Here is a 72,089-nt window from a genome sequence, read left to right as displayed (position 1 = left end):
CCATAGCATTTATTCTCGCTCACTTACAAAACAGAAGAAAATTATGCCACGAATGAGAAAGAGATGCTTGCCATTGTGTGGGCATTAGACAATCTCAGGAACTACTTGTATGGAGCCAAAAAAATTCGTATTTATACAGACCATCAGCCCCTAACTTTTGCATTAGGGAATAGAAATTTTAACGCAAAATTGAAGAGATGGAAGTCTCGAATAGAGGAGGTATAACCACGAGTTGATTATAAACCAGGTAATCAAACTATGTGGCTGATGCTCTATCAAGGTTGAAAACCCATGCCAATCATTTATTAATTCTCACTGACACAGCTAGTGAAGGAATCATTTCGGATTCGGAGGATACGAAAACTGCAACAGAAAATGACACATATGACCCTTTAACAGCCTCGGAAGGTCAAGATGAAGTCCTCTCAACAAGAGCTACTATACATAGTGCAGATCAAGATTCCTCTGACTTAATTCCCCACGTGGAAGCTCCAATTAACGTATTCAAAAATCAAATAGTAATAAGAGTCGGATCTGATATGGTGGTAGTCGAGGAACCACACGATGGTTATACTCGGCATTTCGTTTCATCAATAAATTGGACTAAGGAAATGCTGATCAAGGTGTTAAGAGAAAAACTCCAACCGAACATTATAAATGGTATTAAAATTCCGGAGATTTTATTAGGAATCATGCAGGATGTTTATATTAATAATTTTTCTGGATTCAAAATTAGGATTACTCAAAAATTGGTAACAGATATTACGTCTAAAGAACAACAATTACAAATAATTGAAGCAGAGCATAAAAGAGCGCATCGTAACTACAGAGAGAACAAAGAACAAATTATGGAACAATTCTATTTCCCGCGGATGCTGTCGAGTATTAAAAAAATATGTTGCTGCTTGCGACACATGCAATCGGTGTAAATACGATCGCCGACCTCATCGGGTTTATCAACAGGAGACCCCTCATCCCAGTTGCCCATGTGAAATTTTGCATATGGATATTATGGAAATCCAAGGACAAAAATTTATTTCATGCATAGATAAGTTCACCAAATTCCGCAAAGTTGTTTAGTATCCACGATAGATCACTACCCCAGATTAGGAAAAAATTAGTTAAAATCTTACATTATTTCACAGTACCTAAAATCCTGGTCACTGGCAATGAACGTAGTTTCCTGAGTCCGTTAGTAGAAACTTTTATAAAATCCTTAGGAATTCAGTTATACCTCACGCCTACTCAACGAAGTGAAGTTAATGGTCAGGTCGAAAGACTACACTCTACAATAGTAGAGATTTATAGATGTTTAAAGGTCGAATACCCGGACCTGTCAGTTAAGGAATTAGTTCAGATCTGCGTTGATAGGTACAATAATACTATACATTCGGTAACAAAGAAAAGGCCGCGGGATGTGTATTTTAATAGATTTGGAGAGGCGAATTTTGAAAAACTATTGTCCCAACAGAGGAAAGTAAACAATGACCTTAGACATTTGCTAAAAAGAAATATGGCTATTCGAAACGCTAGAATGAATAGAAATAGACAGATTCCAAAGAGTTATAAAAAAGGTGATGTCATTTATGTTGCCATCAAGACCATAAAGGGTAAAAATAAAGCCATCTACAAGAAGGAGATAGTCCAAAAAAATAATAGTGTAACTGTCCTGACGAAAAGTGGAAGAAAAATTCACAAAGACCACATCAAAAACATTAATCTATATATATAAATGAGCTTGGTGATAAGTGATTGACTGACTGACTGACTGACTCATCATCAACGCCCAGCCAAAACGGCTAAAGCTAGGAGCTTGAAATTTTACCAGTGGGTCACTGTTGATGCAAATGTGCGAGATAAGGTCGGGTTTTAGAAAATTCGTCCTGGAACCACAAAAAATAACAACAACAAAAATCCTTATTTTTCATTACTATTACGTACTTATTCACTTAGTTGGCCCTCTGCAAGACATGTGTAAAATTAACAATGCCATAACTTCTTGATATCGTAAGAGATCACACATAATTTCAAATTTTGTAGTTTACTTCTAGGCGCACTTATTTTATCGTAAACCACTAAATAATAGAAAGACAAGACATTTGTTATCTTCCATTGCAACAGATGTCGCAGTTGGTGATAATGGTGTATAAACATCAATTACGCAAATGAACAAATGAGTTGCTGTTGAAGACAACATTAGGGGAATAAATTCAGAAATCGGCCAGAAATAACAACAACTAAAAACTGTATGGACCTGACTTTTTGGTAATAACTAAATGTTTGCAAATCAATGAAAGTGCAATAGAATTGTGCATATTACCACGATTTATTTGCAATTAAGAATTTTATCGTATATGGAGATGTACAGTCATAACTATTAAATTTTCAATTTCAAAATCTGTAATTTGAATGAAATCAATAATAGGCCCCAGGAATATAGGAATTTAATTATGGAAATCAAGGTTGGGAAGTGGTGCTTCTAAAAGGAAATGGTTTGGAAAATTACCAATCATGTGTACGAAAAGTACTAAATTTAGTACAATTTAGATTTGGGTGAACGTAAAGAGCTGGAAACCTGAAATTTGGAATTAAGGTTACTGTTGTAGTGTAGGATTGAGATATGAGGGTAGTTTTGGAAATTCGTGCTTATGTGTACGAAAAGTACTAAATGGTACTAAATTTGATACAATGGGGATTTGGGTGAACGGATAATAGCTGGAATCTAGAAATTTGGAATTGAGATTACTGGTGGGGTGTAGGATTGAGGTAGTTTTGAAAATTCGTACTTATGGGTACGAAAGTACTAAATGGTGCTAAATTTAGTACAATATGGATTTGAATGAACGGATAGAGCTGGAAACCTGAAATTTGGAATTAATATTACTGTTGAAGTGTAGGATTGAGATATGAAGTGGTTTTGGAGATTAGTACTTATGTGTACGGAAAGTACTAAATGGAACTAAATTTTGTATAATGGGGATTTGGGTGAACGGATAGCGCTGGAATCTCTAAATTTTGGAACTGAGATTACTGGTGGAGTTTAATATTGTGGAAGTTTTGGAAATTCGTACATAGGGTACGAAAATACTAAATAGCACTAAATTTGATTCCTCAAATTTGGACTGAGGATCACTGATGAAGAGTAAGAAAGATGCACCAAAGGGTTTTTGGAAACTTGAGTGTACGAAAAGTAATAATTGGTACTAAATTTAGTACAATTTGGACTTGAGTGAACGGATAGAGCTGGATTCCTGAAATTTGGAATTGATATTACTGTTGGAGTGTAGGACTGGGAAAATTTTGGAAATTCTTACTTATGTGAATGAAAAGTACTAAATGGTACTAAATTTGGGACAATGGGGATTTGGGTGAACGGATATAGTTGGAATCTCGAAATTTGGAATTGAGATTACTGGTGGGGTGTAGAATTGAGGTAGTTTTGAAAATTCGTACTTATGGGTACGAAAAGTACTAAATGGTACTAAATTTAGTACAATTTGGATTTGGGTGAACGTATGTATGTAGCTGGAAACCTGAAATTTGGAATTAAGATTACTGTGAAGTGTAGGACTGAGATATGAGGGTGGTTTTGGAAATTCGTACTTATGTGTTCGAAAAGTACTACATTTGGTACAATAGGGATTCGAGTGAACGGACAGAGCTGGAATCCTGAAATTTGAAATTGAGATTACTGTTGGATCATAGGATTGGGGAAATTTTGGAAATTCGTATTTATGTGTACGAAAAGTACTAAATGGTACTAAATTTATTACAATTTGGATTTGGGTGAACGGATAGAACTGGAATCCTGAATTTTAAGTATCAAGGTTGGGAAATGGCGTTGAAATAAGGAAATGGTTTTGGAAGTTCGTATTTATGATTACGAGCAGTACTAAATTTGGATTTGGGTGAACGGATAGAGCTGGAATCCTAAAGTTTTGAATTAAGATTACTGTAGGGGCGTAGGATTGAGATAGTTTTAGAAATTCGTACCTTTGAGTACGAAAAGTACTAAATGGTACTAAATTTGGTACAATTTGGATTTGGATGAACGGATAAAGCTGGAATTCTGAAATTTGGAACTAAGATTACTGTCGGACAGTAGAATTGAGGTAGTTTTGGAAATTCGTACTTATGGGTACAGAAAGCACTAAATTCGGTACAATTTGAATTTTAGTAAACGGATAGTGTTGGAATTAGGAATTAAGATTACTGTAGGAGTGTAGTATTGAGGAAATTTTTAAAAGTCGTACGTGTGCGTACGAGAAGTACTAAATGGTACTAATATGGTACAATGTGGATTTGGGTGAACTGTAGAGCTGGAATCCTGAAATTTTTGTTTGGGAAGGAAATGGTACTAAATTTGATACAATTTGGATTCGGGTGAATTAATAGAGCTGAAATCCTGAAATTTGGAATTACGATTACAGTCGAAGAGTAGGATTCAGGTTGTTTTGAAAAAGCAAACTTATGGTTACGAAAAGCACTAAATGGTACTAAATTTAGTACAATTTGTATGTAGGTGAACGGATAGCGGTGGAATCCTGCAATTTGAAAGTATGATTATTGTAGCCCTGTTGCGTTGAGGAAGTTTTGAAAATTGGTACGAAAATTCTAAATTGTTCTATATTTAGTGCAATTTTAATTTGGTTTAACGGATAGAGTTTGAATCCTGAAATTTGGAAGTAAGATTACTACTAAAGTGAAGGATTGAGGTAGTTTTGGAAAATCTTTCTTATGGGTACGAAGAGTTCGACTTGATACTAAGTTTGGTACAATTTGGAATTGGACGAACGGATACAGCTGGAATCTTGAGATTTGGAATTACTGTAATTATTATGGAATTTACTGTAATTATTTTGTATTAATGTCCGTGTATGGCTGAGATATGTCGTCGAATACGTACCATAAGTATACGAAAATTACTTAATGGTACTCAATTTGTTTTTGGGTGTAGGGACAGTGCTGGAATTTTTATTTTTTGGAGTTAGGGTGTGTATTGGTGTGCAACGTTGATCTCGCTGTTAATGTGTAAGGGTGAGATACGGCTGATCTTTTTTAAAAACGAACTTAAGGGGTACGTACAGTACTAAGATAAAAATAAATATTGATTAAAATTGGTATTAGTGCGACCAAATTTCAGTGTTTGTCATTTCGGCTTAAATCTAGTTTAGTAAAAACTCTCCGATTTTTTCGAAATTTTTTCCATAGGTAGATATTTTTACGCTGATTACGGGGATGTAAAATTTTCTTGGGGGACGGACCCGGTTACCCGGTTTTCGACCCAAAAGTCCGGGTACCCGGTACCCGATAGACCCGGTTCTATTGAACGATTCTTACAAAGTGGGTATCGTTGGAAAGCTTATGAAACTACCTATCCAACAAGTGGTCATATGATGGGGTTATCTCCAGGGGTTCAGAAGTTATAACCAAAATACCACTTTTTGGACCCGGGTTTTTCCATAAAACCCTCAAAAAGTCGAAAAAGGGCCCATTATGGGTGCTCAATTAATTCACGTAATTTTATAGCTCATACTTCAACCTTTCCAAAATGGTGCCATTTGTTATAATACCTTCACTGGGTCCAGAGATATTGACCTTAGAATGAAGAGAAAAATTTAAAATTTAGAAGAAAATGTTGTTCCCATTCCCTAGATTTGAACCTGTCCATAGGAAAAAGTCTTAAATCCCCGGCCGAAGGCCGGCTACTTAGAGAAAATTTATACTTTAAAAGAAAATGTTGTTCCCATTCCCTAGATTTGAACCTGTCCATAGGAGAAAGTCTTAAATCCCCGGCCGAAGGCCGGCTACTTAGAGAAAATTTATAATTTAAAAGAAAATGTTGTTCCCATTCCCTAGATTTAAACCTGTCCATAGGAGAAAGTTTTAAATCCCCGGCCGAAGGCCGGCTACTTAGAGAAAATTTATAATTTAAAAGAAAATGTTGTTCCCATTCCCTAGATTTGAACCTGTCCATAGGAGAAAGTCTTAAATCCCCGGCCGAAGGCCGGCTACTTAGAAAAAAATGTACTTAAAAAAAGTGATGAATTTAGAAAAACTCTGGACTCAGTGAAGGTATTATAACAAATGGCACCATTTTGGAAAGGTTGAAGTATGAGCTATAAAATTACGTGAATTAATTGAGCACCCATAATGGGCCCTTTTTCGACTTTTTGAGGGTTTTATGGAAAAACCCGGGTCCAAAAAGAGGTATTTTGGTTATAACTTCTGAACCCCTGGAGATAACCCCATCATATGACCACTTGTTGGATAGGTAGTTTCATAAGCTTTCCAACGATACCCATTTTGTAAGAATCGGTTCAGTAGAACCGGGTCTATCGGGTACCGGGTACCCGGACTTTCGGTTCGAATAACCGGGTAACCGGGTCCGTCCCCCAAGAAAATTTTATATTCCCGTAATCAGCGTAAAAATACCTACCTCTGGAAAAAATTTCAAAAAAATCGGAGAGTTTTTACTAAACTAGATTTGTTCCCAAATTTCAGGATTCAAACTCTATCCGTTAAACCAAATTAAAATTGCACTAAATATAGAACAATTTAGAATTTTCGTACCAATTTTCAAAACTTCCTCAACGCAACAGGGCTACAATAATCATACTTTCAAATTGCAGGATTCCACCGCTATCCGTTCACCTACATACAAATTGTACTAAATTTAGTACCATTTAGTGCTTTTCGTAACCATAAGTTTGCTTTTTCAAAACAACCTGAATCCTACTCTTCGACTGTAATCGTAATTCCAAATTTCAGGATTTCAGCTCTATTAATTCACCCGAATCCAAATTGTATCAAATTTAGTACCATTTCCTTCCCAAACAAAAATTTCAGGATTCCAGCTCTACAGTTCACCCAAATCCACATTGTACCATATTTAGTACCATTTAGTACTTCTCGTACGCACACGTACGACTTTTAAAAATTTCCTCAATACTACACTCCTACAGTAATCTTAATTCCTAATTCCAACACTATCCGTTTACTAAAATTCAAATTGTACCGAATTTAGTGCTTTCTGTACCCATAAGTACGAATTTCCAAAACTACCTCAATTCTACTGTCCGACAGTAATCTTAGTTCCAAATTTCAGAATTCCAGCTTTATCCGTTCATCCAAATCCAAATTGTACCAAATTTAGTACCATTTAGTACTTTTCGTACTCAAAGGTACGAATTTCTAAAACTATCTCAATCCTACGCCCCTACAGTAATCTTAATTCAAAACTTTAGGATTCCAGCTCTATCCGTTCACCCAAATCCAAATTTAGTACTGCTCGTAATCATAAATACGAACTTCCAAAACCATTTCCTTATTTCAACGCCATTTCCCAACCTTGATACTTAAAATTCAGGATTCCAGTTCTATCCGTTCACCCAAATCCAAATTGTAATAAATTTAGTACCATTTAGTACTTTTCGTACACATAAATACGAATTTCCAAAATTTCCCCAATCCTATGATCCAACAGTAATCTCAATTTCAAATTTCAGGATTCCAGCTCTGTCCGTTCACTCGAATCCCTATTGTACCAAATGTAGTACTTTTCGAACACATAAGTACGAATTTCCAAAACCACCCTCATATCTCAGTCCTACACTTCACAGTAATCTTAATTCCAAATTTCAGGTTTCCAGCTACATACATACGTTCACCCAAATCCAAATTGTACTAAATTTAGTACCATTTAGTACTTTTCGTACCCATAAGTACGAATTTTCAAAACTACCTCAATTCTACACCCCACCAGTAATCTCAATTCCAAATTTCGAGATTCCAACTATATCCGTTCACCCAAATCCCCATTGTCCCAAATTTAGTACCATTTAGTACTTTTCATTCACATAAGTAAGAATTTCCAAAATTTTCCCAGTCCTACACTCCAACAGTAATATCAATTCCAAATTTCAGGAATCCAGCTCTATCCGTTCACTCAAGTCCAAATTGTACTAAATTTAGTACCAATTATTACTTTTCGTACACTCAAGTTTCCAAAAACCCTTTGGTGCATCTTTCTTACTCTTCATCAGTGATCCTCAGTCCAAATTTGAGGAATCAAATTTAGTGCTATTTAGTATTTTTCGTACCCTATGTACGAATTTCCAAAACTTCCACAATATTAAACTCCACCAGTAATCTCAGTTCCAAATTTAGAGATTCCAGCGCTATCCGTTCACCCAAATCCCCATTATACAAAATTTAGTTCCATTTAGTACTTTCCGTACACATAAGTACTAATCTCCAAAACCACCTTCATATCTCAATCCTACACTTCAACAGTAATATTAATTCCAAATTTCAGGTTTCCAGCTCTATCCGTTCATTCAAATCCATATTGTACTAAATTTAGCACCATTTAGTACTTTTCGTACCCATAAGTACGAATTTTCAAAACTACCTCAATCCTACACCCCACCAGTAATCTCAATTCCAAATTTCTAGATTCCAGCTATTATCCGTTCACCCAAATCCCCATTGTATCAAATTTAGTACCATTTAGTACTTTTCGTACACATAAGCACGAATTTCCAAAACTACCCTCATATCTCAATCCTACACTACAACAGTAACCTTAATTCCAAATTTCAGGTTTCCAGCTCTTTACGTTCACCCAAATCTAAATTGTACTAAATTTAGTACTTTTCGTACACATGATTGGTAATTTTCCAAACCATTTCCTTTTAGAAGCACCACTTCCCAACCTTGATTTCCATATTAAATTCCTATATTCCTGGGGCCTATTATTGATTTCATTCAAATTACAGATTTTGAAATTGAAAATTTAATAGTTATGACTGTACATCTCCATATACGATAAAATTCTTAATTGCAAATAAATCGTGGTAATATGCACAATTCTATTGCACTTTCATTGATTTGCAAACATTTAGTTATTACCAAAAAGTCAGGTCCATACAGTTTTTAGTTGTTGTTATTTCTGGCCGATTTCTGAATTTATTCCCCTAATGTTGTCTTCAACAGCAACTCATTTGTTCATTTGCGTAATTGATGTTTATACACCATTATCACCAACTGCGACATCTGTTGCAATGGAAGATAACAAATGTCTTGTCTTTCTATTATTTAGTGGTTTACGATAAAATAAGTGCGCCTAGAAGTAAACTACAAAATTTGAAATTATGTGTGATCTCTTACGATATCAAGAAGTTATGGCATTGTTAATTTTACACATGTCTTGCAGAGGGCCAACTAAGTGAATAAGTACGTAATAGTAATGAAAAATAAGGATTTTTGTTGTTGTTATTTTTTGTGGTTCCAGGACGAATTTTCTAAAACCCGACCTTATCTCGCACATTTGCATCAACAGTGACCCACTGGTAAAATTTCAAGCTCCTAGCTTTAGCCGTTTTGGCTGGGCGTTGATGATGAGTCAGTCAGTCAGTCAGTCAGTCAGTCAATCACTTATCACCAAGCTCATTTATATATATAAGATAAGAAGATATGAAATATGATACGCGAATTGTCTGCCCGTGTTAAATCTTACGAGGTAGGGTTAGTAAGTTGAGTTAATGTTTAAATTATTACATTAATATATTAACATGTCCTAACAGAGCTTTGCCGAGCTGTTTTATTCACCACCCAAACAAAAAGAAAGGTTTGGCAAACGTTTGCTGTGCGTTATGGTCAATGACACACTCAGGCACACACATACAGATGTGATTGCTTAACAACCATATAAGTTAGCATCAGCATACCACAGTGAATTTTATCAACCACCAAACGATTTTGATTTATTCACATGTGTTTAGTACTATTCCGTTTTCTATATGCTCTTGTGGAGTTGAGTACTCTTCGCTTTTCGTTTTGTTCGCACTCACGAATGTAAACAAAACGAAACTAAACAGCGAGCTCGGCAAACGTGGATTATGTTTCGTTTTGTATTGTTCCTATGAAAAATACGAAACGAAACGATTGGAAATGTTATTTAAAGCATTTTTACGTACGCTGATTTATAGTAACATTGTCAGCAAAACGGATTAAAACTGTTCCCTCAATTACCATTGGCTTGTCACTGGATCTCTGATATTATTCAGTAATATAGAACCCTCTGATACAATCTGGATTTGTGGAATGTTATCAGCTGGTTCCGTGGGACAAGATGCAAAATAAGAGTTTAACATTTGAAATAGACGTTGATTAGTTATAATTTTACAGATATTTGTGTTTCCCACATTTACACAGTAGGTTACAGGTGTATGGTGTGGGTTACAATCTGCTGAAGTTTTAATGCTTAGCTGTATAACTGTTTTGTTATGAATGACAGTAAAAATGCTCATAAAATTAAATTTTTTCTTAATTATGGGTAATTCAACGGTGTAGTAAATCGTGTTGTTAGTTTCATAGATTCTTACATTACTAGCTTTTAGTAAACTATTTGTAATTAACGGAACCATTGCATTATCAAGGATTTAATTGATTTAGGCATTATCTAGTATTATTGGATTCACTACATTTGTTTTTCCAAGAGTTATTGATAGAGACATTTGGCTCAAAAAGAAAATAATTTCGCTATTCCTAACACACAAAAGTTCAAGGAATAATAATTCGTCAGCATTCATGGAATTGGAAGTCCGGGATAATTTTTGTAGGTCATTTATTCTATCCGTCAGTTCGTTGATTTTGTCTTGAAGGGCCGAATTTATAATAGTCTGTTTATTGATGTCACGTATCAACATCGTTCCCGATGTCAGTATTGTGCGAGTACTGCTACAAGAGCAACTGCAGAAGCATCCGTCGTTAATTCGAATATTTTTCATAGTCCGGATATGCAAGTATAACGTCTTCTGACGAGAGAATTTGTCTTAACTTCTCGAATGCTAGTAACGCTTCCTCATTTAATTCTATCTTTACACGTTTAGATTTTCTCGCTGATATATTACCATTTTCAGTGAAAACCTGAACTCTTTAAGCATAGAGTATTCTCATGTTAATGAGAATGATGCTCACTTTTCGGCTTTCCCAAAAACAAAAAAAAAAAAAACACCAGAACAAAATATTTTCAAGCTGATAGCACGATTCAACTAAGAAATAATCGATTTCTGTTAATTTGAAATAACATCAGCACAGTTACCTGTGAGTATGTTGTTGGAATTTTATTTACAAAATTCCGTTTTGCGCATGCCTTCGTTTTTTGGGAAAGCCGAAAAGTGAGCATCATTCTCATTAACATGAAAATACTCGATGCTTAAAGAGTTCAGGTTTTCTCTAAAAAATCATCATTTCAACAAGTGAAAAGCCAATTGATAATTCCTTTCGCCGGGATGAAATCATGATATTGGTAGCGATCAGTAAATTTTGCAAGCTGTCAGTGCGTTTTGTAAACATTTTTCTCTGAAAAGAGGAAAGTGATGAAGTTAAGCCAATGGGGGAATACTCCAGACTTAGACAATCATATGATTGAATCTTCAACTAAAACAGAACAAACATTAAAATATTTTTCTTGTCCTTATTTCCGGTGTCACTATTCTTTATTTTTCAGAATGTTTTTATTAGTTATCTTTGTTTAAAGTATTTTGTTTGTACTTCTTTCAAGTTTCCTTTCTTTAGAAAGTACAATTTTTTTGCCACTTTTGTTAGTTTGGTCCTTTTTTCAGAAAAAAAAATCTCCGTTAAAAACTTTTTAGCACTTTCGTTAGTTTGGTCCTTTTTTTTAAAAAAATCTCCTTGAAAAAACTTTTTTAACACTTTCGTTAGTTTGGTCCTTAAAATAAATCTCCGTGAAACAACATTTGTAACACTTTTTTTGGTTGGGTCCTTTTTTTCAGAAAAAAATCTTCGTGAAAAAAACTTTTTAATACTTTCGTTAGTTTGGTCCTTTTTTTTTAAAAAAATTCTCCGTGAAAAAACTTTTTTAACACTTTCGTTAGTTTGGTCCTTTTTTTTAGAAAAAATCTCCGTGAAAAAAATCTTTAGCACTTTCGTTTGTTTCGTCCTTTATTTAAAAAATATCCGTGAAAAACTTTTTTAACACTTTCGTTAGTTTGGTCACCTATGGTAAGCTAAAACACCGTTTGATTTTAGTTTATGATTTTGTTGTCACCTGTGGTGACGTTTTATTCAAATCACTTCTTTAGATTATTGTCCAACTACGTGGACGTGCAAATACAATCTGTCTTTACCTTAACTTTAGACTTAATGTAACAGCAATAATATTAGGTGCTAAGTGTGGGTATATGTTTACGTTGCATTCTTCGAGCAACTATTTGCTGGCTGAATGCCCGCACCACGAATAAGCGCATCAGCATTTCATAACCAACATGTGATTTTTGAAATATGAAATATGATACGCGAATTGTCTGCGCGTGTTAAATCTTACGAGGTAGGGTTAGTAAGTTGAGTTTGAGTTAATGTTTAAATTATTACATTAATATATTAACATGTCCTAACAGAGCTTTGCCGAGCTGTTTTATTCACCACCCAAACAAAAAGAAAGGTTTGGCAAACGTTTGCTGTGCCTTATGGTCAATGACACACTCAGGCACACACATACAGATGTGATTGCTTAACAACCATATAAGTTAGCATCAGCATACCACAGTGAATTTTATCAACCACCAAACGATTTTGATTTATTCACATGTGTTTAGTACTATTCCGTTTTCTATCTGCTCTTGTGGAGTTGAGTACTCTTCGCTTTTCGTTTTGTTCGCACTCACGAATGTAAACAAAACGAAACTAAACAGCGAGCTCGGCAAACGTGGATTATGTTTCGTTTTGTATTGTTCCTATGGAAAATACGAAACGAAACGATTGGAAATGTTATTTAAAGCATTTTTACGTACGCTGATTTATAGTAACATTGTCAGCAAAACGGATTAAAACTGTTCCCTCAATTACCATTGGCTTGTCGCTGGATCTCTGATATTATTCAGTAATATAGAACCCTCTGATACAATCTGGATTTGTGGAATGTTATCAGCTGGTTCCGTGGGACAAGATGCAAAATAAGAGTTTAACTTTTGAAATAGACGTTGATTAGTTATAATTTTAAAGATATTTGTGTTTCCCACATTTACACAGTCGGTTACAGGTGTATGGTGTGGGTTACAATCTGCTGAAGTTTTAATGCTTAGCTGTATAACTGTTTTGTTATGAATGACAGGAAAAATGCTCATAAAATTAAATTTTTTCTTAATTATGGGTAATTCAACGGTGCAGTAAATCGTGTTGTTAGTTTCATAGATTCTTACATTACTAGCTTTTAGTAAACTATTTGTAATTAACGGAACCATTGTATTATCAAGGATTTAATTGATTTCGGCATTATCAAGTATTATTGGATTCACTACATTTGTTTTTCCAAGAGTTATTGATAGGGTTATTTGGCTCAAAAAGAAAATAATTTCGCTATTACCTAGCACTCAAAAGTTCAAAGAATAATAATTCGTCAGCATTCATGGAATTGGATGTCCGGGATAATTTTTGTAGGTCATTTATTCTATCCGTCAGTTCGTTGGTTTTGTCTTAAAGGGCCGAATTTATAATAGTCTGTTTATTGATGTCACGTATCAACATCGTTCCCGATGTCAGTATTGTGCGAGTACTGCTACAAGAGCAACTGCAGAAGCATCCTTCGTTAATTCGAATTTTTTTCATAGTCCGGATATGCAAGTATAACGTCTTCTGACGAGAGAATTTGTCTTAACTTCTCGAATGCTAGTAACGCTTCCTCATTTAATTCTATCTTTACACGTTTAGATTTTCTCGCTGATATATTACCATTTTCACCCTGTAGTAGTCTAGTTAAAGGTTTTGCAATGACAGCATAATCTATATATATAAATGAGCTTGGTGATAAGTGATTGACTGACTGACTGACTGACTGACTCATCATCAACGCCCAGCCAAAACGGCTAAAGCTAGGAGCTTGAAATTTTACCAGTGGGTCACTGTTGATGCAAATGTGCGAGATAAGGTCGGGTTTTAGAAAATTCGTCCTGGAACCACAAAAAATAACAACAGCAAAAATCCTTATTTTTCATTACTATTACGTACTTATTCACTTAGTTGGCCCTCTGCAAGACATGTGTAAAATTAACAATGCCATAACTTCTTGATATCGTAAGAGATCACACATAATTTCAAATTTTGTAGTTTACTTCTAGGCGCACTTATTTTATCGCAAACCACTAAATAATAGAAAGACAAGACATTTGTTATCTTCCATTGCAACAGATGTCGCAGTTGGTGATAATGGTGTATAAACATCAATTACGCAAATGAACAAATGAGTTGCTGTTGAAGACAACATTAGGGGAATAAATTCAGAAATCGGCCAGAAATAACAACAACTAAAAACTGTATGGACCTGACTTTTTGGTAATAACTAAATGTTTGCAAATCAATGAAAGTGCAATAGAATTGTGCATATTACCACGATTTATTTGCAATTAAGAATTTTATCGTATATGGAGATGTACAGTCATAACTATTAAATTTTCAATTTCAAAATCTGTAATTTGAATGAAATCAATAATAGGCCCCAGGAATATAGGAATTTAATATGGAAATCAAGGTTGGGAAGTGGTGCTTCTAAAAGGAAATGGTTTGGAAAATTACCAATCATGTGTACGAAAAGTACTAAATTTAGTACAATTTAGATTTGGGTGAACGTAAAGAGCTGGAAACCTGAAATTTGGAATTAAGGTTACTGTTGTAGTGTAGGATTGAGATATGAGGGTAGTTTTGGAAATTCGTGCTTATGTGTACGAAAAGTACTAAATGGTACTAAATTTGATACAATGGGGATTTGGGTGAACGGATAATAGCTGGAATCTCGAAATTTGGAATTGAGATTACTGGTGGGGTGTAGGATTGAGGTAGTTTTGAAAATTCGTACTTATGGGTACGAAAAGTACTAAATGGTGCTAAATTTAGTACAATATGGATTTGAATGAACGGATAGAGCTGGAAACCTGAAATTTGGAATTAATATTACTGTTGAAGTGTAGGATTGAGATATGAAGGTGGTTTTGGAAATTAGTACTTATGTGTACGGAAAGTACTAAATGGAACTAAATTTTGTATAATGGGGATTTGGGTGAACGGATAGCGCTGGAATCTCTAAATTTGGAACTGAGATTACTGGTGGAGTTTAATATTGTGGAAGTTTTGGAAATTCGTACATAGGGTACGAAAAATACTAAATAGCACTAAATTTGGTACAGTTTCGATTTGGGTGAACGGATAGGGCTTGATTCCTCAAATTTGGACTGAGGATCACTGATGAAGAGTAAGAAAGATGCACCAAAGGGTTTTTGGAAACTTGAGTGTACGAAAAGTAATAATTGGTACTAAATTTAGTACAATTTGGATTTGAGTGAACGGATAGAGCTGGATTCCTGAAATTTGGAATTGATATTACTGTTGGAGTGTAGGACTGGGGAAGTTTTGGAAATTCTTACTTATGTGAATGAAAAGTACTAAATGGTACTAAATTTGGGACAATGGGGATTTGGGTGAACGGATATAGTTGGAATCTCGAAATTTGGAATTGAGATTACTGGTGGGGTGTAGAATTGAGGTAGTTTTGAAAATTCGTACTTATGGGTACGAAAAGTACTAAATGGTACTAAATTTAGTACAATTTGGATTTGGGTGAACGTATGTATGTAGCTGGAAACCTGAAATTTGGAATTAAGATTACTGGGAAGTGTAGGACTGAGATATGAGGGTGGTTTTGGAAATTCGTACTTATGTGTTCGAAAAGTACTACATTTGGTACAATAGGGATTCGAGTGAACGGACAGAGCTGGAATCCTGAAATTTGAAATTGAGATTACTGTTGGATCATAGGATTGGGGAAATTTTGGAAATTCGTATTTATGTGTACGAAAAGTACTAAATGGTACTAAATTTATTACAATTTGGATTTGGGTGAACGGATAGAACTGGAATCCTGAATTTTAAGTATCAAGGTTGGGAAATGGCGTTGAAATAAGGAAATGGTTTTGGAAGTTCGTATTTATGATTACGAGCAGTACTAAATTTGGATTTGGGTGAACGGATAGAGCTGGAATCCTAAAGTTTTGAATTAAGATTACTGTAGGGGCGTAGGATTGAGATAGTTTTAGAAATTCGTACCTTTGAGTACGAAAAGTACTAAATGGTACTAAATTTGGTACAATTTGTATTTGGATGAACGGATAAAGCTGGAATTCTGAAATTTGGAACTAAGATTACTGTCGGACAGTAGAATTGAGGTAGTTTTGGAAATTCGTACTTATGGGTACAGAAAGCACTAAATTCGGTACAATTTGAATTTTAGTAAACGGATAGTGTTGGAATTAGGAATTAAGATTACTGTAGGAGTGTAGTATTGAGGAAATTTTCAAAAGTCGTACGTGTGCGTACGAGAAGTACTAAATGGTACTAAATATGGTACAATGTGGATTTGGGTGAACTGTAGAGCTGGAATCCTGAAATTTTTGTTTGGGAAAGAAATGGTACTAAATTTGATACAATTTGGATTCGGGTGAATTAATAGAGCTGGAATCCTGAAATTTGGAATTACGATTACAGTCGAAGAGTAGGATTCAGGTTGTTTTGAAAAAGCAAACTTATGGTTACGAAAAGCACTAAATGGTACTAAATTTAGTACAATTTGTATGTAGGTGAACGGATAGCGGTGGAATCCTGCAATTTGAAAGTATGATTATTGTAGCCCTGTTGCGTTGAGGAAGTTTTGAAAATTGGTACGAAAATTCTAAATTGTTCTATATTTAGTGCAATTTTAATTTGGTTTAACGGATAGAGTTTGAATCCTGAAATTTGGAAGTAAGATTACTACTAAAGTGAAGGATTGAGGTAGTTTTGGAAAATCTTTCTTATGGGTACGAAGAGTTCGACTTGATACTAAGTTTGGTACAATTTGGAATTGGACGAACGGATACAGCTGGAATCTTGAGATTTGGAATTACTGTAATTATTATGGAATTTACTGTAATTATTTTGTATTAATGTCCGTGTATGGCTGAGATATGTCGTCGAAATACGTACCATAAGTATACGAAAATTACTTAATGGTACTCAATTTGTTTTTGGGTGTAGGGACAGTGCTGGAATTTTTATTTTTTGGAGTTAGGGTGTGTATTGGTGTGCAACGTTGATCTCGCTGTTAATGTGTAAGGGTGAGATACGGATGATCTTTTTTAAAAACGAACTTAAGGGGTACGTACAGTACTAAGATAAAAATAAATATTGATTAAAATTGGTATTAGTGCGACCAAATTTTCAGTGTTTGTCATTTCCATATTATATATTGTTTATTTGTTTTTTTTTATATCCTTTCCGCATACGAAGTAGCGGGCATTTTGCTAGTTTTGTATAATGGGGATTTGGGTGAACGGATAGCGCTGGAATCTCTAAATTTGGAACTGAGATTACTGGTGGAGTTTAATATTGTGGAAGTTTTGGAAATTCGTACATAGGGTACGAAAAATACTAAATAGCACTAAATTTGGTACAGTTTCGATTTGGGTGAACGGATAGGGTTTGATTCCTCAAATTTGGACTGAGGATCACTGATGAAGAGTAAGAAAGATGCACCAAAGGGTTTTTGGAAACTTGAGTGTACGAAAAGTAATAATTGGTACTAAATTTAGTACAATTTGGATTTGAGTGAACGGATAGAGCTGGATTCCTGAAATTTGGAATTGATATTACTGTTGGAGTGTAGGACTGGGGAAGTTTTGGAAATTCTTACTTATGTGAATGAAAAGTACTAAATGGTACTAAATTTGGGACAATGGGGATTTGGGTGAACGGATATAGTTGGAATCTCGAAATTTGGAATTGAGATTACTGGTGGGGTGTAGAATTGAGGTAGTTTTGAAAATTCGTACTTATGGGTACGAAAAGTACTAAATGGTACTAAATTTAGTACAATTTGGATTTGGGTGAACGTATGTATGTAGCTGGAAACCTGAAATTTGGAATTAAGATTACTGTGAAGTGTAGGACTGAGATATGAGGGTGGTTTTGGAAATTCGTACTTATGTGTTCGAAAAGTACTACATTTGGTACAATAGGGATTCGAGTGAACGGACAGAGCTGGAATCCTGAAATTTGAAATTGAGATTACTGTTGGATCATAGGATTGGGGAAATTTTGGAAATTCGTATTTATGTGTACGAAAAGTACTAAATGGTACTAAATTTATTACAATTTGGATTTGGGTGAACGGATAGAACTGGAATCCTGAATTTTAAGTATCAAGGTTGGGAAATGGCGTTGAAATAAGGAAATGGTTTTGGAAGTTCGTATTTATGATTACGAGCAGTACTAAATTTGGATTTGGGTGAACGGATAGAGCTGGAATCCTAAAGTTTTGAATTAAGATTACTGTAGGGGCGTAGGATTGAGATAGTTTTAGAAATTCGTACCTTTGAGTACGAAAAGTACTAAATGGTACTAAATTTGGTACAATTTGGATTTGGATGAACGGATAAAGCTGGAATTCTGAAATTTGGAACTAAGATTACTGTCGGACAGTAGAATTGAGGTAGTTTTGGAAATTCGTACTTATGGGTACAGAAAGCACTAAATTCGGTACAATTTGAATTTTAGTAAACGGATAGTGTTGGAATTAGGAATTAAGATTACTGTAGGAGTGTAGTATTGAGGAAATTTTTAAAAGTCGTACGTGTGCGTACGAGAAGTACTAAATGGTACTAAATATGGTACAATGTGGATTTGGGTGAACTGTAGAGCTGGAATCCTGAAATTTTTGTTTGGGAAGGAAATGGTACTAAATTTGATACAATTTGGATTCGGGTGAATTAATAGAGCTGGAATCCTGAAATTTGGAATTACGATTACAGTCGAAGAGTAGGATTCAGGTTGTTTTGAAAAAGCAAACTTATGGTTACGAAAAGCACTAAATGGTACTAAATTTAGTACAATTTGTATGTAGGTGAACGGATAGCGGTGGAATCCTGCAATTTGAAAGTATGATTATTGTAGCCCTGTTGCGTTGAGGAAGTTTTGAAAATTGGTACGAAAATTCTAAATTGTTCTATATTTAGTGCAATTTTAATTTGGTTTAACGGATAGAGTTTGAATCCTGAAATTTGGAAGTAAGATTACTACTAAAGTGAAGGATTGAGGTAGTTTTGGAAAATCTTTCTTATGGGTACGAAGAGTTCGACTTGATACTAAGTTTGGTACAATTTGGAATTGGACGAACGGATACAGCTGGAATCTTGAGATTTGGAATTACTGTAATTATTATGGAATTTACTGTAATTATTTTGTATTAATGTCCGTGTATGGCTGAGATATGTCGTCGAAATACGTACCATAAGTATACGAAAATTACTTAATGGTACTCAATTTGTTTTTGGGTGTAGGGACAGTGCTGGAATTTTTATTTTTTGGAGTTAGAGTGTGTAGTGGTGTGCAACGTTGATCTCGCTGTTAATGTGTAAGGGTGAGATACGGCTGATCTTTTTTAAAAACGAACTTAAGGGGTACGTACAGTACTAAGATAAAAATAAATATTGATTAAAATTGTTATTAGTGCGACCAAATTTTCAGTGTTTGTCATTTCCATATTATATATTGTTTATTTGTTTTTTTTTATATCCTTTCCGCATACGAAGTAGCGGGCATTTTGCTAGTCCTTTATAAATCTTCTATAGAAACCAGAAAGGCCTAAGAACGATCGGAGGCCTTTTAAATTTTCAGGCTTCGGAAATTCCCTAATCGCCCTAACATTGTCTGGTCATGTCCTGATACCGTTTCGGATAACAATGTTACCGAGGAACTCTACTTCCCGCCTAAAAAAATTGGATTTCGAGGTAGATATACTCATTCCTGCTTCACTAATGTTTTTTATTATAATGTTGATATGCTCTATATGACTTTTTGCGTCTTGTGAGAAGATTATAATGTCGTCCATACAGACTTGACATGTCTTCCCAATATATTTTCGTATTATGTCATCTATTGTGCGCTGCAAAATACTCGGCGCATTTTTTTGACCAAATGGTAGTCTACAGAATTCATACTTGCCACTATTGACACTAAAAGCCGTTTTGCTTCTGTCACTTTCGGCTAATCGTATTTGGTGGTATCCCATTTTAAGGTCTAGTGTTGTGAAATACAACGACCTTCCTAAGTTAGATAGCAATACTGGAATTTCTGGCATGGGATATTTGTCATTATTAGTATGTTCATTTAATTTTCGAAAGTCAATTACCAATCTATGTTTAGGTTTCCCATTCTCATTGTTCACAAATTTTTTGTATCGCTGTTTTATCTATATATATAAATGAGCTTGGTGATAAGTGATTGACTGACTGACTGACTGACTGACTGACTCATCATCAATGCCCAGCCAAAACGGCTAAAGCTAGGAGCTTGAAATTTTACCAGTGGGTCACTGTTGATGCAAATGTGCGAGATAAGGCCGGGTTTTAGAAAATTCGTCCTGGAACCACAAAAAATAACAACAACAAAAATCCTTATTTTTCATTACTATTACGTACTTATTTACTTAGTTGGCCCTCTGCAAGACATGTGTCAAATTAACAATGCTATAACTTCATGATACCGTAAACGATCACACATAATTTCAAATTTTGTAGTTTACTTCTAGGCGCACTTATTTTATCGTAAACCACTAAATAATGGAAAGACAAGACATTTGTTATCTTCCATTGCAACAGATGTCGCAGTTGGTGATAATGGTATAAACAGGTGTCGCACAAAACATTTTCATTCGTTAAAATACAGTTAGAAAAGATGATTACAAATGATGCATTTGTAAAAATTTTGATTTTCAATTTAAAATTAAAACAAAAATTCTTTCAATAAATGATGTTGGGTTTGTTGAACAAATGAGTTGCTGTTGAAGACAACATTAGGGGAATAAATTCAGAAATCGGCCAGAAATAACAACAACTAAAAACTATTCAATTTCAAAATCTGTAATTTGAAGAAATCGCTAAATAATTAATGAAATCGATAATAGGCCCCAGGAATATAGGAATTTGGTATGGAAATCAAGGTTGGGAAGTGGTGCTTCTAAAAGGAAATGGTTTGGAAAATTACCAATCATGTGTACGAAAAGTACTAAGTGGTACTAAATTTAGTACAATTTAGATTTGGTTGAACGTAAAAAGCTGGAAAACTGAAATTTGGAATTAAGGTTACTGTTGTAGTGTAGGATTGAGATATGAGAGTAGTTTTGGAAATTCGTGCTTATGTGTACGAAAAGTACTAAATAGTACTAAATTTGGTACAATAGGGATTTGGGTGAACGGATAGAGCTGGAATCCTGATATTTGGAATTGAGATTACTGTTGGAGTGTAGGATTGAAGAACTTTTGGAAATTCGTACTTATGTGTATGAAAAGTACTAAATGGTACTAAATTTGATACAATGGGGATTTGGGTGAACGGATAATAGCTGGAATCTCGAAATTTGGAATTGTGATTACTGGTGGGGTGTAGGATTCAGGTAGTTTTGAAAATTCGTACTTATGGGTACGAAAAGTACTAAATGGTACTAAATTTAGTACAATTTGGATTTGAATGAACGGATAGAGCTGGAAACCTGCAATTTGGAATTAATATTACTGTTGAAGTGTAGGATTGAGATATGAGGGTGGTTTTGGAAATTAGTACTTATGTGTACGGAAAGTACTAAATGGAACTAAATTTTGTATAATGGGGATTTGGGTGAACGGATAGCGCTGGAATCTCGAAATTTGGAACTGAGATTACTGGTGGAGTTTAGAATTGTGGAAGTTTTGGATATTCGTACATAGGGTACGAAAAATACTAAATAGCACTAAATTTGGTACAGTTTCGATTTGGGTGAACGGATAGAGCTTGATTCCTCAAATTTGGACTGAGGATCACTGATGAAGAGTAAGAAAGATGCACCAAAGGGTTTTTGGAAACTTGAGTGTACGAAAAGTACTAAATGGTACTAAATTTAGTACAATTTGGATTTGGGTGAACGGATAGAGCTGGATTCCTGAAATTTGGAATTGATATTACTGTTGGAGTGTAGGACTGGGGAAGTTTTGGAAATTCTTACTTATGTGAATGAAAAGTACTAAATGGTACTAAATTTGGGACAATGGGGATTTGGGTGAACGGATATAGTTGGAATCTCGAAATTTGGAATTGAGATTACGGGTGGGGTGTAGAATTGAGGTAGTTTTGAAAATTCGTACTTATGGGTACGAAAAGTACTAAATGGTACTAAATTTAGTACAATTTGGATTTGGGTGAACGTATGTATGTAGCTGGAAACCTGAAATTTGGAATTAAGATTACTGTGAAGTGTAGGACTGAGATATGAGGTGGTTTTGGAAATTCGTACTTATGTGTTCGAAAAGTACTAAATTTGGTACAATAGGGATTCGAGTGAACGGACAGAGCTGGAATCCTGAAATTTGAAATTGAGATTACTGTTGGAGCATAGGATTGGCGAAATTTTGGAAATTCGTATTTATGTGTTCGAAAAGTACTAAATGGTACTAAATTTATTACAATTTGGATTTGGGTGAACGGATAGAACTGGAATCCTGAATTTTAAGTATTTCAATTTTATTTATTTTAATTTAAAGTATGAATTTTAGTAAACGGAAAGAGTTAGAATTTGCAACCCGTTAGCGGTAGGCTATAGAGGTAGAATTTGGATTTGGGTGACGGATAGTGTTTTAGTCCTGAAATTTGAAATTAGGATTACTATTGGAGTGTAGGACTGAGGTAGTAAGGGTACGAAAAGTACTAAGTGGTACTACCTGTGGTACAATTTGGATTTGGGGGAACGGATAGCGCTGGAATCCTGTTATTTGGAAATATGGTTACTGTTGAAGTGAAGGATTAAGGTTGTTTTGGCAAATCGAATTGTACAGAATTTGGTACAATTTGTTTTTGTGTAAAGGGGTTTTTGGAAATTCGTCGTAGAAAGGTACGAAAAGTGCTAAAGTGTACTAAATATGGAATCCATTGTATTAGGCAAACACGAAGAGCTAGAATTCTGAAATTTTGAACGAGTGGTCATTGATAGAGAGTTAGGAAGATGTACCAAAGGGTATTTAGAAACTCGACCTATAAGTGTACGAAAAGTACTAAAAGTTTCTACATTTGGTACCAATTGCATATTTTTAATGGATAAAGCTAGAATCTTCAAATTTGGTATGGGAATCAAGGTTGGGAAATGGCGTTGAAATAAGGAAATGGTTTTGGAAGTTCGTATTTATGATTACGAGCAGTACTAAATTTGGATTTGGGTGAACGGATAGAGCTGGAATCCTAAAGTTTTGAATTAAGATTACTGTAGGGGTGTAGGATTGAGATAGTTTTGGAAATTCGTACCATTGGGTACGAAAAGTACTAAATGGTACTAAATTTGGTACAATTTGGATTTGGATGAACGGATAGAGCTGGAATTCTGAAATTTGGAACTAAGATTACTGCCGGACAGTAGAATTGAGGTAGTTTTGTAAATTCGTACTTATGGGTACAGAAAGCACTAAATGGTACTTAATTTGATACAATTTGGATTCGGGTGAATTAATAGAGCTGGAATCCTGAAATTTGGAATTACGATTACAGTCGAAGAGTAGGATTCAGGTTGTTTTGAAAAAGCAAACTTATGGTTACGAAAAGCACTAAATGGTACTAAATTTAGTACAATTTGTATGTAGGTGAACGGATAGCGGTGGAATCCTGCAATTTGAAAATATGGTTATTGTAGCCCTGTTGCGTTGATGAAGTTTTGAAAATTGGTACGAAAATTCTAAATTGTTCTAAATTTAGTACAATTTTAATATGGTTTAACGGATAGAGTTTGAATCCTGATATTTAGAATTAAGATTATTACTAAAGTGAAGGATTGAGGTAGTTTTGGAAAATCTTACTTATGGGTACGAAGAGTTCGACTTGATACTAAGTTTGGTACAATTTGGAATTGGACGAACGGAAACAGCTGGAATCTTGAGTTTTGGAATTACTGTAATTATTATGGAATTTACTGTAATTATTTTGTATTAATGTCCATGTATGGCTGAGATATGTCGTCGAAATACGTACCATAAGTATACGAAAATTACTTAATGGCACTCAATTTGTTTTTGGGTGTAGGGACAGTGCTGGAATTTTTATTTTTTGGAGTTAGAGTGTGTATTGGTGTGCAACGTTGATCTCGCTGTTAATGTGTAAGGGTGAGATACGGCTGATCTTTTTGAAAATCGAACTTAAGGGGTACGTACAGTACTAATTTAAAAATAAATATTGATTAAAATTGGTATTAGTGCGGCCAAATTTTCAGTGTTTGTCATTTCCATATTATATATTGTTTATTTGTTTTTTTATATCTTTTCCGCATACGAAGTAGCGGGCATTTTGCTAGTTTATATCATATGTCAGCGTGTCGTTCCCAGTGTCCAATTTGCAATTAATTTGTTTCAAAAATGCATAGCCTATTATTCCGTCGAACGTTCTTAAGGTATCGATTAAATAAAATGTCGTGATATGATATGTCGTGTTAATGATATTTGTACCACTTAATGTGTTAACTTTAAATGGTTTACTCAAAGGTATTGTATTAATTTGTCCGTCTAATGATTTAATAAAATTTTTAGATGAACCAGTGTCGATCAGCCATTTTAGCTCCCTCCCGTTTAATGTCTTTATAATAAAGGGTAGGAGCGGGCCTATTCTAAAACATGCAACTCTTCTACAACCTGATCCTCTTCGTCCTCCAAAGATAATCTTCCTCGAAGGTTGAATCATCTGATTCTTCATCAGCAGTAATATGATTTACTCTTTGCTGTTTTTGGAGAGGAGCACTTCTTCCCGAAGTTATTTTTTGCTTCCGTTTTGTATTTTGAGAGAAGTCTCCCCTGTCCCGTCTGGGATGTTTGTGGAACAATTATTATTATTATTATTATTATTATTATTATTATTATTATTATTATTATTATTATTATTATTATTATTATTATTATTATTATTATTATTATTATTATTATTATTATTATTATTATTATTATTATTATTATTATTATTATTATTATTATTATTATTATTATTATTATTATTATTATTATTATTATTATTATTATTATTATTATTATTATTATTATTATTATTATTATTATTATTATTATTATTATTATTATTATTATTATTATTATTATTATTATTATTTGTATTTGAATTGCGATTGTTATTGGGATTAAAGGCAGTGGGTCGTCTAAACAAGGATGACCCAGGATCCATTTCCATCTGTACGGTATCGTGTTGTTTTGTCTCAGGCGTTATGCGCTTCAATGTTGGGTGGCTATTTTGCGAATAACTGGTTTTTGGTTTTTTTCGCAATACTGCCTTCCTCAAAAACTCTCGCAAACTCCTGTCTGCGATTGTCTGATTCTAGCTCTATTATTTCCTCCCTATTCGCCATATTTCAATATTATATTTTTTATGCCAGGAAGAAAAAAATTATGCAATTCCCCGCAAAGGTGGAATAAAACAATACAGATTAATTTTACTCTAGAGAATTTTATTCACTTGACAAGAAAAAATTTATACAATTCTCCGAAAAGGTGAAAAAATACTGCCGATAAACTTTACTCTAGAAAATTTTATTCACTTGACAAGAAAAAATTGTATACAATTCTCCGAAAAGGTGAAAAAAACTGCCGATAAATTTTACTCTAGAAAATTTCAATCACTTGACTCGGGAATGATACTTACATGATCAATAACATCTTAGCTAAAATTTTCGTTCAAAATTTTTTTTGCTTGATGACAACGTTGTTCGTTGTAAGTCTGTCCGACTTCCTTTTCCAAAGCCCGTCCGACTTTCTTTATTTGTACAGTCCGTCCGACTTTTCTTCTTGTAATTGCTCACTGCTGTGTTCCACTTTGTTATTATTTGTTTGGTTTAAAATATTTTTGTCTAAGTCTGGAGTATTCCCCCATTGGCTTAACTTCATCACTTTCCTCTTTGCCGAGAAAAATGTTTACAAAACGCACTGACAGCTTGCAAAATTTACTGATCGCTACCAATATCATGATTTCATCCCGGCGAAGGGAATTATCAATAGGCTTTTCAGTTGTTAAAATGATGATTTATTAGTGAAAACCTGAACTCTTTAAGCATCGAGTATTCTCATGTTAATGAGAATGATGCTCACTTTTCGGCTTTCCCAAAAAAAAAAACACCAGAACAAAATATTTGCAAGCTGACAGCACTATTCAACTAAGAAATCACCGATTTCTGTTTAGTTGAAATAACATCAGCACAGTTACCTGTGAGTATGTTGTTGGAATTTTATTTACAAAATTCCGTTTTGCGCATGCCTTCGCTGTTTTTTGTTTGTTCTGTTTTAGTTGAAGATTCAATCATATAATTGTCTAAGTCTGGAGTATTCCCCCGTTGGCTTAACTTCATCACTTTCCTCTTTGCAGAGAAAAATGTTTACAAAACGCACTGACAGCTTGCAAAATTTACTGATCGCTACCAATATCATGATTTCATCCCGGTGAAGGGAATTATCAATTGGCTTTTCAGTTGTTGAAATGATGATTTTTTAGTGAAAACCTGAACTCTTTAAGCATCGAGTATTCTCATGTTAATGAGAATGATGCTCAGTTTTCGGCTTTCCCAAAACAAAGTTAACTAATAAATTAGACAATCATATGATTGAATCTTCAACTAAAACAGAACAAACATTAAAATATTTTTCTTGTCCTTATTTCCGGTGTCACTATTCTTTATTTTTCAGAATGTTTTTATTAGTTAACTTTGTTTAAAGTATTTTGTTTGTACTTCTTTCAAGTTTCCTTTCTTTAGAAAATAAAATTTTTTTGCCACTTTTGTTAGTTTGGTCCTTTTTTCAGAAAAAAATCTCCGTGAAAAACTTTTTAGCACTTTCGCTAGTTTGGTCCTTTTTTTAAAAAAATCTCCGTGAAAAAACTTTTTTAACACTTTCGTTAGTTTGGTCCTTTAAAAAAAATCTCCGTGAAAAAACTTTTTTAACACTTTTGTTGGTTGGGTCCTTTTTTTCAGAAAAAAATCTCCGTAAAAAAACTTTTTTAATACTGGTCCTTTTTTTTAAAAAAAATTCTCCGTGAAAAAACTTTTTTAACACTTTTGTTAGTTTGGTCCTTTTTTTAGAAAAAATCTCCGTGAAAAAAATCTTTAGCACTTTCGTTTGTTTCGTCCTTTTTTTAAAAAAATCTCCGTGAAAAACTTTTTTAACACTTTCGTTAGTTTGGTCCTTTTTTAAAAAATCGCCGTGAAAAAAACTTTTTTAACACTTTCGTTAATTCGCGTTGGGTGCCAGTTAACGTTTGTTCTATTGTCACCTATGGTAACATTTGCTAAAACACCGTTTGATTTTAGTTTATGATTTTGTTGTCACCTATGGTGACGTTTTATTCAAATCACTTCTTTAGATTATTGTCCAACTACGTGGACGTGCAAATACAATCTGTCTTTACCTTAACTTTAGATTTAATGTAACAGCAATAATATTAGGTGGTAAGTGTGGAAATATGTTTACGTTGCATTCTTCGAGCAACTATTTGCTGGTTGAATGCCCGCACCACGAATAAGCGCATCAGCATTTCATAACCAACGTGTGATGTTTGAAATATGAAATATGATACGCGAATTGTCTGCGCTTGTTAAATCTTACGAGGTAGGGTTAGTAAGTTGAGTTAATGTTTGAATTATTACATTAACATATTAACATGTCCTAACAGAGCTTTGCCGAGCTGTTTCATTCACCACCCAAACAAAAAGAAAGGTTTGGCAAACGTTTGCTGTGCGTTATGGTCAATGACACACTCAGGCGCACACACACAGATGTGATTGCTTAACAACCATATAAGTTAGCATCAGCATACCACAGTGAATTTTATCAACCACCAAACGATTTTGATTTATTCACATGTGTTTAGTACTATTCCGTTTTCTATCTGCTCTTGTGGAGTTGAGTACTCTTCGCTTTTCGTTTTGTTCGCACTTACGAATGTAAACAAAACGAAACTAAACAGCGAGCTCGGCAAACGTGGATTATGTTTCGTTTTGTATTGTTCCTATGGAAAATACGAAACGATTGGAAATGTTATTTAAAGCATTTTTACGTACGCTGATTTATAGTAACATTGTCAGCAAAACGGATTAAAACTGGTCCCTCAATTATCATTGGCTTGTCACTGGATCTCTGATATTATTCAGTAATATGGAACCCTCTGATACAATCTGGATTTGTGGAATGTTATCAGCTGGTTCCGTGGGACAAGATGCAAAATAAGAGTTTAACATTTGAAATAGACGTTGATTAGTTATAATTTTACAGATATTTGTGTTTCCCACATTTACACAGTCGGTTACAGGTGTATGGTGTGGGTTAAAATCTGCTGAAGTTTTAATGCTTAGCTGTATAACTGTTTTGTTATGAATGACAGGAAAAATTCTCATAAAATTAAATTTTTTCTTAATTATGGGTAATTCAATGGTGTAGTAAATCGTGTTGTTAGTTTCATAGATTCTTACATTACTAGCTTTTAGTAAACTATTTGTAATTAACGGTACCATTGCATTATCAAGGAATTAATTGATTTTGGCATTATCAAGTATTATTGGATTCACTACATTTGTTTTTCCAAGAGTTATTGATAGAGACATTTGGCTCAAAAAGAAAATAATTTCGCTATTCCTAGCACTCAAAAGTTCAAGGAATAATAATTCGTCAGCATTCATGGAATTGGATGTCCGGGATAATTTTTGTAGGTCATTTATTCTATCCGTCAGTTCGTTGATTTTGTCTTGAAGGGCCGAATTTATAATAGTCTGTTTATTGATGTCACGTATCAACATCGTTCCCGATGTCAGTATTGTCAGCGTCATTAGAAAGTGCGTCAGCGACAACATTTTCCTTTCCAGGTTTATAGAAAAACTTTGGGGAAAACTCCTCAATAAATGACCGCCATCTTTTCATTTTAGAATTTGGATTCTTATCAGACATCGAAAATGTCAGAAGTAGATGTTCTGTAAAGATATGGATTTCCGAAACACCATGTAATTAATGTCTTAAATCTTTCAATGCCCAAACGATCGCTAATAACTCTCGTTTATTTGCGGCGTAGTTTGTTTCGGTTGAATACAAAGTCCTAGATATCATAGTGACCGGTCTACCCTCTTGTGCGAGTACTGCTACAAGAGCAACTGCAGAAGCATCCGTCGTTAATTAGATTTTTTTTCATAGTCCGGATATGCAAGTATAACGTCTTCTGACGAGAGAATTTTTCTTAACTTCTCGAATGCTAGTAACGCTTCCTCATTTAATTCTATCTTTACACGTTTAGATTTTCTCGCTGATATATTGCCATTTTCACCCTATAGTAGTCTAGTTAAAGGTTTTGCAATGACAGCATAATCCTTTATAAATCTTCTATAGAAACCAGAAAGGCCTAAGAACGATCGGAGGCCTTTTAAATTTTCAGGCTTCGGAAATTCCCTAATCGCCCTATGGTCATGTCCTGATACCGTTTCGGATAACAATGTAACCGAGGAACTCTACTTCCCGCCTAAAAAAATTGGATTTCGAGGCAGATATACTCATTCCTGCTTCACGAATTTTTTTTATTATGATGTTGATATGCTCTTTATGACTTTTTGCGTCTTGTGAGAAGATTATAATGTCGTCCATACAGACTTGACATATCTTCCCAATATATTCTCGTATTATGTCATCTATTGTGCGCTGGAAAATACTCGGCGCATTTTTAGACCAAATGGTAGTCTACAGAATTCATACTTGCCACTATTGACACTGTTCACCGTAAATTGCTGAATTCGTGCAGTGGTGAAGCAAAAAAGTAGTTGGATGCTGGATGAAGGCAGAGACCAAGAAATTGAGAGCCAAACAAGAAGCAATCGTAGATATGTATGGCTTGCACAAATTGATGTAGGAAATCCCAATAAAACAAAATAGAAATCGAAGGGAATGTCATACAAGTAAAACAATGCAATCATGGATGCTGTTGGTTTTAAAAGTATCTTTATTCCCTTGGATGAAATAGGATGTATGTTCTTCGAAGGCTGAAACATGACAAGAAGGTTAAAAAAGGAAATTGTCTCCTCAACATGGTCGGTACTAAACAATAGTTAAGATTGATTACTTTAGTACGAGTCTTTTGCCGTTGTTACACGAAAATAATTTGGGCATTTCGTAAAAGAAAGGGGAAAGCTTAGGGGTGTAATATGACGATAAAGTTTAGGGATGTCATTTAACGTTAACAGACACTAAAAGCCGTTTTGCTTCTGTCACTTTCGGCTAATCATATTTGGTGGTATCCCGATTTAAGTTCTAGTGTTGTGAAATACAACGACCTTCCTTAGATACCAATACTGGAATTTCTGGCATGGGATATTTGTCATTATTAGTATGTTCATTTAGTTTTCGAAAGTCAATTACCAATCTATGTTTAGGTTTCCCATTCTCATTGTTCACAAATTTTTTGTATCGCTGTTTTATTTATCTCATATGTCAGCGTGTCGTTCCCAGTGTCCAATTTGCAATTAATTTGTTTCAAAAATGCATAGCCTATTATTCCGTCGAACGTTCTTAAGGTATCGATTAAATATAATGTCGTGATATGTGCGAATAAAACCATGGTGTAGTTTTTGTTAATGATATTTGTACCACTTAATGTGTTAACTTTGAATGGTTTACTCAAAGGTATTGCATTAATTTGTCCGTCTAATGGTTTAAAAAAATTTTTAGATGAACCAGTGTCGATCAGCCATTTTAGCTCCCTCCCGTTTAATGTCTTTATAATAAAGGGTAGGAGCGGGCCTATTCTAAAACATGCAACTCTTCTACAACCTGATCCTCTTCGTTCTCTTCCAAAGGGAAATCTTCCTCGAAGGTTGAATCATCTGATTCTTCATCAGCAGTAATATGATTTACTCTTTCCTTTTTTTGGAGAGGAGCACTTCTTCCCGAAGTTATTTTTTGCTTCCGTTTTGTATTTGAATTGCGATTGTTATTGGGATTAAAGGCAGTGGGTCGTCTAAACATGGATGACCCAGGATCCATTTCCATCTGTACGGTATCGTGTTGTTTTGTCTCAGGCGTTATGCGCTTGAATGTTGGGTGGCTATTTTGCGAATAACTGGTTTTTGTTTTTTTCGCAATACTGTCCTCCTCAAAAACCCTCGCAAACTCCTGTCTGCGATTGTCTGATTGTAGCTCTATTATTTCCTCCCTATTCGCTATATTTCTATATTATATTTTTTATGCCAGGAAGAAACAAAATCATGCAATTACACGCAAAGGTGGAAAAAAACACTACAGATAAATTTGACTCTAGAGAATTTTATTCACTTGACAAGAAAAAATTTTGTACAATTCTCCGAAAAGGTGAAAAAAAACTGCCGATAAATTTTACTCTAGAAAAATTCAATCACTTGACTCGGGAATGATACTTACATGATCAATAACATCTAAGCTAAAATTTTCGTTTTCGTTTAAAAGTCTTCTTGCTTCATGACAACGTTGTTCCTTGTAAGTCTGTCCGACTTCCTTTTCCAAAGCCCGTCCGACTTTCTTTATTTGTACAGTCCGTCCGACTTTTCTTCTTGTAATTGCTCACTGCTGTGTTCCACTTTGTTATTATTTGTTTGGTTTAAAATATTTTTGTCTAAGTCTGGAGTATTCCCCCATTGGCTTAACTTCATAACTTTCCTCTTTGCAGAGAAAAATGTTTACAAAACGCACTGACAGCTTGCAAAATTTACTGATCGCTACCAATATCATGATTTCGTCCTGGCGGAGGGAATGATCAATTGGCTTTTCAGTTGTTGAAATGATGATTTTTTAGTGAAAACCTGAACTCTTTAAGCATCGAGTATTCTCATGTTAATGAGAATGATGCTCACTTTTCGGCTTTCCCAAAAAAACACCAGAACAAAATATTTGCAAGCTGACAGCACGATTCAACTAAGAAATAATCGATTTCTGTTAACTTGAAATAACATCAGCACAGTTACCTGTGAGTGTGTTGGAATTTTATTTACAACATTCCGTTTTGCGCATGCCTTCTTTTTTTGGGAAAGCCCAAAAGTGAGCATCATTCTCATTAACATGAGAATACTCGATGCTTAAAGAGTTCAGGTTTTCACTAAAAAATCATCATTTCAACAAGTGAAAAGCCAATTGATAATTCCCTTCGCCGGGATGAAATCATGATATTGGTAGCGATCAGTAAATTTTGCAAGCTGTAAACATTTTTCTCTGCAAAGAGGAAAGTGATGAAGAGGAAGTGGATTAAGCCAATGGGGGAATACTCCAGACTTAGACAATCATATGATTGAATCTTCAACTAAAACAGAACAAACATTAAAATATTTTTCTTGTCCTTATTTCAGGTGTCACTATTCTTTATTTTTCAGAATGTTTTTATTAGTTAACTTTGTTTAAAGTATTTTGTTTGTACTTCTTTCAAGTTTCCTTTCTTTAGAAAGTAAAATTTTTTTGCCACTTTTGTTAGTTTGGTCCTTTTTCAGAAAAAAAAATTTCCGTGAAAAGCTTTTTATCACTTTCGTAAGTTTGGTCCTTTTTTTAAAAAAATCTCCGTGAAAAAACTTTTTTAACACTTTCGTTAGTTTGGTCCTTTTTTTAGAAAAAATCTCCGTGAAAAAAATCGTTAGCACTTTCGTTTGTTTCGTCCTTTTTTTAAAAAATCTCCGTGAAAAACTTTTTTAACACTTTCGTTAATTCGCGTTGGGTGCCAGTTTGGAAAAATGCTCTTTCCATATCCTTAGCACACTATCTGTATCAGTTACCAGATTACTTTGCTGGTCTCTACAGGAGGATGTGCCACTTCCAAAGCCATCAGTTTGATGTCTCACTCTTTGGTAGAATTTTCGGACTTCATTCTGTCTCCTGTACATCTCGATTTGTTCACACTCCCGCTTTTCCATCTCTCTCTTTTTTCTGCGGAAAAGACGTTTCTCCTCTCTCCTTTTCTCCCGATACCTCTCTCGTGCGCTACGCGTTGGTACTGATTGTGAAGTAGCCCTATATGCCGCATTTTTCTCTTCGGTAGCAGCACGACACTCCTGGTCATACCATGAATTCCTTTGTGGAGGTCTCTGGTATACAAGTACTGATTTTGCGGCTGTTTGAGTACTCTTCGCTGTTCGTTTTGTTCGCACTCACGAATGTAAACAAAATGAAACTAAACAGCGAGCTCGGCAAACGTGGATTATGTTTCTTTTGTATTGTTCCTATGGAAAATACGAAACGAAACGATTGGAAATGTTATTTAAAGTATTATTAAGTACGCTAATTTATAGTAACATTGTCAGCAAAACGGATTAAAACTGTTCCCTCAATTATCATTGGCTTGTTACTGGATCTCTGACATTATTCAGTAATATAGAATCCTCCGATACAATCTGGATTTGTGGAATGTTATCAGCTGGTTCCGTGGGACAAGATGCAAAATTAGAGTTTAACATTTGAATAGACGTTGATTAGTTATAATTTTACAGATATTTGTGTTTCCCACATTTACACAGTCTGTTACACGTGTATGGTGTGGGTTACAATCTGTTTTGTTATGAACGACAGGAAAAATGCTCATAAAATTACATTTTTCTTAATTATAGGTAATTCAATGGTGTAGTAAATCGTGTTGTTAGTTTCATAGATTCTTACATTACTAGCTTTTAGTAAACTATTTGTAATTAACGGTACCATTGCGTTATCAAGGATTTAATTGATTTCGGCATTATCAAGTATTATTGGATTCACTACATTTGTTTTTCCAAGAGTTATTGATAGAGACATTTGGCTCAAAAAGAAAATAATTTCGCTATTCCTAGCACTCAAAAGTTCAAGGAATAATAATTCGTCAGCAATCATTGAATTGGATGTCCGGGATAATTTTTGTAGGTCATTTATTCTATCCGTCAGTTCGTTGATTTTGTCTTGAAGGGCCGAATTTATAATAGTCTGTTTCTTGATGTCACGTATCAACATCGTTCCCGATGTCAGTATTGTCAGCGTCCTTAGAAAGTGCATCAGCGACAACATTTTCCTTTCCAGGTTTATAGAAAAACTTTGGGGAAAACTCCTCAATAAATGACCGCCATCTTTTCATTTTAGAATTTGGATTCTTATCAGACATCGAAAATGTTAGAAATTGATGTTCTGTCAAGATATGGATTTCCGAAACACCAACACAAACGATCGCTAATAACTCTCGTTTATTTGCGGCGTAGTTTGTTTCGGTTGAATACAAAGTCCTAAATATCATAGTGACCGATCTACCCTCTTGTGCGAGTACTGCTACAAGAGCAACTGCAGAAGCATCCGTCGTTAATTCGAATTTTTTTTCATAGTCCGGATATGCAAGTATAACGTCTTCTGACGAGAGAATTTGTCTTAACTTCTCGAATGCTAGTAACGCTTCCTCATTTAATTCTATCTTTACACGTTTAGATTTTCTCGCTGATATATTACCACTTTCACCCTGTAGTAGTCAAGTTAAAGGTTTTGATACCGTTTCGGATAACAATGTATTCTCGTATTATGTCATCTATTGTGCACTTGGCGCATTTTTTAGACCAAATGGTAGTCTACAGAATTCATACTTGCCACTATTGACACTAAAAGCCGTTTTGCTTCTGTCACTTTCGGCTAATCGTATTTGGTGGTATCCCGATTTAAGGTCTGGTGTTGTGAAATACAACGACCTTCCTAAGTTAGATAGCAATACTGGAATTTCTGGCATGGGATATTTGTCATTATTAGTATGTTCATTTAATTTTCGAAAGTCAATTACCAATCTATGTTTAGGTTTCCCATTCTCATTGTTCACAAATTTTTTGTATCGCTGTTTTATTTATATTATATGTCAGCGTGTCGTTCCCAGTGTCCAATTTGCAATTAATTTGTTTCAAAAATGCATAGCCTATTATTCCGTCGAACGTTCTTAAGGTATCGATTAAATAAAATGTCGTGATATGATATGTCGTGTTAATGATATTTGTACCACTTAATGTGTTAACTTTAAATGGTTTACTCAAAGGTATTGCATTAATTTGTCCGTCTAATGATTTAATAAAATTTTTAGATAATAAAGGGTAGGAGCGGGCCTATTCTAAAACATGCAACTCTTCTACAACCTGATCCTCTTCGTCCTCTTCCAAAGGGAAATCTTCCTCGAAGGTTGAATCATCTGATTCTTCATCAGCAGTAATATGATTTACTCTTTGCTCTTTTTGGAGAGGAGCACTTCTTCCCGAAGTTATGTTTTGCTTCCGTTTTGTATTTGAATTGCGATTGTTATTGGGATAAAAGGCAGTGGGTCGTCTAAACATGGATGACCCAGGATCCATTTCCATCTGTACGGTATCGTATTGTTTTCTCTCAGGCGTTATGCGCTTGAATGTTGGGTGGCTATTTTGCGAATAACTGGTTTTTGTTTTTTCGCAATACTGTCCTCCTCAAAAACTCTCGCAAACTCCTGCCTGCGATTGTCTGATTCTAGCTCTATTATTTCCTCCCTATTCGCCATATTTCTATATTATATTTTTTATGCCAGGAAGAAAAAAAATTATGCAATTCCCCGAAAAGGTGGAAAAAAACACTACAGATAAATTTTACTCTAGAGAATTTTATTCACTTGACAAGAAAAAATTTTATACAATTCTCCGAAAAGGTGAAAAAATACTGCCGATAAATTTTACTCTAGAAAATTTTATTCACTTGACCAGAAAAAATTGTCTACAATTCTCCGAAAAGGTGAAAAAACTGCCGATAAATTTTACTCTAGAAAATTTCAATCACTTGACTCGGGAATGATACTTACATGATCAATAACATCTTAGCTAAAATTTTCGTTTTCGTTTAAAAGTCTTCTTGCTTGGTGACAACGTTGTTCCTTGTAAGTCTGTCCGACTTCCTTTTCCAAAGCCCGTGAAATCTCCGTGAAAAAACTTTTTTAACACTTTCGTTGGTTGGGTCCTTTTTTTTAAAAAAAAACTCCGTGAAATAACTTTTTTAGCACTTTCGTTTGTATCGTCCTTTTAAAAAAAATCTCCGTGAAAAAACTTTTTTAACACTTTCGTTAGTTTGGTCCTTTTTTAAAAAAAATCTCCGTGAAAAACTTTTTTAACACTTTCGTTAGTTTGATCCTTTAAAAAAAAAAATCTCCGTGAAAAAGCTTTTTTAACACTTTCGTTGGATGGTTGAATGCCCGCCCCACGAATAAGCGCATCAGCATTTCGTAACCAACGCACAGTGTGTCCAAAATGGGTTTTTTGTGTCAAAAATCTATATTTTCTAAACGGATAAAGATAGAGCTATGAAATTTGGAGGAAATGTTTATCAGACATGAATCTTTTATTCCATGTTTTTACAAGCCATTCGGTCAACGTCTTCTATACAATTTTAATGAATAAAAAAAGTTTTTCGAAATTTTAAAGTTTGTTTAATATATATACATTTAAATAAGAATTGATAATTTCTTAGAGTTATTTAAACACGTTTTGGAGTTATAAAAACATAAAACGCTATATTCTCAAATACAGACTTTTGTTTTAACAACATAAAATAATTCAATTAATATGTATACTATAACAAAAATTTAACTAATAATTCATGGAGGAATATTTACTTAGCGTAAAAATGGTAATATTTCGGAGTTTAAATTATGTTTTTTTTTTTGTTTATGGGTGCTATTCAAAAGCGTGGGACTATGTTAACGACACCTAATTCATATACCGCAGCTGATCGTCAGTATCACCAACTAAGGGCCATTATCAATGAATGGCAACGTCATTGTTGCCATAAATAAAAGAATGATAGGCTGTCAACAGTGAAACTATTTTCGTTATTTCATGTTGTTAAATATTAGCAAATTATATTTGCAAGTATTAAACAATATATAATTCGGTCGCAAAATGTATCTTTGAACTCCAAAATACCAAAAATCAGGGGTACCGTTATATGAGAGTTCTGTCATAAAGTGGACCTATGCCCACAATATTATGTGTGCAAGTTTATTGACCACTAGGAACACTAAATGCAAAATTGTAGCAACTTCGTTCCGAAAATGTTTTTAAAAACCCTAAAATACCTGAAATCGGGCGGTACCCTTATATGGGGGCTACATCAAAACGTGGTCCTATATATACAATTTTTAGTAAGGAGATTATTATAGGCGAAATCCTCAAAACACGTAAAATCGGGTGGTAACGTTATAATGGGCCTATTTTCCGGCGTCGCACTTGGTCGCAATTTCTCTATTGAAAAATTGATAGTCCGAGAGCTCCTCTATATTTGGGTACCATTACAACAATGGAACCCCGTGGAACTTTTTAGTTATATTCTATTAAAAAAGAATTTATTAAAAAATATACACGAAAAAATGTTCAATGTTCTTATACAGAACAGGAACGCAAATACATTTACTTCTAAGCACAGTTTAATACGTCAGGTTTCGTATTATCGGATAACAAAAGAACCATTAAAAAATTCCAATAACTCTTGATAATATGGTCCTCACAAAATCGATGAATTTTCTTGCGATTTTTAGTATTTGTTTTAACGAAAATAAGATCATGTTATAGCTACCGTTACTTTAATTATAACGGTACAGCCAACGAAATTTTTGTTTTTCTCTCTTAGCTAGCATGTTTTTTATGCCTTCATATACAATTTTTGGGAACTTTCGACAATTTGTTTTTTGCATTTTTGGCACAAAATATTGAATTTGGACACACGTTGCAACGTGTGATTGTCAAAATATGAAATATGATACGCGAATTGTCTGCGCGTGTTAAATCTCACGAGGTAGGGTTAGTAAGTTGAGTTTATGTTTGAATTATTACATTTACATTTTACCATGTGCTAACTTATACGCAAAGTGACAACACATATCTAAAATAACATATAACCCAATACTCTCTGTCACTCCTATGCCCACGAATTCAATATCCCATAGTCCCGGGAATTCCCGGGTTCCCGGGAATGAGAAATTTTTATTACCGATTTCCCGGGAATGAAAAAAAGCCGGGAATTGCCAAACTCTACTCGGAACGTCCTTTTCGCTACCCGTACTGTAATAATGAATTTCAGTGATGTTACATTGATGTTGTCTTTTCGCCTCTTTTTTCATATCTGCTGAAAATGAATGGATGGCCTAATATACAATGGTGCGTACAATATGTGAAGTTTAAATAGCCTTGTAATATCCGAATTTGTTTAAGTACACATTTTTTCACCCACTTGCAGACTTAGTAGAGGATAGCGATTAGAGACGAGGTGCGGGTTAAAGCTTAAGCTTTAATTCATAAAATATTGCTTAGCCGAATTTTTATGCACACCTGTCAAAAGCTTAAAGATCTAAAATGTTGTACAAATAACATGATTGAAAGTTTACACACTAAAAGAAAAAAGACTTCATATTGATAAAATGTATCCATTTGCATTTAATAAATGCAAATCAATATGAAAAAATCCAGTAAAAAGAGGCCACCGCAGCACATAGGAGTAATGTATGTTAAAAGTTGATTAAAACTCCTAAAAACCTCATTTATAATCCGATTGCTATAATATTTTGCACAAATCATATCTTTGGTCCAAGGACTATTTTTGTAGAAAATAATGAAAATCGGTCCAGATTTGGATATAGCTCCCATATATATTAGCATCGGATATGAGGTAAATAATGCACTAAAGGCGTAGTATAGGTCCGATCAACCTGAAAATTTGTACAAACCTACCTACCTTATTTCTACAAGGCTATGTGGTGGTATTTTTGATATTTGCAAAAAAGTGCAAAAAGTTATAACCCTTGTGCGCACTTGTTGTCTTACCCATATTTTACTTCAGAAAAACCCGTGACTTTTCCGAATGGCGCAAACATTTATCAAAAGTTTTGATTTAGTCTGATAAATAAGAGCCCCGGCTTTAAGACAGATCAAAAATTAGTGTTGGCAAACGTTGCCAAAATATTTTTGTACTTTTTTTTTAAATTGTTTTACATAAATTATTTAAATTTTACTTCAGAAAAAACAGTGATTTTTCCGAATGGCGCAAACATTTATCTAAAGTTTTGATTTAGTCTAAAAAATAAAAGCCTATAAGACAGATTAAAAATTAGTGTTGGCAAACGTTGCCAAAATATTTTTGTATTTTTTTTTTTAAATTGTTTTACATAAATTATTTAAATTTTACTTCAGAAAAACCAGTGATTTTTCCGAATGGCGCAAACATTTATCCAAAGTTTTTATTTAGTCTGATAAATAAGAGCCCCGGCTATAAGACAGATCAAAAATTAGTGTTGGCAAACGTTGCCAAAATATTTTTTTATTTATTTTTTTTTAAATTGTTTTACATAAATTTTTCCTATTTAACTGCAGAAACAAATTTAAAGGTTTTCATGATTGCAGTGGAGAAAAATATGATTATTTCAGATTGGCGCAACTATGCGTAGCGTATTATCTTTGAATCAGCATAATCTGCAGAATCTTGCATAAAACATCAAAAGTAACTATGGTCCGCAAACGTTCGCATCATGTAGTATTTCACCATTGAAATTTGAGTTATCATAAAAGATATCTATGAATGACGGGATGTATCACAATAAACTAATAGTGAAGATGGAAAAACAATTATCTTTGGCGATTTTTATGAGCTCTAATACACATGAGTACAAATAAAATAAGTAGATTTGGCGAACGCTGGAACCAAAATATATTTCCATTTTGTAAATGTTTTTCTTAAATACTTCCATATTTAAATAATTCAATGGTTTTAGTTGATAAAAATGAGATATTTTTCAGGATGGCGCAAATATGCGCAATATATTATGGTTAGATCTAATGTAGGAGACTTCAGTGCATAAATCACCAAAAGTAATTATGGTCCGCAAACGTTCGCATCATGCACTTTTTCACTTTTGAAATTTGAGGTATCTTAAAAATTTTTATAAAAAATATGCATGAAGGAAGCGACGTACCACCATTATTAAAGAGTGAAGCTGCAAAAACAAATTGGAACTTTTATAAGCTTTTCTTGTACGGAGAATATACAAAAACAAAAAACCTTGAAAATTATAAATTTTCGCGAAAATATTTTTATTTCAATGTTCACTTCATTTTATAATATTTGAGAATGTATTTTTTTGCTTTCATTATAGCTGAGTTCAATCGGCTGCTGCTTTAGATTGGTTAACCGCAGATAGTTGCGGATGGTCATATCGAATGGGGAAAGGGGTCAGGTGACTGTTTACCAATAGTTTGTTTTTAAAAACGCGATTTTTATTTGTTGAGTTTTGATCAACTTTTGGCCTATATTACTCGTATGTGCGCAGGGTAAAATCTAGTCGGCTAAACTTTCTTAATCGGTTCAATTGTTTAGAACAACCAACCAAAGACATGATGCGTTGTTATGTTAGGCATACCATTACTTTTAATCGGTGAGGAGAGATAGCGAAAGGAATGTAATATTATTTTGTAGCTTAGGCCCATAGGTAGTGAGAGCGACACATGTTTGCAAAAGCAATTGAATTATTGGTGGTGAATTTTGTGTGCCTTCTTTTCAAGAACGGTTTGCTAAACGTTTAACTTTGACAAAACATTCTTTCCCTTTTTTCACTTTGAGCTGTTGCAAACGAAACACAGTGATTTCTTGGCGTGGCAATAAATAATTAATTTGGACAGCGAAACTGTTGAAGTAAAAGTTAATCATTTATTTCAAGACTTTAATAAAGTTATCTCTTAACTTAAAACATAAATATCATTAATTAATCTATCAGCGTTGTCCAAAGGTAAACATGCAGTGTAAAAAAAAATAAATAATGAACTCTCTGAGTAGTGTGATTTCTCGAGATAAATAACCGGCTGTACTTTATCCCTAGCCATTGAAGCCACGCCACTAATTTTGACCGTTCGGATTCCATATCCACACACCGGGAAGTGCAAATAAACCTGGCAAATTTTGTCTTTCAAGATTACCCAATGAAGGACTAGGAAAACACTTATTTAGAAAGCTTTATTGAAAGACATTTGACATTTTTTCCTAAATTTGACACTCACCGTATGGTCCCAACCATTTGTTACTGGGAAACCATCGATTGTCTCTGGATCATCTAAACAAATCATTGGCTATCAAAAAATTTCATCATAATCATCCGAATTTGTAGTTTGCCAATTCCCCAACTACACCAAACCTATCTGGACTTGGACTGCTAATATCAGCAGCTAAACAATTTTAATTTTACTGTAAGGAGCTTTGAATTCAAATATCACCATTGTAGAGGTTAAAATTCAAGCAAAATTATACACATATATTTTAGCCATATTATCATCGAGCTTAAGTACCGAATCAAAGGTTATATGATGATTAATGTATAACCTCAAAATTCCTGAGCATATCCTGATCTACAAGGCTTGTCGACAGCGGAAACCTCAAAATTTTTATTTTTGTTTGGTAAGTGGATTTTTTTTCCAACAACAATTAATAGAATTTTAAATAAACGATTGTATCTACATTGATTTTAACAAGAACGCTTGGTGAGTTTCGTTCTTACAGGGGAATGTAAAGAGTGAAAATGTTATTAACATAATAAGGTTTGGGATCTTTTTTACAGTAACTGACCAAAAGATCATGGCAGGGTTACGGTATAGAGGCCTTAGGATCGACAACCGCAGATCCTCTTATTTTGCTCTGAATTATTTTGTGGTTGATAATTTTACTTCGCATTAATTTATTTTACTTTTCTGAGGGGTTGTTTAATTACACTGCTCATTACGACTTTTCTTTCAACCGAAGTTGCGGTTGTTTCTAGATGAAATCGACTTCTAAAGGGAAATCATTTACCAGCGATATCATTACCACGTAAGCCATTTACTTTTCAATGGCAGTCTTCATGATGGTTTTTAGGTTATGGCGGAATCATGGGCGCTATGAACTTTATATTATACATTTGAATACTGGATTATATAGTAGACACCCTAAGCAGAGCTTATGGAGAAAACCCGGGACCGGATTTGAAAATAACTCGCCGATTTCATCTAGAAACAACTGCAGCTTCGTCTGAAACATTCAACTTTTTAAATTTTGTTGAGCAGTGTTATTTACTGGCCTATAAAGTAGTTTCAGAAAACCATATGATTTTTTTAATGCTTCCAGGGAGTCTAAAAAAATAAATAGTTTATATGATGATTGTATCTGTTGTGTCTAGGGGGACAAGAACCTACCCCATCGCCGACTGTTAGCTAGTACGAATGTCTCCCACTGTCTCTTCTAGACCTACAAAAACAAATTGAAATATAACATCTTCTATACAATCATTGTTTCAAATGGATATGGTGGATACCTAGCACTCCGTAAAAAAATCAATTTTACTAATGAACCATTTGAACATTACATAAAATGGCGCCCAACGAGGGGCGAGAATTCGTTGACTTTATCAATCTTTTCTTGTTCCAAAATATTTTTGTTTACTAGTTTTTCTGTTAAATTTCAAATAAATTGAAGTTTTGAAGATTTCTGAGAAAAATTTCAACTCCTTCAAGAATATTTATAAAGCCTCTCCCTGGAACCTCGTTATCCTGATCGTGTCGGAATATATGACCGAGAGCTAGTTTTACAACTATCGCTTGGGGACTTGGAGTATTCGGCAGGATTCTTCCTCACTTCAAAGTAGATGTTTAATCGGTGGTGTGAGCAGGGTAGATCGCTGAGGTATCAACATCCTGATTTTTGGGAGATTTATTTTATTAGAGCACTAGAGTTCGGAAAGGAAATGAGTATGTTGGTTTACGAACACTATTTTTCCTGCTACCCAACGAAACTTCTACACCATAGCCCAGACTTGTTTCCTTTATTAATCACAATTTTAACTCATTACATTACACTATAACATTTTCAAATCTCGAAATACCCCATAATAAGAACTTTAATTTATGGAAAATTTTATAAAATATCATAAAAACACATATCCACTTTAAACAAAATTTTGACTATTGACATTATTTTTACTATAAAAAGCATATTTTTGCAAAATGACCCAGAGAACTCCTCCAGCGTCAATAGCTTCAGAGCTTGAAGCACAATCTCTCAATTTAATTCAAAACGAACACCAATGTTGTATTTGTGAGCTAGTCATGCTATATGACAGCCAAGAGTGCTATACAATTTCTACCTGTGGTCATGTGTTTCATAGGCAATGTATAGAACAGTATATATCATCCTCTGCAGAGGATCCGTATTGCAAAATCCCTTGGAAACTCTCTAACTTACAAAAATTAAATCTGGGTGGAAGTACTTCATTATTCAATGATTCAGAAGAGCAGAGTAAGAATTCTATCATTCCTTCTCATTCAGAATAGCAGAGTAAGAATTCTAGCAATCCTTCTCGTCGGGGAAAACCGCGTGGAGCTATGTCCTTTCGTCCGACTACCAGAAGTTTATGCAAAAGTTTCTTTAATAACAATTTACTAGACCTTGAGTTACCAGCTTTCCCATTGCAACAAAATAGCCATAAACCAATCCAACAGACCAATGATTCAGAACCAGCTCAAAAACCAGTTGAAGTCGATTATTCAAAAATTAAAAGTATGATAGAAAGTAATATTAGTACAATTTTACAAACTATGAACTTATCGTTTGTCCCACAACCAAATCTTCAGTCGCCAAATCTCAGACCAGCAAATGCTCAGATTCCCGGAAGTAATCAGAGTATTCCCCCATTTCCTGGTTATCCTTTCAATATTCAAACCTATTCTAACTTTGATTCCACAATGCGTCCAGAGAAAATTGGAACGTAAAGTTCGATGGGTCTACTTCAGGTCGAACGGTAGAAGAGTTTCTATACCGAATTAAGTCTCTGAGCCGAACATTTCGACAATAATTTCAACATCATTTTCAAACATCTTCCCGTTCTACTAAGTGGTAAAGCAAGCGAGTGGTATTGGAGATACAACAACAAATGGACTCCATTCAGTGGGCATCTTTCTGCGAGGCATTAAAAAGCCAGTATAAAGAGATGAGGTCTAGTTTCGATATAAAAGAAGAAATTCGGAACAGAAAGATGAAACCGGGAGAGACTTTTGAACAGTTTTATGATGCAATAAGCACAATAGTGGACCGACTGTCCCAAACAATGCCGGAAGAAGATTAAGTGGAGATATTATTGCGAAACTTAAGACCGGAAATACGTCATGAGTTGATTTACGTACCGGTGTTTACTATAGCTCATTTGCGTAATTTAGTCCAAAAACGGGAGAAACGTTTCTCCGAAGACTATTATCGCAAAAGCTTGCCAATAAAACAGACAACCTCTGGTAATTTAAGTTTTCGAAAGAATGTATCTGAACTCGATTCTTCGGATGACATAGCCCCTAATTCGTCTCCAGATATCTGTGTTTATGCGATAAATCAAAATACCAATGCAGCGAAATGCTGGAATTGTGACGAATCGGGACACTTCTGGGACGACTGTCTACGAGAACGAACGATATTTTTCTATGGGTGTGGGGCAAAAAATTTATACAAACCCCAGTGATCCAAATGTGCTAGTAGAAAACTAACTACCACAAAAAACTACCTGAGCCAAACTCGTCAATAGACCAATTATAAAAAAAAAACATTATACAGTCATGACCCTGACACACCACCTCATATACAAATACTCAAACGTCGTCCCAATGATAATGCAACCTATACCCAAAAGTTGTGCCCCATCAAACCATACCACGAAAGATACCTTGAATATAAATTAAAACGAGATAAGCTATTTTCAGTGTGCGAACTGTCACAAAAATGACCAAAGAGATCCAATATAAGAACTTTTCATTAAAAACGCAAAGAAGCACAGAAAATTAAAGACCAAAGGTATTATGCTTTAATTAAATTGTTATAATTTTCTGAATACGGTTTGCCAATATCTCGTGTACTGGCTCCAATCTGGCCTCAACAGACTTCTCTGCTTTGAGTCAATTCATACCCTCAAAATCTAGTGTTAAAACGGAAGATGGTACCTTGCAAAGAACCATCGGGTTTTTACATGTGGATGTTTCGTTCCAAGATCAGACCAAACGTTTAAGATTTATTATTGTACCATCAATTACTCAACGTGTAATTCTCGGTCTTGATTTCTGGAAGGCTTTCCATTTGGCCCCCGATATTTTCAATTCCGCACTGGTATCAAATTGTGACATTCTTCCAATTTCGACATTCTCAGAGAATAAAGATCAACAAAATTTTCAATCTAACGATATCTCAGCCCTTGAAACGAATGATGACCTGAAATACCCATTGACTTCAATTCAAAAGACCCAATTGAATGCAATTATTAAATTATTCCCGGATTTCCAGCAACAAGGCCTGGGAACTGACAACCCTTATCGAGCAAGAAATCGAGCAGAGGTTTTATCCAGTTTCTCCCGCTGTGGAGAAACTGCTGTTTCAAGAGGTTGATCGGATGTTGGCCTTAGGGGTCATAGAACCATCATGCTCCCCCTCATAGAACAATCATGCTCCGTTGTATAAGTTTGTCGTAATGCCTCATGGTCTGTGCAACGCGCCACAGACCATGTGCCGTCGCATGGATCAGCTCATACCGCCAGACCTAAGGCATTGCGTCTTCCGATACCTCGACGACCTGGTTATCATATCAGAGGATTTTCCTATCCACATTGCCATCCTTGTGCGTATTGAAGAAGAATTTAAAAAGACAAACCTGACCCTTAACGTGGAGAAATGTCAGTTCTGCGTTACCCAGATTAAGTACCTCGGGTACGTTATTGGTCATGGGGGTATACAAACTGACCCCGAAAAGGTCACATCAATCACCAACTGGCCGGTACCAAAAACACTAAAACAAGTTCGTGGTTTTCTAGGCTTGGCGGGGTGGTACAGGCGCTTTATTGAAAACTTTTCAACGCTGACGTTTCCAATAACTGAGATCTTGTCCTCCAAAAGCAAGTTTAAATTGACCGATGAGGCTTTGAAAATATCAAAAAGCATCTCACCACCGCCCTAGTCTTTGCAAACTCGGACTTTCAGAAAAAGTTCTACCTTCATTGCGGTGCGTCCGATTACGAAATCGGCGCAGTTTTAGTACAAAGAAAGACCCATCGCGTTCATGTCTAAAAAGCTAAACACCTATCAACGAAACTATAGTGTGACGGAGAGAGGCATTTGAGGTAATCAAAAGGTTCCGTTGCTACTTAGAGTTGCAAGACTTCGAAGTAGTAACAGACCACTCTTCCCTCCAGTGGCTTATGAAACAGCCAGACATAACAGGAAGGGTAGCCCGCTGGGTGATATAAGAACTTTTCATTAAAAACGCAAAGAAGCACAGAAAATTAAAGACCAAAGGTATTATGCTTTAATTAAATTGTTATAATTTTCTGAATACGGTTTGCCAATATCTCGTGTACTGGCTCCAATCTGGCCTCAACAGACTTCTCTGCTTTGAGTCAATTCATACCCTCAAAATCCAATTTCGACATTCTCAGAGAATAAAGATCAACAAAATTTTCAATCTAACGATATCTCAGCCCTTGAAACGAATGATGACCTGAAATACCCATTGACTTCAATTCAAAAGACCCAATTGAATGCAATTATTAAATTATTCCCGGATTTCCAGCAACAAGGCCTGGGAAGGACAACCCTTATCGAGCAAGAAATCGAGCAGAGGTTTTATCCAGTTTCTCCCGCTGTGGAGAAACTGCTGTTTCAAGAGGTTGATCGGATGTTGGCCTTAGGGGTCATAGAACCATCATGCTCCCCCTCATAGAACAATCATGCTCCGTTGTATAAGTTTGTCGTAATGCCTCATGGTCTGTGCAACGCGCCACAGACCATGTGCCGTCGCATGGATCAGCTCATACCGCCAGACCTAAGGCATTGCGTCTTCCGATACCTCGACGACCTGGTTATCATATCAGAGGATTTTCCTATCCACATTGCCATCCTTGTGCGTATTGCAGAAGAATTTAAAAAGACAAACCTGACCCTTAACGTGGAGAAATGTCAGTTCTGCGTTACCCAGATTAAGTACCTCGGGTACGTTATTGGTCATGGGGGTATACAAACTGACCCCGAAAAGGTCACATCAATCACCAACTTGCCGGTACCAAAAACACTAAAACAAGTTCGTGGTTTTCTAGGCTTGGCGGGGTGGTACAGGCGCTTTATTGAAAACTTTTCAACGCTGACGTTTCCAATAACTGAGATCTTGTCCTCCAAAAGCAAGTTTAAATTGACCGATGAGGCTTTGAAAATATCAAAAAGCATCTCACCACCGCCCTAGTCTTTGCAAACCCGGACTTTCAGAAAAAGTTCTACCTTCATTGCGGTGCGTCCGATTACGAAATCGGCGCAGTTTTAGTACAAAGAAAGACCCATCGCGTTCATGTCTAAAAAGCTAAACACCTCTCAACGAAACTATAGTGTGACGGAGAGAGGCATTTGAGGTAATCAAAAGGTTCCGTTGCTACTTAGAGTTGCAAGACTTCGAAGTAGTAACAGACCACTCTTCCTTCCAGTGGCTTATGAAACAGCCAGACATAACAGGAAGGGTAGCCCGCTGGGTGTTTAAATTGCAGCATATTCCTTACAATAAGCCACCGGAAAGGAAGAGACCACATTGTCCTAGACGCGCTATCATGAATTCCGTGCAATGCAGTATCGGGGCTAGAATCGATGGAGCCTGAAATCGACTTGACCTCCAATTGCTTTCATGATTCAGACTATCTCCAGTTAAAAGTCAAAATTAATGAGAATTCAGAGAAGTATCCTGATTTGAAAATACTTGACACTATTCGGGTGATCCGGTCCAAGAAGATAGAACGTGGAAACTTTGGGTACTGGAAAAATTAAGACAGTCAGTTATTTCCAGAGCTCATAATTTACCAATATCGGCTTATAGAGGAATGAGCATAACGGTAGAGTTGATTCGGCGTAATTTGTATTGGCCAGTAGTGCGCTTCTGTAACTCCTTAACGACAGAATTAACGACGAATGTCGGTAGTTAACGATAAATTTCGGTAAGTGCTATTCTGTAACCAATATTAACGATTTTTGTCGGCAAATTTTGTCGTTGATTACCGAAAATTATTGCTAAGTTAACAACCAAAAAAAGTAGTCGTTAAGTCTTAACGACAGTACATGATTGCAATATTTAGCCGATTTCTCTTAACAAAGGCGTTTTTATTTGAACATATGTTATGTTAATAAGATGGGTATACAAGATAAATTCCGCCTTGTTGAGAAAAAATCTTCTTAAGTCATTAACATAAGGTTTAACTATGTAGGATACATGGGCAGCTCCGCCACTGTTGCTCTTTTGCCAGCGCCGATTTTATTGAAGCTACATAAAGATCGTCAAAGGGAAATTTTTAGATCTCCGACGGTCTTGGACGGTCTTTATGTAGCAACAATCAAATCGGTACTGCCGAAGCCCATTTAACAACACATATCAAGGCTACGCTAATATTTGTCTTTATTTTTATTGAGGGAAAACGTTAGCTAAACAATGGGCTTAACACAATCTATCTAGGAGGCTTTCGTTGGCTTTAATTCCGTATTGAGGCCAAAACGTGTATAGCGTTCTTATAACCTACTTTGCTCTGTGGTAATCTTATAGATTTAAACTCAGCATCACTAGCAATAAGAATGCTAAAAATGGCGTATAAATTCGGATTTCCGAACTTCTCTTACTCTCTACTATGAGAAATTCTGTTTAAAGTGGGCGTGAGAAGAAGATCTGAATATATAAACTCAAATGACAGTAACGTGGATCCACGAAAATCACTGAAGGGACAGGCTTAAGTCATTTTATATTTTAAACTTCAATCTTCATCTAGTTCTTCTTTTTATTGCGCTATTCAGAATTTGCTTTCAAAGCGCCACAATCCAAAATATGGCCCTACCTTTGTAATTAGAAAAAAAAAAAATAAAACAGCGCTTTAAATACATACATATAGGACTCTACATTTGTATTTTTATATCACACACACACATGACCTTTTGAGCAACGATTCTGATTACATACATCTATTAAACATATACATATAATGAATCTTCTTTCACTGCAACACAGACGGTGTATACTTCCTGAGACTGCAGGCAAATTTGCTGGTCCACAAGACAAGTTCCTGTCCACTTAAACCACATAAATCGGAGATATTCTATATTTTGCGTTGTGGTTCATTTACGTGGATATTAATGCAAAATATTCTGAAAAAAAACACCAAAATCTATGATATGTATGTACTGTTCATTTATCTCCTAGAAGTACTCTGAAGCCACACGCTGAAACTTTCATACGAAACTTTCCCATTATTTTGGCGTTTATTGATCGAGTTCCATACTAAAGTAATTTTATGAAATTACGGCATTAGGGAACTCGATCTATAAACGCCAAAATAATGGGAAAGTTTCGTATAAAAGTTTCAGCGTGTGGCTTTAGAGGTACTTACATACAAACTTGACGTTGACGTTAGCCTTGGGAAATGCATTGTTGGGATACTTGCAAACACCCATTGTAGGCACATTACTCTAAAGCTACACGCTGAAACTTTTATACAAAACTTTCCCATTATTTTGGCGTTTGTAGATCGAGTTCATACTAAAGTGATTTTATGAAATTACTGTATTGGGAAACTCGACCTAAGAACGCCAAAATAATAGGAAAGTTTCGTATGAAAGTTTCAGCGTGTAGCTTTAGAGTTACTTCCAAAAAGAGATATGTTTTCTTCCTTACGCGTTTTGTCTTCTGTAGTTGCGAAGAAATATCATTTTCAACTTAAAAATATAATAATAAATATTAAAATATAATTTTGACAATTTGTCTTTCTATCGATATTCGTCGGTATGTGCTACCGATTTATAAAATCGGTAACATAAAGTTACAGAATAGCACATTTGTTAACTCAAGCGAATATTTTCGTTAACTAACAATGTCGGTTTGTTATTAAAAAAAGTTACAGAATCGCACTACAGGCCTTGTTTCTGATGTCCGGAAATACGTAGATCAATGCGAAGTTTGTAAAGGCTCAAAACATCCAAACATTGTCCTCCTTCCAGAAATGGGAAAACTCGTACCCGTCATAAGATTCAACGGCTTTACGTTGACATTTTAGGACCATATCCCCGATCAAAGAACGGATACATCGGATTGTTCATTGTGTTGGACCACCTAACCAAATTTCATTAGTTATGTCCACTCAAGAAGTTTGCATCTAAGCCAGTCCAAAACTTTCTTCTTACCAACATTTTTCACGTTTTCGGGATGGAGAGCCTAACTACAAGTGTGCGTACAAAATGTGAAGTATAAATAGCCTTGTAATAGCCAAATTTCTTTAAGTACACAATTTTTTCACCCACTTGCAGACTTACGGTAGCCCAGAGGGTAGCGATCAGAGACGAGGTGCGATTCTCAACTCATTCCATGTTTTTTCTTATTTTTTTCTTTTTTTTTTCAAGAATATATTTCCTTAACCTTTGTTGGTTACCAAACTTTAGCTAAATAGCTTAAGCTTTAATTCATAATATATTGCTTAGCCGAATTTTATGCACACCTGTCAAAAGCTTAAAGATCTAAAATTTTTTACTAATAACATGATTGAAAGTTTACACACTAAAAGAAAAAAAGACTTAATATTGGTAAAATGTATCCATCTGCATTTAACAAAGGCAAATAAATATAAAAAAATCCAGTAAAATGAGGGCACCGCAGGGTGAAATCTAGTCGGCCAAACTTTCTTAATCGGTTCAATTGTTTAGAACAACCAACCAAAAACCTGATGCGTTGTTATGTTAGGCATACCATTGCTTTTAATCGGTGAGGAGAGGTAGCGAAAGGAATGTAAAGTTATTTTGTAGCTTAGGCCCATAGGTAGTGAGAGCGCCACATTTTTGTTAAAGCAATTGAATTATTGGTGGTGATATTTGTGTGCCTTCTTTTCAAGAATGGTTTGCTAAACGTTTAACTTTGACAAAACATTCTTTCCCTTTTTTCATTTTGAGCTGTTGATAACGAAACACAGTGATTTCTTGGCGTGGCAATATATAATTAATTTGGACAGCGAAACTGTTGAAGTAAAAGTTAATAATTTATTTCAAGTCTTGAATAAAGTTATCTCTAAAGTTATCTTATCCACGTTGTCCAAAGGTAAATATACAGTGTCAAAAAGAAAAAAATAAATAAATATTGAACTCTGTGTGTAGTGTGATTTCTCGAGATAAATAACCGGCTGCACTTTTCCCTAGCCATTGAAACCACGCCACTAATTTTCACCGTTCGGATTCCCCGGGAAGTGCAAATAAACCTGGTGTAAATATTTGTACTTTGAACATTTCCATCCTTTAAACAACAACGAAAATGAAACATAGCCACATTTGAAATTAAAACTTTTATATCAGAAAATATGTCCTATATAAACACATATTTCCGTAAAATAAATATCAGTTACTTTTAACAATAAAAGCGAGAACGAAATATTGAACTTTTGATATTGCCGATTCTTGAGCATTCAATTCACGGTTCAGCAGAAGTTCTTTGTGCCGAAATATGTCGTATAATTTAAGAAGTGGTCCAGCCGGACATATTCCCCCTTCCTGTGGTAATCATGATACTGCTAATTCTCAAGAGGCCGACGAGTTAAATACCACGATGTTAAATGCAGGAGAAACCATGCCAGCATCTGCGGAAAATGATCAGCTATGTGCAATCTTGGCTGGAATTAATGACCTAACCAGAGCTGTCGCTGAAAGTCGCCGTGATATCGATAATTTGAAAAGTCATTCCCAGCACCAGCAGCAATACGCAAATCACGCATTACCCCAATCGAATGGAATAAACGGTCAGTGCCATGAACGAGTCCCATTGGAGGAAAGCAAAACAGCAAACCGTCAACAAACGAGTCCACTATTGGTGCCTGTAAGTTCTGAACATCCAAGCGCCACATCTCTAGGAAATATGACGCCCTACAATGTCCAAAAAATTTACGATTTTCCTGCCAATTGTTCACATATTCTTACAAATGCAACCCTTTTGGAGGAATTGATGTCTAAGCTTCCAATAGATAAGCAGTATGAATGGGCTAGATCGAGTATGTCAATAAACCGTATCCCACAATATCCGATTTCTCAAAATTGCTGGGAGAACTAGCCAGCGTTGTTAGTATCATGTCTCTGAATGCATCCGAAAGTACACAAGGACGTCCTGTCATGCTTATAGATGGCAAAGATAAGAAAGAAGCACCGAAATGCTATGTATGCCAAGGACAACATCCTATAAACAAATGCAAAAAATTTTTGGATGAAGTCACAGTCAATGCGCGATGGGAGAAAGTAAAGGAGTTAAAGCTCTGTTTTTGCTGCCCTAAAAGAGGACATGGTTCTCCAACGTGCCGATCCAAAAAGCCGTGTGGAATAAATAAATGCAGGCGTTCACACCACAAATTACTAAAAATTTTGTTATGCCGAAATTTTGTTATGCCGCATTGTACAAAACGAAAGCTACTCCGACGAAATAAAGTTCCTCAAAAACTCCCAACCAATTCCCAAATCAAGTCTTTTATATCCATTGGTCCCATATCTGGATGAGAATGAACTTCTAAGAGTTTGCGGACGAATAGATGAAGCAGCTTTTCTGCCTATTGATGCCAGAAGACCTATTATTATGCCTAGAAAACACTATGTGTCAGAGTTAATAATGCAACACCATCATCAACAGAATTACCATCAAAATATGGCCATTACAATCAATGACGTCCGACAGAAGTTTTTACCAAAAATAAAGTCTTTGTACAAAAGTGTTGTGAGAATGTTTGCAGACAAGATAAAGCGAAGCCAGTAGAGGGGTAATGAGAAAACCAGACCACAAAAGCCCCTTTTTTGCCTATTCGGCCCACTGTGCAGGCTGTGTATGTGTGTGTGTGAGTGTGTGAGTGTGTGTGTGTGAGAGTGTGTGTGTGTGTGAGAGAGAGAGTGTGTGTGTGAGAGAGAACAAGAGAGAGAGATCACTAGATCGAGAAAGTAGTAGGAGGGGCTGTGTCCTGAATCAATTAAAAACTTAAATAAATAAACAATTGTAAAATAAATAAACAACCCTTTAATTCAATCAATTAAAAACTTAAAAAACTAATTAGTGTCAAATTACACCAAAATAATAAAACTCTTTGATGTTTATGTTTAAGGTAAAGTCTATGGGTAAGATATTTTCAGAGTCCGAAGCAATCATGCATGGGATTTTAAAGAGTCAATGTCCTAGGCAATTGAGTTTGAGGTTTGTAAACGACATACTTTAGAATTGTTTATTATTGTGGACCACCAAGCATCCATCATGTTTTGGATTGATGGATTCATGGTGGTCTTCAAGTGCAAAGATTTGTTCTTATTGGCGACAATATTTATGTTGTATGATACAATTTTTAGTTTGTTTAAATAACTACAATTTTCTTATTGACGACAACGAAGAGTGAAACTAATCAATATATTTTGTTGTTGTAAAAAATTCTTCTACATCATACATTGTGAGTTGTTTGGAAGGCAATCTCAACAATATATTCACTTTTTGTTGAGACTTCAACTATAAGGTATCATTTTTCTTCATACAAAAAAAAAAAATAAAAAAATAATTTTCATCTTTAAAATGCCTTCGATGAAATTTCAGAGGCCTGCAGGTGTTTATGTTTATGGTTAAGTCTATGGGTAAGATATTGAATTGTTATTGTTATCCCTTTTTTGTTTATTTGTATATATTAAAAAAACTAATTAAAATCTAGGATTGATTTGGAAAATGGGTGGGAAAGCAGATGGATAATGCAAGTGGATTTTTCCGCCTGGAAAAGGAGGAGGAATTGCTACATTCGTAAAAGAGACAATTCAATTCAAAAACATAAACATAATTATGAACTCAGCAGAAATCATAGGACTTGAATTATCTATTACAAAAGATACAAGCGCAACAGTTTTTGCTATTTATAGTCCACCAAACCAAAGTATATCACATTTCTTAAACGAATTAGATCACAACTTGGGTACCATTAACAAAAAAAGCAAAATAATACTTCTAGGTGATATATGTATACATTGATATCCTAAAGGAAAACGCAACAACATCAAGCAACTTGAACGTCATTTCTTCAAATGGATTACAAAGTATGATATCCAAACCAACTAGGGAAGATGGTTATAGGAAGACAAAAACTTGTAGTGACCATTTATTTATCAGATGGGATAAAAACTTAAAAGAAACATACTCTGCAATAGTAACCACACAAATTTCTGATCATCATGCCTTATTTGGATCCATAGAACAATCAAAAGGTAAAACAAAGCAAGATATTTAATCCACAAAACAAGTACTCAACATCAATAAATAAAATAACAACATAAAAAACATAAATTGGGAAGATATTATTAGCAACTCTCATAACACAACTGAACTTTACAACAATATACATAACGCGTTCAACAAAATATATGAAAGCTCCAAAAAAGAACACACAAACTATAAAAAACGTAATCCTCACCCGTGGCTAACTGAATCGATATTGAAATCATGCAACATTAGAGACAGATTATATAAAAAATGGCGACAAAACAAAAATAACAAAACAAACGAGATAATCTATAAGAATTTTAACAATAAACTAAATAAAGAAATTTTCAATGCAAAACATATTCATCTGTATAATCAGTTCGCAAAAAACAAGAATAATCCTCGTGAAACTTGGAAAACAATAAATGAAGTCATCGGAAAAAAGGCAAAAAACATTGATGACCAGATTATACTCAACTTTACCGCTGAAACCATAAAGGAAACAGCTGACAATTTCGCCACAAAATTCAACCAAAATGTTTTAAAAATTGTCCACCCATGCAATATTGTTACGTTGAGTTCCAGAATTGACAGAAACTTTCCAAACTCGATGTTTATGGAATATGCCACTGAATCAGAAATATATAACATACTTTGTACATTAAACACGAGTAAAAGACCTGGGATGGACGGCATAAGAGCTATTGATCTGAAAAATAACGCCACTACCCTTACACCAATGATTACAAATCTTATAAATGGTAGTATAAGAGAACCTGTGATACCAGACATTTTAAAAGAATCTATAATTAGGCCTATATATAAAGGAGGCAACAAGACAGACTATGCTAACTATAGACCTATCTCTATACTACCTGTATTAGAAAAAGTTTTAGAAGAGATAATTGTACGAAGACTGAATGGATTCTTAACTAAATATAATATAATAAACAGCAATCAACACGGTTTTCAAAAGGGTAAAAATATAAACCAACTTCTTGGACATTTCAGCAATCACATAAGCAAAAAACTCAGTCAACAAAACAATTGTATTGCGCTGTTTATAGATTTCAGTAAAGCATTCGACACACTCTCGCATGAAAAAATAATTAATGTATTAGAGAACACTGGAATAAGAGGTCATTCCTTAAGATGGTTCCAAGAGTATTTATCATCGAGATCATTCAACGTCAAGATTGAGAAGACTAATAGCATCAAATTATCCACTTGTTACGGAGTTCCACAAGGATTAAAACTAGGTCCTATTCTGTACATAATATACACCAACGAAATGACTCAACACCTACACCGAAGTACATCATTCACATATGCCGATGATATCGCCATAATAGTATCACACAGAGATGTCGATGAAGCAACACTCATAATGCAGGATGAATTCAATACTATCACAAAATGGTGTCACGACAATGGTCTGGTTATTAATCACAACAAAACTAAAATAATGCACATCAGGCCAAGAAGTGTGCCAAGAGCCAACGTCCGCATAGTTTTCCATAATAATGACTGTCTACACGCACAAATCCGTGGAGTTGAAGATGAGCGAGAAGAAAAATGTACAACCTACCTAGAATTGGTCGAAAATTATAAATATTTAGGTGTTCACCTCGATCACAATTTTAAATGGAAAAGACACATTCAAGAATTGCAGACAAAATTAAGAAAAGCATCGTTCGCACTGTACCATCTTGGCAACTGTGCACCGTACTGCGTCTTGAAACAGGTTTACTATTCTATAGTAGAATCACAGTTGCGACACGGAATTTCAGCGTGGGGGAACGCACGTTGCTGCAGATCTTTGCAGGCAACGCAGGACCGAATTATAAAGTCACTATTTAAAATGGTATTTTTTAAATCCAACTTACAACTATCCAAACGACATTCGAAAACTGATGTTTACAAAGCAAATAATATTAAACATCAAAGAACTGCATGCAGTAACAATAGTATCTGAATTCTCTGAAGATCCAAACCTTGCCAGAAAAATAAACCATGAACAAAATACCAGAAGGAGATTGGAGGGTCGTTATATCATACCAAGTTTTAGAATTTTTTTTATTTATTTATTTATTTATATATAACTAGCAAAATGCCCGCTACTTCGTATGCGGAAAGGATATAAAAAAAAACAAATAAACAATATATAATATGGAAATGACAAACACTGAAAATTTGGTCGCACTAATACCAATTTTAATCAATATTTATTTTTATCTTAGTACTGTACGTACCCCTTAAGTTCGTTTTTAAAAAAGATCAGCCGTATCTCACCCTTACACATTAACAGCGAGATCAACGTTGCACACCAATACACACCCTAACTCCAAAAAATAAAAATTTTCAAAACTTCCTCAACGCAACAGGGCTACAATAATCATACTTTCAAATTGCAGGATTCCACCGCTATCCGTTCACCTACATACAAATTGTACTAAATTTAGTACCATTTAGTGCTTTTCGTAACCATAAGTTTGCTTTTTCAAAACAACCTGAATCCTACTCTTCGACTGTAATCGTAATTCCAAATTTCAGGATTCCAGCTCTATTAATTCACCCGAATCCAAATTGTATCAAATTTAGTACCATTTCTTTCCCAAACAAAAATTTCAGGATTCCAGCTCTACAGTTCACCCAAATCCACATTGTACCATATTTAGTACTACTTAGTACTTCTCGTACGCACACGTACGACTTTTAAAAATTTCCTCAATACTACACTCCTACAGTAATCTTAATTCCTAATTCCAACACTATCCGTTTACTAAAATTCAAATTGTACCGAATTTAGTGCTTTCTGTACCCATAAGTACGAATTTCCAAAACTACCTCAATTCTACTGTCCGACAGTAATCTTAGTTCCAAATTTCAGAATTCCAGCTTTATCCGTTCATCCAAATCCAAATTGTACCAAATTTAGTACCATTTAGTACTTTTCGTACTCAAAGGTACGAATTTCTAAAACTATCTCAATCCTACGCCCCTACAGTAATCTTAATTCAAAACTTTAGGATTCCAGCTCTATCCGTTCACCCAAATCCAAATTTAGTACTGCTCGTAATCATAAATACGAACTTCCAAAACCATTTCCTTATTTCAACGCCATTTCCCAACCTTGATACTTAAAATTCAGGATTCCAGTTCTATCCGTTCACCCAAATCCAAATTGTAATAAATTTAGTACCATTTAGTACTTTCCGTACACATAAATACGAATTTCCAAAATTTCCCCAATCCTATGATCCAACAGTAATCTCAATTTCAAATTTCAGGATTCCAGCTCTGTGCGTTCACTCGAATCCCTATTGTACCAAATGTAGTACTTTTCGAACACATAAGTACGAATTTCCAAAACCACCCTCATATCTCAGTCCTACACTTCACAGTAATCTTAATTCCAAATTTCAGGTTTCCAGCTACATACATACGTTCACCCAAATCCAAATTGTACTAAATTTAGTACCATTTAGTACTTTTCGTACCCACAAGTACGAATTTTCAAAACTACCTCAATTCTACACCCCACCAGTAATCTCAATTCCAAATTTCGAGATTCCAACTATATCCGTTCACCCAAATCCCCATTGTCCCAAATTTAGTACCATTTAGTACTTTTCATTCACATAAGTAAGAATTTCCAAAACTTCCCCAGTCCTACACTCCAACAGTAATATCAATTCCAAATTTCAGGAATCCATCTCTATCCGTTCACTCAAATCCAAATTGTACTAAATTTAGTACCAATTATTACTTTTCGTACACTCAAGTTTCCAAAAACCCTTTGGTGCATCTTTCTTACTCTTCATCAGTGATCCTCAGTCCAAATTTGAGGAATCAAGCCCTATCCGTTCACCCAAATCGAAACTGTACCAAATTTAGTGCTATTTAGTATTTTTCGTACCCTATGTACGAATTTCCAAAACTTCCACAATATTAAACTCCACCAGTAATCTCAGTTCCAAATTTAGAGATTCCAGCGCTATCCGTTCACCCAAATCCCCATTATACAAAATTTAGTTCCATTTAGTACTTTCCGTACACATAAGTACTCATTTCCAAAACCACCTTCATATCTCAATCCTACACTTCAACAGTAATATTAATTCCAAATTTCAGGTTTCCAGCTCTATCCGTTCATTCAAATCCATATTGTACTAAATTTAGCACCATTTAGTACTTTTCGTACCCATAAGTACGAATTTTCAAAACTACCTCAATCCTACACCCCACCAGTAATCTCAATTCCAAATTTCGAGATTCCAGCTATTATCCGTTCACCCAAATCCCCATTGTATCAAATTTAGTACCATTTAGTACTTTTCGTACACATAAGCACGAATTTCCAAAACTACCCTCATATCTCAATCCTACACTACAACAGTAACCTTAATTCCAAATTTCAGGTTTCCAGCTCTTTACGTTCACCCAAATCTAAATTGTACTAAATTTAGTACTTTTCGTACACATGATTGTTAATTTTCCAAACCATTTCCTTTTAGAAGCACCACTTCCCAACCTTGATTTCCATATTAAATTCCTATATTCCTGGGGCCTATTATTGATTTCATTCAAATTACAGATTTTGAAATTGAAAATTGAATAGTTATGACTGTACATCTCCATATACGATAAAATTCTTAATTGCAAATAAATCGTGGTAATATGCACAATTCTATTGCACTTTCATTGATTTGCAAACATTTAGTTATTACCAAAAAGTCAGGTCAATACAGTTTTTAGTTGTTGTTATTTCTGGCCGATTTCTGAATTTATTCCCCTAATGTTGTCTTCAACAGCAACTCATTTGTTCATTTGCGTAATTGATGTTTATACACCATTATCACCAACTGCGACATCTGTTGCAATGGAAGATAACAAATGTCTTGTCTTTCTATTATTTAGTGGTTTACGATAAAATAAGTGCGCCTAGAAGTAAACTACAAAATTTGAAATTATGTGTGATCTCTTACGATATCAAGAAGTTATGGCATTGTTAATTTTACACATGTCTTGCAGAGGGCCAACTAAGTGAATAAGTACGTAATAGTAATGAAAAATAAGGATTTTTGTTGTTGTTATTTTTTGTGGTTCCAGGACGAATTTTCTAAAACCCGGCCTTATCTCGCACATTTGCATCAACAGTGACCCACTGGTAAAATTTCAAGCTCCTAGCTTTAGCCGTTTTGGCTGGGCGTTGATGATGAGTCAGTCAGTCAGTCAGTCAATCACTTATCACCAAGCTCATTTATATATATAGATAATAATTGTTCCACAAACATCCCAGGCGGGACAGGGGAGACTTCTCTCATATCAATGAGTGCACCCCGATTCATATTAACTCAATGATATGGGACCTACTGTTTATCGCCGAGTCCGAACGGCGCACAGAGGACGAAATCATTGATCTAGCGGCGCGAAAGTCAAAAAATCAAAGTATAAAATTGCGAAATGTTTTCCATTATATCGATTACAGACTCCCTGCTGACTAAGATTTTGTTTTTACTTTTTTGTTGTTGTAAATATTCACTCAGTTATTCAGTGTCAACTGCAAGAAATTTTGACTGATCAGATTTTAATAAAATTGTTGCTAAAAACCTCATAATCTCATATTTGTTTAATTGTTAAATAAATTCGTAATAAAACTAAACAAATTTATTTTTTATTGATAGGAAAGGGTTTAAGTTAAATTAAAATAAAATGTTTGGGGCCTGAAGTTACATAGTTATAAAGCAATAAATTTTCAAAAATTATTATTTTTTATATGTTTTTAGTGCAATATACTTTTGTTGGATGGAGCGTAACTACAAAGGTCCACCGAGGTTCGGTCCAGTTATTTTTTTAATAATTAAATTGCACTCCCTAGATTCCGAATAACCAAAATTTAGCTGCAAATCTTGCTGATAAATGGCCTTGAAAAATAGCTTAAATCCTCAAAATACCCAAAATCTGTCGGTACGGTTATATGGGGGCTATATCAAAATGTAGACCTATGTTCACAATTTTTGGTGGAGAATTTTTGTGTCCACTGGGAACCCCAAATACCAAATTGCACCGAATTTGGTAGGAAAATGTAGCTTTAAATCCAAACTACTGAACTACTGAAAGTCGGGAGGATAAGGGGCCTATACCCAAACGTGGACCTATGTCCACAATTGTTGGTGGAAAGGTTTAGTGATCACTAGGAACCTTAAATACCAAATTACTACTAATTTGGAAGGAAAAGGTGGCTTAAATCCTCAAAATATCGAATATCAGGAGGTACCGTAATATGGGGGCTATACCAAAATATTTGCCTATGTTGTTCATATTTAGTCCATAATTACCCACAGACACAGATTGAGTTTGTGCAAAATTTCCGAAAGATATCTTCATTCGTTTTCCAAGTTATTAATTTCGCGCCGCTAGATCAGTGGTTTCGACCACTGTGCGGCGTGTCTAAGACACCACTTGTAGAGAAGTTGTACAAGGCTGAAATACTCAGAAAATGTCGCCAACATTACTGAGGGGTATTTGGCCACCGTTGAAAAGTGTTTGATGTTGACTGGCCGGGGAATCGAACCCACGACCTTAAGCGTGCAAGGCGGGTGTGCATACCATTGCACCACGGTGGTACCCATTTATTTATTTATTTATATATATATATATATATATATATATATATATATATATATATATATATATATATCTATATATATAAATGAGCTTGGTGATAAGTGATTGACTGACTGACTGACTGACTGACTGACTCATCATCAACGCCCAGCCAAAACGGCTAAAGCTAGGAGCTTGAAATTTTACCAGTGGGTCACTGTTGATGCAAATGTGCGAGATAAGGCCGGGTTTTAGAAAATTCGTCCTGGAACCACAAAAAATAACAACAACAAAAATCCTTATTTTTCATTATTATTACGTACTTATGGCCCTCTGCAAGACATGTGTCAAATTAACAATGCTATAACTTCATGATACCGTAAACGATCACACATAATTTCAAATTTTGTAGTTTACTTCTAGGCGCACTTATTTTATCGTAAACCACTAAATAATAGAAAGACAAGACATTTGTTATCTTCCATTGCAACAGATGTCGCAGTTGGTGATAATGATATAAACATCAATTACGCGAAAAATACAAACCGATCCTGATTTAGTTTTCACATAACAGGTGTCCCACAAAAGATTTTCATTCGTTAAAATCGAGCTAGAAAAAATGATTACAAACGATGCATTTGTAAAAAATTTTGATTTTCAATTTAAAATTAAAACAAAAATTCTTTCAATAAATGATGTTGGGTTTGTTGAACAAATGAGTTGCTGTTGAAGACAACATTAGGGGAATAAATTCAGAAATCGGCCAGAAATAACAACAACTAAAAACTGTATGGACCTCACTTTTTGGTAATAACTAAATGTTTGCAAATCAATGATAGTGCAATAAAATTGTGCATATTACCACGATTTATTTGCAATTAAGAATTTTATCGTACATGGAGATGTACAGTTATAACTATTCAATTTCAAAATCTGTAATTTGAAGAAATCGCTAAATAATTAATGAAATCATTAATAGGCCACAGGAATATAGGAATTTGGTATGGAAATCAAGGTTGGGAAGTGGTGCTTCTAAAAGGAAATGGTTTGCAAAATTACCAATCATGTGTACGAAAAGTACTAAATGGTACTAAATTTAGTACAATTTAGATTTGGGTGAACGTAAAGAGCTGGAAACCTGAAATTTGGAATTAAGGTTACTGTTGTAGTGTAGGATTGAGATATGAGGGTAGTTTTGGAAATTCGTGCTTATGTGTACGAAAAGTACTAAATAGTACTAAATTTGGTACAATAGGAATTTGGGTGAACGGATAGAGCTGGAATCCTGATATTTGGAATTGAGATTACTGTTGGAGTGTAGGATTGAAGAACTTTTGGAAATTCGTACTTATGTGTATGAAAAGTACTAAATGGTACTAAATTTGATACAATGGGGATTTGGGTGAACGGATAATAGCTGGAATCTCGAAATTTGGAATTGAGATTACTGGTGGGGTGTAGGATTGAGGTAGTTTTGAAAATTCGTACTTATGGGTACGGAAAGTACTAAATGGTACTAAATTTAGTACAATTTGGATTTGAATGAACGGATAGAGCTGGAAACCTGAAATTTGGAATTAATATTACTGTTGAAGTGTAGGATTGAGATATGAGGGTGGTTTTGGAAATTAGTACTTATGTGTACGGAAAGTACTATATGGAACTAAATTTTGTATAATGGGGATTTGGGTGAACGGATAGCGCTAGAATCTCTAAATTTGGAACTGAGATTACTGGTGGAGTTTAGTATTGTGGAAGTTTTGGAAATTCGTACATAAGGTACGAAAAATACTAAATAGCACTAAATTTGGTACAGTTTCGATTTGGGTGAACGGATAGGGCTTGATTCCTCAAATTTGGACTGAGGATCACTGATAAAGAGTAAGAAAGATGCACCAAAGGGTTTTTGGAAACTTGAGTGTACGAAAAGTACTAAATGGTACTAAATTTAGTACAATTTGGATTTGGGTGAACGGATAGAGCTGGATTCCTGAAATTTGGAATTGATATTACTGTTGGAGTGTAGGACTGGGGAAGTTTTGGAAATTCTTACTTATGTGAATGAAAAGTACTAAATGGTACTAAATTTGGGACAATGGGGATTTGGGTGAACGGATATAGTTGGAATCTCGAAATTTGGAATTGAGATTACTGGTGGGGTGTAGAATTGAGGTAGTTTTGAAAATTCGTACTTATGGGTACGAAAAGTACTAAATGGTACTAAATTTAGTACAATTTGGATTTGGGTGAACGTATGTATGTAGCTGGAAACCTGAAATTTGGAATTAAGATTACTGTGAACTGTAGGACTGAGATATGAGGTTGGTTTGGAAATTCGTATTTATGTGTACGAAAAGTACTAAATGGTACTAAATTTATTACAATTTGGATTTGGGTGAACGAATAGAACTGGAATCCTGAATTTTAAGTATTTTAATTTTATTTATTTTAATTTAAAGTATGAATTTTAGTAAACGGAAAGAGTTAGAATTTGCAACCAGTTCGCGGTAGGCTATAGAGGTAGAATTTGGATTTGGGTGGCGGATAGTGTTTGAGTCCTGAAATTTGAAATTAGGATTACTATTGGAGTGCAGGACTGAGGTAGTAAGGGTACGAAAAGTACTAAGTGGTACTACCTGTGGTACAATTTGGATTTGGGGGAACGGATAGAGCTGGAATCCTGGAATTTGGTCAGACTGCTGTTGGAGTATAGGATTGAGATGGAAGTAGTTTTTGAAATTCGTACTTATGGGTACGAAATGTACCAAATGGTACAACTTGGATTTGAGTGCACGGATAGCGCTGGAATCCTGTTATTTGGAATTATGGTTACTGTTGAAGTGAAGGATTAAGGTTGTTTTGGAAAATCGAATTGTACAGAATTTGGTACAATTTGTTTTTGTGTAAAGGGGTTTTTGGAAATTCGTCGTAGAAAGGTACGAAAAGTGCTAAAGTGTACTAAATATGGAATCCATTGTATTAGGCAAACGCGAAGAGCTAGAAATCTGAAATTTTGAACGAGTGGTCACTGATGGAGAGTTAGGAAGATGTACCAAAGGGTATTTAGAAACTCGACCTATAAGTGTACGAAAAGTACTAAAAGTTTCTAAATTTGGTACCAATTGCATATTTTTAATGGATAAAGCTAGAATCTTCAAATTTGGTATGGGAATCAAGGTTGGGAAATGGCGTTGAAATAAGGAAATGGTTTTGGAAGTTCGTATTTATGATTACGAGCAGTACTAAATTTGGATTTGGGTGAACGGATAGAGCTGGAATCCTAAAGTTTTGAATTAAGATTACTGTAGGGGTGTAGGATTGAGATAGTTTTGGATATTCGTACCTTTGGGTACGAAAAGTACTAAATGGTACAAAATTTGGTACAATTTGGAGTTGTATGAACGGATAGAGCTGGAATTCTGAAATTTGGAACTAAGATTACCGGACAGTAGAATTGAGGTAGTTTTGGAAATTCGTACTTATGGGTACAGAAAGCACTAAATTTGGTACAATTTGAATTTTAGTAAACGGATAGTGTTGGAATTAGGAATTAAGATTACTGTAGGAGTGTAGTATTGAGGACATTTTGAAAGTCGTACGTATGGGTACGAGAAGTAAAATGAAAATTGGTACGAAAATTCTAAATTGTTCTAAATTTAGTACAATTTTAACTTGGTTTAACGGATAGAGTTTGAATCCTGATATTTGGAAGTAAGATTACTACTAAAGTGAAGGATTGAGGTAGTTTTGGAAAATCTTACTTATGGGTATGAAGAGTTCGACTTGATACTAAGTTTGGTACAATTTGGAATTGTACGAACGGACACAGCTGGAATCTTGAGATTTGGAATTGCTGTAATTATTATGGAATTTACTGTAATTATTTTGTATTAATGTCCGTGTATGGCTGAGATATATCGTCGAAATACGTACCATAAGTATACGAAAATTACTTAATAGTACTCAATTTGTTTTTGCTGGAATTTTTATTTTTTGGAGCAACGTTGATCTCGCTGTTAATGTGTAAGGGTGAGATACGGCTGATCTTTTTGAAAATCGAACTTAAGGGGTACGTACAGTACTAAGATAAAAATAAATATTGATTAAAATTGGTATTAGTGCGATAAAATTTTCAGTGTTTGTCATTTCCATATTATATATTGTTTATTTGTTTTTTTTATATCCTTTCCGCGTACGAAGTAGCGGGCATTTTGCTAGTATATATATATATCTTATATATATAAATGAACTTAGTCAGTCGTGATTGACTGACTGACTGACTGACTGACTGACTGACTCATCATCAACGCCCAGCCAAAACGGCTAAAGATAGGAGCTTGAAATTTTACCAGTGGGTCACTGTTGATGCAAATGTGCGAGATAAGGCCGGGTTTTAGAAAATTCGTCCTGGAACCACAAAAAATAACAACAACAAAAATCCTTATTTTTCATTACTATTACGTACTTATTCACTTAGTTGGCCCTCTACAAGACATGTGTAAAATTAACAATGCCATAACTTCTTGATATCGTAAGAGATCACACATAATTTCAAATTTTGTAGTTTACTTCTAGGCGCACTTATTTTATCGTAAACCACTAAATAATAGAAAGACAAGACATTTGTTATCTTCCATTGCAACAGATGTCGCAGTTGGTGATGATGGTGTATAAACATCAATTACGCAAATGAACAAATGAGTTGCTGTTGAAGACAACATTAGGGGAATAAATTCAGAAATCGGCCAGAAATAACAACAACTAAAAACTGTATGGACCTGACTTTTTGGTAATAACTAAATGTTTGCAAATCAATGAAAGTGCAATAGAATTGTGCATATTACCACGATTTATTTGCAATTAAGAATTTTATCGTATATGGAGATGTACAGTCATAACTATTCAATTTTCAATTTCAAAATCTGTAATTTGATGAAATCGCTAAATAATTAATGAAATCAATAATAGGCCCCAGGAATATAGGAATTTGGTATGGAAATCAAGGTTGGGAAGTGGTGCTTCTAAAAGGAAATGGTTTGGAAAATTACCAATCATGTGTACGAAAAGTACTAAATTTAGTACAATTTAGATTTGGGTGAACGTAAAGAGCTGGAAACCTGAAATTTGGAATTAAGGTTACTGTTGTAGTGTAGGATTGAGATATGAGGGTAGTTTTGGAAATTCGTGCTTATGTGTACGAAAAGTACTAAATAGTACTAAATTTGGTACAATAGGGATTTGGGTGAACGGATAGAGCTGGAATCCTGATATTTGGAATTGAGATTACTGTTGGAGTGTAGGATTGAAGAACTTTTGGAAATTCGTACTATGTGTATGAAAAGTACTAAATGGTACTAAATTTGATACAATGGGGATTTGGGTGAACGGATAATAGCTGGAATCTCGAAATTTGGAATTGAGATTACTGGTGGGGTGTAGGATTGAGGTAGTTTTGAAAATTCGTACTTATGGGTACGAAAAGTACTAAATGGTGCTAAATTTAGTACAATTTGGATTTGAATGAACGGATAGAGCTGGAAACCTGAAATTTGGAATTAATATTACTGTTGAAGTGTAGGATTGAGATATGAAGGTGGTTTTGGAAATTAGTACTTATGTGTACGGAAAGTACTAAATGGAACTAAATTTTGTATAATGGGGATTTGGGTGAACGGATAGCGCTGGAATCTCTAAATTTGGAACTGAGATTACTGGTGGAGTTTAATATTGTGGAAGTTTTGGAAATTCGTACATAGGGTACGAAAAATACTAATTAGCACTAAATTTGGTACAGTTTCGATTTGGGGGAACGAATAGGGCTTGATTCCTCAAATTTGGACTGAGGATCACTGATGAAGAGTAAGAAAGATTTACCAAAGGGTTTTTGGAAACTTGAGTGTACGAAAAGTAATAATTGGTACTAAATTTAGTACAATTTGGATTTGAGTGAACGGATAGAGCTGGATTCCTGAAATTTGGAATTGATATTACTGTTGGAGTGTAGGACTGGGGAAGTTTTGGAAATTCTTACTTATGTGAATGAAAAGTACTAAATGGTACTAAATTTGGGACAATGGGGATTTGGGTGAACGGATATAGTTGGAATCTCGAAATTTGGAATTGAGATTACTGGTGGGGTGTAGAATTGAGGTAGTTTTGAAAATTCGTACTTATGGGTACGAAAAGTACTAAATGGTACTAAATTTAGTACAATTTGGATTTGGGTGAACGTATGTATGTAGCTGGAAACCTGAAATTTGGAATTAAGATTACTGTGAAGTGTAGGACTGAGATATGAGGGTGGTTTTGGAAATTCGTACTTATGTGTTCGAAAAGTACTAAATAGGGATTCGAGTGAACGGACAGAGCTGGAATCCTGAAATTTGAAATTGAGATTACTGTTGGATCATAGGATTGGGGAAATTTTGGAAATTCGTATTTATGTGTACGAAAAGTACTAAATGGTACTAAATTTATTACAATTTGGATTTGGGTGAACGGATAGAACTGGAATCCTGAATTTTAAGTATCAAGGTTGGGAAATGGCGTTGAAATAAGGAAATGGTTTTGGAAGTTCGTATTTATGATTACGAGCAGTACTAAATTTGGATTTGGGTGAACGGATAGAGCTGGAATCCTAAAGTTTTGAATTAAGATTACTGTAGGGGTGTAGGATTGAGATAGTTTTAGAAATTCGTACCTTTGAGTACGAAAAGTACTAAATGGTACTAAATTTGGTACAATTTGGATTTGGATGAACGGATAAAGCTGGAATTCTGAAATTTGGAACTAAGATTACTGTCGGACAGTAGAATTGAGGTAGTTTTGGAAATTCGTACTTATGGGTACAGAAAGCACTAAATTCGGTACAATTTGAATTTATTAAACGGATAGTGTTGGAATTAGGAATTAAGATTACTGTAGGAGTGTAGTATTGAGGAAATTTTGAAAAGTCGTACGTGTGCGTACGAGAAGTACTAAATGGTACTAAATATGGTACAATGTGGATTTGGGTGAACGGGTAGAGCTGGAATCCTGAAATTTTTGTTTGGGAAAGAAATGGTACTAAATTTGATACAATTTGGATTCGGGTGAATTAATAGAGCTGGAATCCTGAAATTTGGAATTACGATTACAGTCGAAGAGTAGGATTCAGGTTGTTTTGAAAAAGCAAACTTATGGTTACGAAAAGCACTAAATGGTACTAAATTTAGTACAATTTGTATGTAGGTGAACGGATAGCGGTGGAATCCTGCAATTTGAAAGTATGATTATTGTAGCCCTGTTGCGTTGAGGAAGTTTTGAAAATTGGTACGAAAATTCTAAATTGTTCTAAATTTAGTACAATTTTAATTTGGTTTAACGGATAGAGTTTGAATCCTGAAATTTGGAAGTAAGATTACTACAAAAGTGAAGGATTGAGGTAGTTTTGGAAAATCTTTCTACTGGGTACGAAGAGTTCGACTTGATACTAAGTTTGGTACAATTTGGAATTGGACGAACGGATACAGCTGGAATCTTGAGATTTGGAATTACTGTAATTATTATGGAATTTACTGTAATTATTTTGTATTAATGTCCGTGTATGGCTGCGATATGTCGTCGAAATGCGTACCATAAGTATACGAAAATTACTTAATGGTACTCAATTTGTTTTTGGGTGTAGGGACAGTGCTGGAATTTTTATTTTTTGGAGTTAGGGTGTGTATTGGTGTGCAACGTTGATCTCGCTGTTAATGTGTAAGGGTGAGATACGGCTGATCTTTTTTAAAAACGAACTTAAGGGGTACGTACAGTACTAAGATAAAAATAAATATTGATTAAAATTGGTATTAGTGCGACCAAATTTTCAGTGTTTGTCATTTCCATATTATATATTGTTTATTTGTTTTTTTATATCCTTTCCGCATACGAAGTAGCGGGCATTTTGCTAGTATATATATATATATATATTTATTTATTTATTTATTTATTTATTTATTTATTTATTTATTTATTTATTTATTTATTTATTTATTTATTTATTTATTTATTTATTTATTTATTTATTTATTTATTTATTTATTTATTTATTTATTTATTTATTTATTTATTTATTTATTTATTTATTATATATTTATTTATTTATTTATTTATTTATTTATTTATTTATTTATTTATTTATTTATTTATTTATTTATTTATTTATTTATTTATTTATTTATTTATTTATTTATTTATTTATTTATCTATTTATTTATTTATTTATTTATTCATTCATTTCTTTGTTTATTTATTTATTTTTTTATTTGGTTATTTATTTATTTGCTAATTTATTTATTTAATTATTTATCTATTTATTTATTTATTCATTTGTTTATTTATTTATTTATTTATTTATTTATTTATTTAGTTGTTTATTTATTTATTTTTTTATTTATTTATGTTCACGTATGCAGAGGAGTCGGTATGAACCCGGTATAGTTCCATCCCTGCGTACGGGAACGGTTGGCGGTACCAGCACTGACATCATCTGTGTACTTTCATTCTCTCTCTCCAGTATGCATTTTTTCCTTTTTTTTTGTTCTCGAATTAAATGGAGAGTTGAAGTAAATCGTTTTAGTTTAAGTTTTGAAGTGGTTTTGTTAGAAGACAGTCATACAAAGAAAAAAAACCAAAAATCAAACATTGTAAACCATCCAATTAGCAGTGAAAGACAAAAAAAAATATATTAACTTGCGTGGTTACAGTATAGAATTAAGTCAAATAATCTTAATCCTTACTTAAACCTTAATAAAAAAAGGAATGAAATAAAATAAATATCGTACCGAATAAAGCGAAAATCACGGTGTTCTTTTTATTGGCAAATAGACGTCGGACAACCCCATTTAGGTTACTGTCCCCGCAAGGCTAGTATTCCGTTCGGTTTCCAAGTGGATTTGTTCTTTAACCTACGCTCGGTCCCATTGCTTCAGTCATATGATCGGATTGTGCCTCTGTCTCAAGTGGACTGTCTAGACCCCGCGTCTGTGAATATCATCAGTGGTGTTGTGCGTACAGGTCTCGTGTGGAATCTCGAATCGGTTCGGATATCGGTAGTGCCAGTGAAAGGTGTTGGCATTAGGCCAAAACATATGGCCCTTATCGAACCTCGGAATAACCAAGCGACGTAATAATTTTAACAGGCAGATATCAACCAGTTCAAGACAACCTGCTCCTCTATCCTTCAAAAACTATCCCTTAGTTGCCTAAAGCGACGTTGCGAAATTTCGGAAAGAATCAAATAAGTTCAAATAAAGAAATAATAATAAATAGCTACCGCTACCAACTGATCATTGTTGTTGTTGCGGTAGGTAAGACTTTTACCTACATCAGAAAAAGAAGAGATAACAAAACGAAAAGAAAGAAGTATTGGCGCCAAAAAACACACAAACCAAAAGTGTTGGGTTATCACTTGGTGCAATCTCTTTGAACTAACTGATTCTCTGTCTCTCCCGGTAACTACTGCATACAAACGTACATTGAAGAGTATTTTATTAAATTGTTATGATCTCTTCAAATAACCACACCTCTTCCGTATCGTGATTAATGAAGAGAAAGCAAAAAAAAATTAGAAAAGCAACACAGTGGTGTGAATGTAAGTCTTTGGGCAACTGTTTATAATAAATATCAACTGTCTCGAAAATCAAATGCTACAATTAGAATACATACTAACATACGTAAACAGAGTGCTCAATACATTTTACTATTATTCTGTTGATACGAACAGAAAATTTATGTGTTTGCCTATGGATGCCAATTGCCGTAAAAGCAAATCAAACTTATTTTCTCCTGAAGTGTTGATGGCAAAATTGTCAAAATTTTCTCTTATGTATATCGGGCATTATGCGCCCACGATTTGGCGTAAAAGCAATAAATAATAATAATAATAATATCGGGCATCCACAATCTGTCTCAAAAACCTTCCCCTATTTTGTTTGTGTTTTGAAAAGAAAATTGTGATACCAATTGCCGTGTTGATAGAAGAGATATACACATAGATTGCGACAGCATACAAGTTGTACCAAATGAAGAGAACCTTGTAGCAATAACAAAAAATGAGTTGTCCCAAGGAGGGAAGTTAAAGACTACACAAATAGAAACAAAGAGCAAAAACTTTCGTCTACCCATGTACATTAGATAAAGCATAGGCACAGTGAAATGGTTATCTGTCTTTCTCGACTAGAAAGACAATTTGTTCATTGACGTCTTGTTAATATTCACTTTGGCGACCATTTCATGAAAGTCTTTTGTTGTGCACAGTGGCGAAGAGGGAAATAAATTGAAAATTTTACATACATGTTTAAACATTTTTTATTGAAACAAATGACAACCTTATGGAAAATTTAATCGCTTTCGTCTATAAAACGTCTATATACGAAGAATTCTTCAAAATCAAAATTAATTAAAGAGGAGTTAACAAATTGAAAATTTCTTTTCCTATTTTTTAAACAAAACAAAATTGGAAAAAGTTATCCTTTCAATCAATATCAATATTATCAATAAACTACGTCAAAAACGGTCCCTTTCGTCGGCTCGGCGACGCATTATTTATTTTTATTGCGAAAATATAATATTTGTATAACTGACCCGAACGTCATGGGTGCATTAGAAGAGTTTTTGTTTCAGTGCGAAGAGATTATTTCGTACGCGAAACAACTAGAAGAGACAAATTTGATGGAATATAATGATCTGTCCCTGGAGGCAGAAAAGAACGAAGTTAAAAGTTTGTGGGTAGAGTGAAAATCTGTCTACAAAAAATGTATTTCCGACCCCGACCAACAAAAAAAGACAAACAGACTATAAAACAAAAAAAGCTGAGACACATAAGAGCTATATGAAATGTCTCACTCTTATTGGAAATACCAGGGATAGTTTAAAGGCCTCGTCCTCAAAAGCTTCTCAAAAATTTAGCTAATCCATTTCTGTCCCACCATGTGATACAGAGGTATTTCATGGAGACTATTTAGGTTGGCCCAGTTTTAGGGATTTGTTTACCGCTATATATGTAAGCAACGAAAAGCTCAGCCAAGTTGAAAAACTGTACCACCTGTTCCAAAAGACCAGTGGGGAAGCTAAGC

The sequence above is a fragment of the Musca autumnalis genome, unplaced genomic scaffold (genome assembly GCF_047663935.1).
Source record: "Musca autumnalis isolate F117 unplaced genomic scaffold, ASM4766393v1 scaffold_32, whole genome shotgun sequence".
In the NCBI taxonomy this organism is placed as follows: domain Eukaryota; kingdom Metazoa; phylum Arthropoda; class Insecta; order Diptera; family Muscidae; genus Musca; species Musca autumnalis.
Note: the sequence above shows the minus strand (reverse complement) of the source record.